The 51,693-nt window shown below is 39.8% G+C and overlaps 1 protein-coding gene across 1 annotated transcript; it reads right to left on the bottom strand.

The window, feature by feature from the left end:
* Positions 1-216: 216 nt before the first annotated feature.
* LOC134364440 (leucine-rich repeat-containing protein 37A3-like) lies at positions 217-50,428 on the bottom strand. The gene is made up of 14 exons (XM_063080362.1): positions 49,789-50,428; positions 49,236-49,605; positions 45,949-46,020; positions 37,558-37,629; positions 34,415-34,486; positions 33,653-33,733; positions 16,689-16,760; positions 16,019-16,093; positions 10,735-10,853; positions 8,725-8,825; positions 6,934-8,544; positions 6,279-6,383; positions 2,253-2,290; positions 217-420 (listed from the first exon to the last, which is right to left on the bottom strand). Exons 1-14 carry the CDS (start codon positions 50,426-50,428, stop codon positions 324-326), a joined length of 3,525 nt encoding a protein of 1,174 aa, XP_062936432.1. The 3' UTR covers positions 217-323.
* Between the last annotated feature and the right edge of the window lie 1,265 nt (positions 50,429-51,693).

Genomic DNA, 51,693 nt, shown 5'->3' with positions numbered 1-51,693 from the left:
CCCTTGAGGATGACATATTTTTTAAGTTTCCAAGAAAGTGACTGTATTGGGAACTGAGGAAGAGAAGCCGTGTTCATCCTTTACTCGCATTGCCTCTTGTGGGACCACTGGCTCCCATGAGAGATCCCACCTTCAGTCCCGCTTTGCTTGCCCATGGCCCTTGTTATTTATATATAAATATTTAACTATTTACATTTTAATTTCTTACCATATGGCTAGAATTGCTTATGAATTTTAATAAGTTTCAATTAAAAAAATTATTCTACATGCAGTGCTGAAAGGTGAGAAAATAAGATTTGCAGGTGGCCTGAGGCAGGACGGTGTCACTCTGTGCTCCCCTCGGGCACCTCGCTTTCTTCTCCCCCATCAGGCATATCTATGAACACCGAGTCCTCTGTTTGGGCTGATGCAGGGAGCACCCTAGGATAAGACGAACAATGTCAAGGCTTTTACTCTTGAAAACAGCAACTAACAGGCTGGCCAGTTAACTCAGCTGCTCAGAGCACAGCCTCACATCACCGAGGTCCTGGGTTCAGATACCCTTACTGACCAGCCACCAAAAAAATAAAATAAAAATAAAACTTTTCATTATCTCCTCATTGTAGATATAAATTTTAAATTGTTCCCAATCATTTACTCTCTGTTCTTGTACCTCTCATCCTCATTAGAAGATGTCTTGTTGTGTAGCTTTTTGGCCGTGTTTTTCTGTTGGCTAGCATTTAGCGGTTTATATATATCCCTAAGCCAAAGAGGCTTTTTTAACTGGAAAGGCCTTTCTAGAAAAGAAAAGGGGAAACATTAATTCTGCATTTCCCCTGCTATCTCTGGGCACAGGAGTGAATCCTTCTCAAATTTACCTGAGAGTGATTTTTCTCTGAGTATTTCCTATACTGCAAAAATCTGAAAAAGCCCCTTGGGAGAAAACACATGCACAAGACAATTAGTCATGCCATTTTCCATGTCTCTCACAATGTACATCTCTGGTCTTATTAGGACTAAATGTGCACATCGGTCCATAATCACAATGAGAAAATCACCACAGACCAGGGACCTTCAAAAAGTTTCATGCATGCTGGGCTTCCAGAAGCTCTCTGTGTCTGTCAAAAGGTCCTCACAATGTCTCTGGGGAGAACTGTGTATGCGGCATGGAGTACAGGCAGGACTTTCAGCCCCATATACTCTCTTGACCAAGTGCTCTTGTGCAGTGAACAAAGCGCACAGCCACACTGGGCAGAAGTGTCTGCTGTCTCCAGAAGCATTTTACATCAGTCCCTTTCAGACTGTCTCACAAGCGTCATCCACTGGGCGGGGGGGGGGGGGGTGGATGAAATGCCTCTGTCTTCCTAACTGCTTTATCCTAGAATTTGAATCACATCAAGCAAATGCCTGGGTTCAACTAGCCAGGTTATCTACCCCATTGATTTTAAAACTGCAGGCTGTCACTGATGAGTGAGTGGGTGGTGGAACCAGTTTAAAGGACACTACTAGCACTAAAACACAAGATATTCTTTCTGAGTACAAACAGAATATGAAAAAATCAGAGTGCGTCATTTCAGAAACTACCTGTGTCTATATATGTGTGTACTGATTTATGATCTAAAATGTAGCTCTCAGCCCAAGCACCATAAAATCAATAGAGAAATCCCCCGCTAGGAAAAGAATCAGCCTCTTCTGACAATCACTGCAGTGAGACCATCGGGCAAGATATTTTCCCTTTTAACTTCTCTGTTTCCTTATAATAAAAGGAAGAGACAAACTACTGCCTGAGGTCTCTCCTAGTTAAACACTGTGAGGTTTGGATAAAAGGAATAGAGAGTGTGGGGCCCCAAATCCAGTAGGATAAGAAGGTAGGTTTTCCTGCCACTTTAGAGGAAGGACTCATGTATTCTACCTTCTGTGAGCCTTGAATTACCATGGTATCATGTGGCCTTCCCTATCCCCTCTCCAGAGCCTCCAAGAAGGCCTCTGGCCTGGCCTGGGCCCACTCCCCAGCAGAAGGAACAGGCAACACCAAAGCCTCTCCCCACTACCCTTTCTTGGCAGGACAGCAGGTGCATCCTTGCTAGTCACTGCTAACTCAGCTCTGCCTGGGGGAACTAATGTTGCTGGGGTCACGCAGAGCCCTGGGTTAAGGAAGTATTCTTCCTGCCTCTGGCAGTTTTCTCACTGCAAAATGAGGGAATTTAAATAGATAAATGTTAAGTTCTCTAGTTCTAAAATTCTAGTTTAAAAATTGCCAGATTAATACTTACCTTGGGGATCCTTCTGGTACTTTTCTATGACAATAAATCTGTTTTGGAAAAAAACAGGATCATGATTATCTCTCACAGTGACCACTATCTCCAAATCTTTATTCATTCCTTTTATTTATTTGAAGTCTTATCTACCTGGTGAGATAACTTTTTGGGGAACAGGAACGCTATCCTGTTAAATAGTTCTTTCATTCTTCTATACTACCTAGCTTGGGGTCTTGCATGCCCCTGGCACTTACTGACTCTTTAAACCTTCAATGGATAATTTCTAGCAAAAACTCGTAAACATAGGGAAAAAAAGGAAACATCTGTAACTTGATAAAAGTATCTCCCCGAAACCTAAACAACAGCATGGTTTTAAAGTCAAGAACAAGAGTAGGACACCTATTATGACAGCTACTATTCATCACTGTTGATTTGAGGTCCTAATAAATGCAATAAGAAAAGTAAATGGTGTATGAGGATTGGAAAGGAAGAGATAAAACTATCATTATTTGCATATGAAAATGATGGAAAATCTAAAAAGCCCAAGAGAAACAACTAAATATTTATTGGAAGTAATAGAATTCAGTAAGGTGGCTAGGTACAAAATCAAGCGATCAGTACACAGACCTCAATAGCTTTCCTATGTACCCCCAATAATTAATTAGGAAATGGAAGAATGATCCCATTTACAACAGCAATAAAAGTGTAAAATACCTAGGAATAAACTTTTTAAAAGATGTGTAAGATCTGTGTGATGAAAACACTAAAACTCTTCTCAATGATGTTAAGAAGATATAAATAAGTGGCATGAGATACCATGGTCCTAGAATGTTGTAAAGATGTCAACTCTCAAATTAATCTACAAATTCAATGCAATCCTATTCAAATCCCAAGACAGTTTTTTACAAAATTTGACCAGCTGACATTTGGTAGTGAAAATGGGCAAGAATAGCTATGAAACGTTTGAAAAAGAAGACCAAACAGCACGAGCTTGCCCTACCAAATATATACCTCAAAATGTTATAAAGCAACTGGAATTATGTAGTGTGATCCTGGTACTGGCACAGGAAAAGACAACTGGATCAACAGAAGAGAACAGAGTCGAGGTAAAGATGGTATTTTAGATCACTAAAGAAAGACTGGAAGGTACAATAAAAACTGCCTTAAAGCAATTGAATATTCATGAAGGGAAAATTAAGTTAAATTAGCTACCAAAAACCACACTAAGAAACCAAGAAACTAAACAAATTCCAGATGGATTGAAAAATGTAAATAATATAGTGCTATTGACTGTTCCGTGAAGTGACAAAGGCCTCTAATAAGATTCGCACCCCGTAAGCCACAGGCTAGGGCCGCAGATGCGACAGTATAGACGATGAATTCCCTACTCTTCACAGCCTTTGTCCCTTTCTCCACTGGACTGTCTTTTTCTTGCTGGTTTATAAAACTCTTTATATTAAATATATTAATCCTTCCAGTGGTTTTCATTGTACTTCCATGTTTCAAGTATTTCCTAGTGTTTCTTTTTTGTCTTTAAGGAGGCAAAACAGAGTGGCAGTGAGGTGCGCAGGCTTTGCAGTCAGGGGAATCTGGGTTCTGCTTTTGGTTTTGCAATGGTGGCCTTAAATTGATGTCCTTCCTCTGTAGAGTGGGATGATAATGTCCTCCTCACAGGACTGTTGTGAGGATTAAATCACATAATACATGGAAAACTCTTCATCCCATGCTCAGCATATTGTGCTAAGTTTGCTAGTGGTGTTGCAGACAAGGTGGGCAAATCTAGCAAAGGTTTCTGCTGTGATACAGGCTTAGAAAGCTCTTCTCCACTGCAAGATTATAAAAACTACTGCTTCTATTTTCTTCTAATATTTCTACATTTTCTTTTTTTACATTTGCTAAAATATGTTTAAGGTGAGAATAGGGGTCTGCCGTTATTGCTCCTTAAATAGTTAGGTGTTCTGTTAGCATCTATTCATTTTCTCCCACTGATTAGAATATTAAAAGATGACATTTCAAAAGTCTTAGGAACACACAAGTCTGTCTATTGCTGGACTCTGCTTACTACTTCAAAGAAACACTAGGTTGCATTATTCCTCATTGTGGAATTGACATGATGCCTCATCTCTCTCTTCCTTTGCACACCTCTACTGTCTACTACAGGTGAAACACTGTGTGCTCCCTGTCCTCACATAGCTTACCATCTAAGTGAGGAAAGGAAATAATGACAACGTGTAAATAAACACAGATATAAGGTTACATTGTATACAGAAACTAAAAGCAATATAGGAGTTGAAAGAAATTTCAAGAACAAAAAAGGCCACATGCCACCAGGAGATGCAGAAGGTACTGACTGGGCTAATGGCCAATGACTATCTTCCCACAGGCCTCTGCCAACAGACCCCAGCTGGTCCCTGCCTCCTAGGCTCAGAAATCAGACTCTGTCCTCACCAAGAGAGAACTCCCTCCTTCCGCTCAGAGCAGTCTCACCTTATCGATATCACAGGACTGACTGAAAATCAGAATGCTAGATTATGACTTGACAGAAATATATCTTATTCCACAGACAGAACACCTGTGTCCACGCAATCAGTGAATCACCCCTCTGGAGAGAGGGGCCTCCATGGCACACTGAAGCACAACCTGAAGGCTAATGTGAGAAAAGAATCAGAAAAGGAACCGGCTGACTCCAGTGTTTAATGGAAAGGGCTGAGGTGGCCGGACTCACCCATCCCCCCAGGCACAGCCTTGCTGGGCCGACCCCACGTCTGCCGCCTGAGGTGCCACCTCAACTCACACACAATGTCAGGTGGGCACTGCCCTTGCTGGACTCTTCCTCGCCTTGTCTGTGCTCTCACTACGGACCAGCCCTCTGTAGATGGACATGTTTTTCTTTAGATACGTTAATATGTCCAGTGTGGTTCTGCTCATGTCTGTAGACCAGGGACCTTACATCTCTGCTCTGCTCATTATGTGTGAACCTTGGATAGCCATCTTTTAAAAAATGGTTTACCACATTTTTAAGTTCTCAGGGGAGGGGGAATGCCTCACTATGGACTCCAAGAAATGGTGACAGATCTCATGGAGGGACTAGGCCCAGGAGGGCTGGAGTATTCAGGGATGGCTTCATGTAGAAAGAGGAACTTGAGGTGGCTTTTGACAGACTCACAGGACTTCCACAGGCAGAGTGACATACGGGAATTTTAGATGGGCAAAGGCACAGACACAAGTAAGAATGGGCCTGGTGTGATGGGTGTGGTGGGGGCTGCTTTGGCTGGAATGGAGGCTGCCATGATGGCAGAAAAGGTAAATGAGGTCAGTGAGGTTGGGCTGGTAGAGTCAAGATTGTCAGCTTCTTAAATCACTGTTTTCATATGCCAGGAGCTGCCTGCTGGGAAAATAAGCTATTTTTGTAACTGAACAAAAGGTAAACAGAGGCAAGCTCCAGGAAGGTTCCTGTGAATGCGACATGCCTTGGAGTAGCCTAATGCAGGATTTGGCTGCCGGGCTTTACCTGAGCCTATTTAGACAATGCCTTACACACTGGAGAAGAAGGATGTTGTGTCAATCTGATGAACCTCCAGGACAACACTGCTATCTGTTGGACCCTTCCTTTCTCCCCAGGGTGATGACAGCTCCATGAGGGCTAAGATTATACATCTCTTGTCATTTTAGTAACAGGGAAAGAACTCAGTGGCAGAATGAGGGTGGTTGGTGTGTACATAAAATTGCTGACATACTTTTAAGTTGGCAAAATTTCACTATCATATCAACTCTGGCCTTAAACTTCTCAAAATAGTGTAGTGGCTTGTTATTTTGGTTTTAATTCAACAGAGATCTTCTGGGAGTGGGGTTCTTGTAAGAATCCCTGGAATATGCTTTGCAATAAGAGAACAAAGCACACCTCAGTCTCAGTGACTGAAGAGGAATGTCATACAGTAGTAGGTGGGAAAATGGCTTTGATTTTCACTTTCTATTGTGGATTCAGATTCTATTGTAAAGACAGCATGTATTCTAGAAACCTGAATCAATTGTTGTTCTTACCTCAATGAGACAGAAAATTATAATCAAAATGATCACTACGACAGTCACAGATATTGCCAAGATGAGTTTGTTGTCATGGCCATACTCTGGAAAATATTTAGTGAGCTAAAAAAAACAAAAAAAAATCATTTTTATAAAACAAAGAGATAGGATGAAAGCTGGGGTGGCTGGGTAGCTCACTTGGGAGGGTGTGGTGCTTATAACACCATGGTGAAGTGAGGAAAGCTAACTATTCAAAACCTCATTCTTGGGCTGGCTGGTTAGCTCAGTTGGTTAGAGCATGGTGTTGTTAACAGCAAGATTGAGGATTTGGACCCCGGTAGACACCAGTTGCCATAAAAAAAAATTTTTAAAAACCCAAACAAAAAAACATAAAACCCATTCTTCCAGATGAGTAGCTTACAGGCTCTTAAAGAACATACTAAATCTAATGTGTTACATAATCTTACTATTAAGCATTTTCTTCTAGAATTTATCTTGTGTGTTAGGTCTGCTTTATTCTCTGAGCAAAGTGGGAGATCACTATCTTGGTCAAAGTTACATGACCAAGACAAGATATGGACTAGGAGCCTCTGGTCTTCCTGCTTGGGCACTTTAATGGCATATCCTAAATGATGGAAAATTCGGGGTCTCATGTTTCAGTAGTTGTCCTCACCTCATGTGACTCCTGGTCTTTCTGTTCACCCTGGGCTTCTGGGTTCTCACTGATGTAGTTCTCAGTTTTCCATTGGTCCGGATCCCATTCTGCCTTGGATGCCTTTGATTCCTCCTGCTCACTGAGAAGCTTCATCAGGAGGCCTGTTCTGGAGATGAGCTTGGCACAAGCCATTTGTACGTGGGGCTCAGAGCAGTCCATTTTCAAAGTCCGGATAACATGAGAAATAAGCCTTCTCATGTCATTGTTGGACATGAGGGATTGTAGGTGCTGGTTTAGCTGAAATTCAAATTGATCACCTGGGGATGAAAGCGATGGGTGACTGAAGTCTTTGTGCTTGAGGGGTAAGTCAGTCTCCGGGCTGTGGTATTTCCATTGTGTTTCACTGGATTGTTGAGCAGTTGGCACTGACTTTAATGCAGTCACAGGAGAATCTGCAGCAGAATTCTTGTGGTGCTCTGATCCCTCTTGATGCTCTGACCCCTCAAAGATGCTCTGATCCCTCTTGAAGCTCTGATCTCTCACTTGTTGGAAGTGCCTTTTCTTTTTGCCTCTTGGCCCCTTGAGGATTCTGTTCACCCTCTGCAGCCTTTCACCTACACTGTCAATGATGCTCTGATCCCTCATTCGGTGCTCTGATCCCTCTTGATGCTCTGATCCCTCAATGATTCTCTGATCCTTCTTGATGCTCGGATCCCTCAGTGCTTTGAAGTGCCTGTTCTTTATGCCTCTTTGCCCCTTGAAGACCCTGTACCCTCTCTGCAGCCCTTCCCCTACACTCTCAGTCATGCTCTGATCCCTCAACTGATGATCTAATCCCTCAATGATGCTCTGATCCCTCACTTGATGCTCTGATCCCTCAATGATTCTCTGATCCTTCTTGATGCTCGGATCCTTCAGTGCTTTGAAGTGCCTGTTCTTTATGCCTCTTCGCCCCTTGAAGACCCTGTACACTCTCTGCAGCCCTTCCCCTACACTCTCAGTCATGCTCTGATCCCTCAACTGATGCTCTAATCCCTCGATGATGCTCTGATCCCTCTTGGCGCTCTGATCCCTCACTTCTTTGAAGTGCTTTTTCTTCTTGTCTTTTGGCCTCTTGAGGAATCTGTTCACTCTCTGCAGCCTTTCCCCTGTGCTCTCAATGATGCTCTCATCTCTCATTTGATGCTCTGATCCTTCTTGATGCTCTGATCCTTCTTGATTCTCTGATCCTTCAATGATTCTCTGATCCTCCTTGATGCTCTGATCCCTCATTTCCTTGAAGTGCCTGTTCTTTACACCTCTTCGCCCCTTGAGGACTCTGTACACTCTCTGCAGCCTTTCCCCGATACTCTCAAGCTTTGCAAGGCTGTTCTCCTTTGGTTGGGAAGTTTCTAATTTCTTTAGAAACACTTGGTGTTTAACTTTGGGACCTAAAAGACTAGACTGCATATGCATGGCAGTTTTTTCTTTCTTCTTAACCTCATCGATTTTTTCTTCAATTTCTGAATCTATCAAATTTTCAAGAAAATAGAGCTTCCTCAATTTATCTGTGTAGGGTGAATTGTATTCAGGTATAAGAGAGGGACTATTTGTATTTTTTTTCAAATAATCCAGGGGTGTATCTTCATCCTGTACATTTGAAAAAATCAGTTTAATGAATGGTAATAATGTTGATTGTTTATCTTCTAGATTTCCCTTGGATAGATAAGATAATAGGTAATTTAGTGCATGTGTAATTTCGCTTTTATCATTTAGGTCTAGCTGCACTTTCATATTTGCCCAGTTTCTGCCAATTTTGTCTGAGAATACCTTCTCTGGCTCAATCGTCAGCTCAGTGCTTGTGTTCTGCTTCCGAGCTTTTAATATCTTCATGAATCTTCCTTCTGGATTCTTTAGGGATGCCTCTTCAACTGTAAAAAGAGAAGAGACTGCTTTTGAAAAGGAAGACTCATAGAGCAGCTTTTTGTCAGGCCACAGCTATACATCCCAGTCAAATAAATTAGGATCAGCAAACATATGAGTGCCATTTAGAGAGGAGGAAAATAAACCAACACTTAAATCTATGAAATAGCAACATCAAAAGGAGAAAAAGACGTCATTTGAAAAAGTGGCCACCTACTCAAAACATTCCATTTAGACTATTCCATTGGTCCCCAATGGCCAATTGCCCAGTACTCATGCCCAAGGCTGGAAGGCACATATTCCCCCAGTCAGCTGGCCTCTCTGCAGATCTTCCATGCCTCCTCACATTCAGGTGCCCCATACTGTCCTGCCTCATGTGCAGAGCAAGTGCAAGTCTTCCTCTCTCCACCTCTTTAGTGTGCTTTTGTTCTCACTACCATCACAGGTGACCATGATGAAAGACAGTCCTCTGAGGGGAAAAAGGGCAGAGATGCTAAAGCAGAAACCCGATTCCTCCTACTAACAGGCCCTCATCTGCACATCCTTCTCCACCTACCCACCCAGTTCCTTCACTTGGTCCCTGCTCCCATATAGCATAGCCCCCATAACAGAAGGCCCTACACAGGACAAAACAATATGTCTATTCTGGTTCTTTCTTTAAATTTGTGCAGGCATCTGGGGTATAAGTTAGATTTCTAATTTGCCAGCTTGTATGCCTATGTGGAATGTTCAATAAATGTGTGGAAGAAAAGCAGTTTCTGGATAAATATTACTAGAGGTCCTAAAATGAAGAAGAAAAAAAGCAACTTTGTCAGAAGCCTAGTACTTCACTTTCATTTCATTTCTAGTATTTCCAGCTTTACTTGGGGAACCACCCAAAGCTTCCAACTGCATGGTCAAGTGTACCATTGTGGAGCTGGGTTTCTTTCCAGAATTAAAAATATTTTTGGTGGTGGTGAGGGTGAGAAGAGGAGGGAAGGATCGTGAGAAAGGAGGAACATGGGACAGAAGACCCAGGCACTAGGGTACAGCACTTAACACCTCTGATCTTGCTTTTTCTCATCTGAAAAAGGAGATTAAAAATGCTTTTTCTGCCAACTTGTAGGGAAGAAGGAAATAATTTAATTGGTGAAAAAAACATTCTGAAAAACAGAAAACACTGTTTTTATATACACAGCAATATGTTATTATTTATTATTTGCCCCAGATCACTGGTTGAGACCTGTATTCAAGCTATCTGGACATAAAAGCAGTCACATTTGGGAAGTCATATAGTTAGTGCTGATAACAGAAAAACACTTCAAAAGCACCTGACTGTTCTGTGGACAGAAATGCTTGAGATCCAGAACAAGTTCAGAGTTGGACAGTCTAAGAAGGGAAGAACCTTACATTCCATTAGAAGGGCCAGGTAGCAATTTCTACTTATGGAACTAGAAACTCTAAGGCTCCAAATACAACAGCACCACTTGGGCTTTCTTATAAAATTACAAAAACAAACAAAAGAAAACCAGATCTACACCTGTCCCATAAAGCAGAGGGCACTTGAGACCTGATGCATGTAAAACCAGTTTACAAACTGTGTTACACTATATGAGTAAGTTATTGTTCAGTGACTAAGCACCAAGCAGAGAGCACAGCACACAGTGTATGGCCATTAATGTTATTTCCTTCCCCTTCCATTGCTTTCTACAGCAGAGAAACGGTTCTTTTTGCACATGGAACAGTTACATTATTAAATTATGTAATATTAGCTGAAAACCTGACTTTCAGCAAGGGAGTAATACAGAAATTTGGGGATTATGAACTAATGAATAAAATAAAGCAATTATATCATTAGAGTAAAAATTTATCAGCACCAATTAAAAATTAAAAAACAAATAATAATAAAAAATGTATCATCAGGTAATTCAGACTCACGACAATGTGTGGTGTTTGTCAGACATGTACTGTCACAATGCAGCTTGACTGTCTTGCAGACAACCTCAATATTATTTTTAAATTGGCAGAGGCAGCAGGCCAAATTTCTAGGTAAGATCCTATAAGTGGAAACACAGAGAATTAGGTTAATGGTAAAGGGGTTACTTGAGTAGGTAGAAGAGGCAGGCAAAGGCTATCACAGGGCTGTGCAAAAAGAAGTTCATGAGGTGTGTGGCCTGGACAGTTGGGTAGGGACCAGATGGCCAAAAGCTGCTGTTGAATATTGTAAATAGGAAGGAAGACAAGAGGTGCCCAGTAGAAAGGTAAGTATGACAGTGGACATAGAACACTGAGAATAAAAGTGATAGGGATCAGAATTAGGTGACACTGATCTAAAGTTTAATTCAGAAGTATCTCCTCCCATCTCAGAAGTCTCACTTTGGGATGAGAGTACACAGGGAGAAGGCAGACTTCTAAGAAGAGTCTGAATAAGCCCCTATTCTAGAGTCCCTTTCTCAATTCTTGGCTGTGGTAAGTATTAGAAATTACTCTGGACATAAAAAACACAGCTTAGTTTAAACCTGCATTATGTGGTTAAACAATAACAGAGATCACATATGCCAAATCTGGGCAATTTGAGCATTCAAAAGCATAACGATGATAATAAGGTACAATATAATGTGAAGAATACATTAGTTCATAATGATAATCAAAGATAAAAGGGTGGGGAGTTCTTCTTTAACAAAATAGTGCCAGCTAATAAATGTAAAAGGAATGATAGAATTAGAAAAGTGCCATTTTGCAACCACCAATATAATAAATTGATTCAGACTATCATTGATTCACAGTTGGGTGAAAAGGCTTTCACCAGTAGAATCTTAACACCCTGCAAACTATTAATTCCCGAGGGGGAAAAATAACTTTACAATGGAGAGATCTGTAAGATACCACCTTAATCAAGTGATCAAACAGCATTATAGGCCACCTAAAGTCATGAGGTAGGAAGAATACATTGCCTATGTACTATTCTTACCAAAAATATTTAACCTGAATCTAATCAGGAGGAAACAGACAAATCCAGGTTGTGGGACAACTTACAAGACAACTGTCTCAGACTCTTCAAAAGTGACACTGTCATAAAAGACCAAAAAGAAGTAGGGAAATGCTTTAGACTAAAGGAAACAAAGACATAGCATGCAAAACCCGATCTTTGATTGGATCCTGGATTAAACAAAACAGATTTAAAGAACATTACTCATTTCTGACCAAGATGGAGTAACAGGGACCAATTGAACCTCCCACCTGAAAGAACTGAAAAACTAGACAAAATATACAAAACAACAGTTCTCAAGACACTGGACATCAGGCAATGACAGACAGTGATCTCCAATGGATGGGAAATAAATGAAGTAAGCCCTGTGACTGCCCAGCTTACTGCCTTGAGACAGTTTCCAGGCTGTGATGCAAGGGTGGGGGAGACACAGGCAGAGACTTGCAGACTCCTTCATTAAGGAGATGGAGCTGAGAATCCAGGAAAATTGAGGTGACTAGAATTCACAAAGTAGAGTCACCAGCGAGAAAAGAAGTGCACAAAGAAGGAACTCGAGAGTTATTCAGAGGGATCTCTCAAGTGTTCAGCAAAGTACTGATCAGTGCATGTGTATGAGGAAACTACTTAAGGTCAGGAAAAGAACCACTTGAAAGCATTAGACAGGCATGGTGCTGATAACACCAAGGTCAAGGGTTCAGATCACTGTACTGGCCAGCCACAAAAAACCAAAGCAGCAACAACAAAAGTATTAGAAGAATAATTGAATTATACACAGGCTCAGGAAGAGTGCCTGTTCCCATGACAGGATGGAAAACCCCATGTGTCAAGGGGCATTGGGTACTCAGAAAGATCTTGCCTTAACAGCTGTGAATATTGAGCTCTACACTAAAGGCTACTATGCGGTCCATCCAGAGAGAGAGACAGAGAGACAGAGAGACTGAGAGAGAGAAAAGAGTATGTTAACAATAGAATCCACACGAAGGATACAGGGTGTCCATTGTACTTACTCTTTCATCTTTCTGGTAGGTTTAAAGTTTTTCAAAAGAAAAATTTGGGCAGAAAAGATACCCAAACTATTGATTAGCTTATTATTATGGTTTACTGGGCGCACTTTCAGGGAGATAAAAACTGTCTCTATGACTGGAGTAAATCCTCCAGGTTAACTTTAAGCAGTATCGCATGGTGATTAGGAATACAGATTCCATAACCAGACTAGGCTCAAATCCCAGCTCTGCTAATAATGTGACCTTGGGCAAACTGCTTAATCTCTGTTGCTCAGCCTCTCTGTTATAATAGCGCCTACCTCTAATGAGTTTTTAGGAAAAAATGTATCAATACCTGAAAAGTGCCTGGCACATGGTGAGTACTCAATAAATGTTAATTAATTAGTAACTTACAGAGGCTACCTGAAAAGTAATCATGCTCTCCCACCTTGGGTTCCTTCTCTGAGTCCTCCAAAATGATGCCCTTATTTAGGACCACATTATGACTGTCAAAACAGAAGTGTGTTTTTCGGGTCCATGAAGGCTGAGTTGGCAGTACAATGTAAAGAGTTTTAGATTAAAACCGCATCCAGTAAGTTGGCCTGACATATTTTTCAAACCCCTAGAAGGGTAATTACATGTGACTAACACTCCTTTGGGTCTGGTGGAAGCTTCTGATGTTCATATAGAAAGAATGGACCCAGAAGAGTAATCCAGCATTTTGCATCTACAGCAACCTCAACTCTGTCACAAAGTGTTTGCTGTTTCATTCCTGTCCCAACTTTTTATTTTGGAAAATTTCACATCTACTGAAAACTTGAAAGAATGGTATAATGAACATTTGTATACCTTTCACCTGGATTCAACAATTGGTGACACTTCACCACATCTGTCTTCAGTGTGGGTATGTTTATACATTTGCTGGGCAAACCATTTGAGAGTAAGTGCAGACATTATGACCTGTCACTGCTAAACACTTCAGTGTGCATCCCATAACAACCAAGGCATTGTCCTACATACCCCAATACTATTATCACCCAGTGAAATCTAATATGAATACCTCTGTCCCTTATATCGTCCATATACAAATTTTCTCAACTGTCCCAGTCATGTCATAGCTTTTTTTTATTAAGCCAGAATCCAATCAAACACCAGGAATTCTATTTAGTTTTCATGATTCTTTAGTCTCCTTTAATTTACAACTGTTCCCCATCTTTTAAAAATCTTTCATGGCATTGACTTTTTAAGCCTTCAAGCCAACTGTTTTACAGAATGCTCCTCAATTTGGTTTTGTATGATCAACCTGAACATATCAAGAAACATTTTTAGCAAGAACACTTCATAGGAAATATTGCAGTTTTGTTATTCATTAAAAAGTATGAGCTAGGAATAGTACAAGTGATGACAAACTTAAATAATGGTTTTAAAGCATGCTGACCAATTTTTGAGACTGCAAATGACCTTAGGTGTAGATTATCCTTACTTGAGAATAATTATTTTTCAATACACATTAAAGATCATTACACAGGAGTCAAGACTCAAATGAGCTGGCTTACTTACTTTGTATATAAATGTCTAAACTCCCGAGGACTTTCAATAATGAACTCCACTGTGGCAGTTGCATTAATCTCTTTGTGGCATTGATAGCAAATGGCTACAGAGAATGACAGCACTTTTTTCTTATCCAGTAATGGTCAAGAGAAAAGCAGATAGAACCCCACTACTGTGGATAAGAAAGTGAAAAGGCTGGTGGATGACAACTTTGACTATGCAGTGAGAAGGTCATCTAGCCAACATGGGAGGGATCGACTGTGTCAGACGCTGCAGGAGGTTGAGGACGATGAGGCTAGAGTAACTGATGGATCTGCTGACAACGTTGTGAAGATAGTCAAGGAAGTGACCTCACAAAAATGACTGCAGCAGAGTGCAACGGAAGGGCCTTTTTCCATACTGATCTTGTGTAATCCCTTCAACTAGCCTTAGCACAACAGCACGTTTCTATTTAGTTTGCCATACTGGATGGAGGATGGCAAAATGTAAGCTGCGATGAGTTGTGTAACAAACTGTCACAATAGGGCCCTACGGAAATAAAAGACTGCAAAAAATGACATACTTCACACCATACATAAAAATTAACTCAAAATGGATCATAGACCTAAATGTAACTACACAATTTCTAGAAGAAAACATAGGAGAAGATCTTTGTGAGTTTGGATTAGGCAATGGGTTCTTAAACAAAGATTTCTTAGGTCAGACACAAAAAAGCACAAACCATTCAAGAAAAAAATTGCTAAATTAGAATTCGTCAAAATTAAAACATTAAAAACTTCGGCTCTTCAAAGATACTTTAAATAGAACGAGAAGATAAGCCACAGCCTGAGAGAAGGTATTTACTAAACACATATCTGAGAAAAAGGACTTGTATCCAGAGTATATAATAAAGCACTCTTAACACTCAAAAAGATAAATATCTGATCAAAATATGGGAACAGATTTGAACAGACACTTCAGTAAAGATGATATTTGCACATGAACAGACACTCAATATCATCAGCTGTTAAAGAAACGCAAATTAAAACCGCAATGACTCCACACCTACTAGTAGAAAGGCTAACATTTTTTTAAAACCCTGGAATAGAAGGATCAGGTGAAGATGTGGAGCAACTGCAACTCTCATACACTGCTGGAGGGAATGCAAAATGGTACAGCCACTGTAGGAAACAGTCCAGCAGTTTCTTAAGAAGTTAAATATGCACTTAGCATGTGATGCAGAAATCCCACCCCTAGGCATTTACCCCAAAGAACTGAAAATATATGTTCATAGAAAGACGTGCATGTGAGTACTTTTAGCAGCTTTATTCATAATTGTCAAAAAGTTGGAAACCACCCAAATGTGCATAAACTGATGAATGGATACACAAACTGGTATATCCACACCACTGGAATGCTGCCCAACAATAAAAAGGAATGAACTACAGATAGACGCAACAGCATGGATGATAACATAATCTTAAAAGGATTATGTAAGTGAAAGAGACATGAGGGGCGTTTTTGAAGGGAGAGAAATGTTCCATATTGGGAATGTGGTGGTGGTTGCATAACATACATTTGTCAAAACTCATCAAAGTTTACTCTTAAAAGGAGTGAATTTTATTATGTGAAAATTATGCCTCAATAAAACTGACTTAAGAAAACAATAAAACAACCCCAAAACTAAGTGAAAATAAGTCTAAGAAAAAAAATAACTTACAGTTTTTCCAATTCAAGAGTCATCAAAATGGTGTTCTCAATTGTTTTAAGTGACACGTGTGTTGCTCCCATGTCTCTGGAGGAGAAAGCCCAAACATTCACGATAGGAACCCCAATACAAAAGTTCTGTACTTAAAAACACATTTCAAGGACATATGAGTACTTCAAATTTGGCTTCTCTATAAACAACCTTAAGAGTTTATTGGCCATAGAAGATAATTCAGAGAGCTCTTATTGAATAAATTTAAGTTTATTTGCATCATTAAACTAAGGGCCTTGGGATTGAATAGAGAACCTCTACTTTTTTTTTAACCATTATCTTTCTTATTATTTTGAATTGCATTCGCCTGTCTTGATTACACTTTTTTTTCTTTTTTAAATAAAATACAGTTCTTCCTCTTTGCTTTCTGGGATAAATGATATTCCCACATGCATCTCACGTTCCATGTCTATATGTTTTCTTCAACACTGCTCTCTTCCACTGCTGGCGGTCTTGCCCATTACACATCCTCTCTTAGTCCTTTCCTTTGCCAATAACTTTTTCCCCCAATAACCCAGTTAAAATTAAAATTATGACTTTTTAGCTCAAGTGAAAATACTTAATCTTTGATGAAAGGAAAAAAGAAAAGCAGAAGTCATCTTGTGACTCATGACATTACTGTGATACTTACAGATATTTTAATGCTGGCAATTTAAAAAGATGTGAATCTTCAACAGTAGTCAGAGGATTATGATTGAGAATTCTGAAAAATGCAATGAGATTAAAATTATTTGCATTTTTAATATGCATGAAACTGCATGAAAAGTTTATATTCATTTTTGTAATATGGAACTTTTGGTAAAAAAAAAAATCATTTTCTGTCTTTACATATAAATCACACTTAGAATCTGTAAAGTACTCTTCCTTTGAAAACTAAAACATAAAGTAGAGAAGAGAAAAAGAAAAGAAAAAAATGGATAGCAAAGGAAAAGTATGTCAAAAAACTTTTTAGGTCAAAAATCCTAGAAGTGACTTCACCAGTAGAAAGACCTTACTCTTCAGGAAACAGCATTTATAGTGCCCTCCATAATTCAAGGTGCTTGTCTTTCACCTTTAGAAATTTCAAAAAGAAATCATGATTAATTCATCCAGTCAAGAAAAAAATTGGACCAGGCTGGCTGGTTGCTCAGTTGGTTGGAGCACCACCTTGTAACATCAAGGTCAAGGGTTTGGATGTACCTGCCAGCCAGCTGCAAAACAAAACAAAACTAAACATAAAAGCCACAAGGAAAATTTGGAGAGTGTGGTGCTGAAAAAAAGCCAGGAGAAAAAAATGGGACCAATTCCTTGGCTTTGGAGCCAAAGAAAAAGGTTCACATCTAAGGGAAGGAACTGGTGAAAACCATACTCCCATCACACACACACCAGCCCTTGTGCTCTTGTATCACATCACAGCCTTTGTTACATTGCATGTAATCACATGTATACTTGTCAGTCTCCTGGAATGTCAGCTGCTTGAGGGCAAGGGACACATCTTACTGTCATTGTCATCCCTGTGCCTGGCAGAGTGCCTGAAATTTACTAGGTATTTAATAAATGTTTGTTGACTAATAAATAACATTTAGTTTATAAATCAATAAAAGGAATAAATTTGTTTTTTGACCAAATTTGTATTCCAAAATGCTGGAATAGATTTTCTTTTCAATACTTTATGGCAAAAAAACCCAAAAACAAACAAACATACAAGAAAAACCAAAGAAAAACAACAAAAAAAGAAAAGAAACAGGGAAAAAGAAAAGAAAATCCGCCTTTAGGTTAACTCTATTCAAGAATCATTAGAACAACCAGAAACAGGGAGCCACTCAGAGACCAGTGAGTCATCACAAGGGACCAGCACAGGGCCCATCCCATGGGAAGTTTTGGAGCACCGTCAGTGAGGGAGATGTGCCCAGCAGGGGAACACTGGGACACAGCAGGGACAGCTGATCTGCCCCCCAATCAGCACAGGACCACTCAGAGGAGACTGGTCAGGAATACAGAATTGCATGGGGTGCAGTTTGATGAAAAAACTCAGGCCCAGATCAGAGATTCTACAGAACACAGATCCACTGGGTCTCTGGAGAGCCGGAAGTACCTATAAGGTCAACCATTAAACCCAGAGCTGCACAAAAAGCCTTCCCTAGGGAAACAGCAGCAAAGTAGCAATTTAAACAACCACACAGCTCAAGTACTGGCTCCCACAGGAAGTTCCCCCCGTTAGAAGCAAAGGACAAAAAATTAGTTCCGGGCCAGGCACACCACCAGCACCTTGGGTTCCATCCAGTGACCTGAGGCATGGAGCCAGGAACCAGACCCTCCTCCCACAACAAGGCACACCACACCAGTACCTTGGGGCCCACCCAGGGACCTGAGGCAAGGAGAAGGGGACTGGACCTCTCTACCACAATCAGGGACACCATGCTAGGACCTCGGGACCTGCCCAACCCAGAGGCATGCAGAAGGGGACTGGACCCTCCTCCCACACCAGGCACAAAACGCCAGCACCTCAGGGCCCACCTGGGTATCTAAGCCATGGAGAAGGGGACCAGACCCTTCTCCCAGAACCAGGCACACTGTGCCAGTACCTCGGAGCCCACCCAGGGACCCAGGACATGGAGAAGGGGACTGGACCACTCTTCCACATCCAGGCACATGGTGCCAGTGCCTTGGGGCCTTCCCAGGGACCAGAGGCATGGAGAATGGGACCAAACACACCCCACAACCAGGCATACCGCCAGTGCCAAGGAGCATACCAAAAACAGCACCCCCCCATGGGTGACCCACCATAGCTACCACAATAACCATGGCTGCTGCAGAAGCGGCTAGACGCCATGGCCACCACACAGATGGTCTGCCAACCACTGGAGTGTATCCACACAAGAAGCGTCACCAGCAGAGACAAAGAAAAGAAGATGTCTCTTTCCACAAAACCCATTTCAGAGTGACAGAAGAAGCATCTGCTCTATGATAATATTGGGGGACCTGATCACATCTCTCAGCATTGGACAGATCATCTAGGCAACAAGTTAACAGAGTAACCATTATTCTTTCAGAAGCAGAGAAGAAATCTAGGGCAATTAGAGCGGGGAGAGGGAGGGCATGGGGGGAGGGGAGAGGTTGGACAAGGGGCATAAAGAATAATTACAATTTGTAACAGTATATATGCTAGTAATATTGATTTAATCAACATATCTAAATGTTCAACCCCAAAAATGTATAATCGATTTTGATTCAATAAATAAAAACAAACAAACAAAAGAATCATTAGTGTACATTTGCAGAACATTATAAAAATAATAATTATTATAGCTAATATCTATTCAGCTGCCAGGCATCTGTGATCAGCATTTCACATTTAATCCTCAGAATAACTTTATATGGTACATATTATTATTACTCCATTTTCTAAATGAGGAGATTGAGGCACAGAGAGGTTATACAACATGTAATAGGTGGTCAAGCTAATAAGAATCAAAGTTGGAAGCTGAACTCAGTTCTGACTCCAAAGCCTATGTTTAACCTGTATAAAGAAAAGGGGTTTAAAATAGCTGTAACTTTAACCTTTATTTTGAGAAGAATAAATATAGAAAAAACTTTTGAAACTTCATGTACTTATCTGGGAAAGCCACTATGAGAATTACAGTTTCTCTTTTTACTCCTTTTCCCTAATCATTTTCCATGATTAAATATTTAATGAATCCATGGTCATTGAGACAAGAGATTTCAAACCATGCTGTAGGTGACATCGGTGAAAATGGTGGAGTAAGGACATCTGAAACTTCATCTCTCCATAAAGGCAACAACAACAAAAAATGGCAAAAATGGTCAGAATCAACTTTTTCAGAACTCTGTAAATTTAACCAAGGCTTGTAGCAGCCAAGGAGCATATAAATAAATATTCCAGAAAAATAGCTGAATTTCTGGAAGAACAGTGCGATTTGTATCATTTTAACTTGCCTTAGACCATTCCTCACTGTCCAGATCAGTGGTAACCTGAAAATTAGCCCATATCCCCAGTACCAGAGGGAACAGAATGGAGCTGGTGCTCCTTCAAAACCTCATTCCCAATCAATTGTCATTATTTGACCTGTCTGGTGATTCCCTGGAAGATCTCACTTGAAAAGTTTACTTATTTGATCTGATTGAGAGCTACCTGGTGCTAAAAGTTTCTCACCAGAGGATGTTTTTGGAAAGCAATTACAGGCAATTGTTTTAAAATGACAGCTGCATGAGGCAATGAATAATGAAAAATGGCCTAATTGAAAGCTTAACAGGAAAAGCTGAAGAATAAGATGTCCTTAGGAACTTTGAAATACTCCAACATGTCCTTGGGAAACTGGAATGTGGAAGGCCATACACATGTGTAGGGCTGTGAGCACAGTCAGGAAAGACCTGAGAAGACCCTAAACTCTCAACCCTGGCTGATCTTGAGTTTCTGCACAGCAGGAAGTGAGAGTTAAGGCAGAGCTGTAAACTTCTGGCTGAGTGCTGAAGGCATGCCCTAATATGCACACATAGCCCCTTGGCAAAAACTCAGAGGCTTATTGGTTCCAGGCATTTAATGAAATCTCTGTTCAATCATTAGCTGACCACTGAGATAACCAAGTAAAGACTTCAGTGTACACACAAAACAAAGAACACAGACTTCACAAAATTAGTTCAGAAAAGTCACTAAATAAACAGCAACTACTAAAACAAGCAGCAATAACACCAAACCCTGGGGATGGGGATCTGATTTCCAGAATCACTACATTATATTGTTTAAAATATCCAGTTTTCAACAAAAATTCATGAGAGATGCAAGGAAACAAAGTATGACGCATACACAGGGGAGAAAAAACCAATCAGTAGAAACTGTTCCTTTGGAAGCCCAGTTGTTAGACTTACTAGATGAACATTTAATTCAGCTATTTAAAATATGTTCAAGAGATAAAGAAAACCATTTAGTTCTATAGACTAAAGAACTAAAGGGAAGTGTGAGAACAATATCTCATTATAGAATAACAATAGATAGAGATTATAAAGAGGAGCAAAACAGAAATTCTGGGGTTGGAAAGTATTGCAACTAAGATGAATGAGCAGGAAGAAAACAGAATCAGGAACTTGAAGGTCAACTGAGATTACTGAGTCTGAGAAAAAAGAAAGAAAAAAGAATAAAAAAAAATGAATGGAGTCTCAGAGACCCATTTGTGAGACACCATCAAGTTTACTAACATACACATAATGGGAGTTTCAGAAGGAGAAGGGAAAGACAAAGGAGCAGAAAGAATATTTGAAGAAATAACGGCCCAAACTTCCCAAACCTGATGGAAAACATTTACGTAGACATGCAAGAATCTGAAGGAACTCCAAGTAGGATAAACTCAAAGAGATCCACACCTAGACACATCATAATCAAACTGTCAGAAGCTGAAGACAGATCATATTGAAAATAGCAAAAGAAAAGCAACTTATCACACACAAGGAATCCTCAGTAATTTTAATAGCTGGTTTCTCATCAGAAACAATGGAGGCTACAAGGCAGTGAGATGGCATATTCAAAGTGCTGAAAGAAAAAAAAAACCTGTCAACCAAGAATTCTATTATTTGGCAAAACTAAGCTAGACACACAAAAACTAAGAATCTGTTGCTAGAAGACCTTCCCTGTAAGAAATACTAAAAGGGGTCCTTCAGACTGAACTGAAGGACAGTAGATAGTAACTTGAATCCACATGAAGAAATAAAAAGCACCTAACTATGTAGGTAAGTATAAAAGACAGTAGAACATATTTTATAACATCTTTTATCTCTTATCTGATTTAAAAGATCAATTACATAAAGCAATAATTATAAATCTATGTTGATGGACACAAAATGTATAAAGATGTAATGTGGGCAATAACAGTAGAAAGGAGATGGTGAGAGTGGAGCTATAGAGGAGCAAATTTTATGTCTATTATTAAAACTAAGTTCGTATTAATATGAATTAGAATTATAGTAAGATGTAAATGGTAATGCCCAGGGCAACTGCTAAGAAAATAACTCAAATATATATAGCAAAAGAAATAAGACAATTGAAATTGTACATTTGAAAATATCTATTTAACACAAAAGAAGGCAGTAATGGAGGTAGTGAGAAATGAAAAAAGACATAAGAGTGAAAACAAGTAGCAAAATAACAGGTAGAAATTATACTTTATCACTAATTGCATTAAATTAAATGGATTAAACTCTCCAATTAAAAGGCAGAAATTGACAGAATGTATTTTAAAAACATGATCCAACTACATGCTATCTATAAGAACTTCACTTTAGATTCGAAAACACAAATAAGTTTAAAGGAAAAGAGAAATGGAAAAAGATATATGATGCAAACAGTAACCAAAAGAGAGCTGGAGTGGCTAAACTAGTAACAGATAAAATAGGCTTAATACAAAAATTGTCACTAGAGACAAAGAGGGACATTTGTAATGATAAAAGGCTCAATCCATTAAGAAGGTAAAACAATTATGAATATATATGCATCTCACAACAGAGCCCCAAAATACATGAAACAAAAACTGACATAATTAAAAATAGATGAGTCGAAAACTATAAACCAATCAGACCTAACATATCTCAGAACACTTCCCCAAAAATGCAACAAAAAATTAGTAAAAGACATGTGCTTCTCAAGTGCATACAGAACATTCTCCAGGAGAGATCAAATGTTAGACCCTAAGAAAAGTCTCAATAAATTCAAAATGACTAAAATCATGCAAAGTATATTTTCCAACCACAGTGGAAATTAGAAATCACTAAAAAAAAGAAAATTGGGAAATTCACAAATACATGGAAATTAAACACAGTCCTAAATAATCAATAGGTCAAAGAAAAAATCAGAAGGGAAATTAGAAAATACTTTGACATGAATAAAAATGAAGGTGCATAATGGGGAAAAGATCACTTGTTGCCAGTGTTTGAGGGTAGGAGGATGGGAGGGATAAACAAGTGGAGCATAGAGGATTTTTTGGGCAGCAAAACTATTCTGTATGACTGCAATCATGAATACACGACATTATGTGTTTGGCAAAACCCAAAGAACTGTACAACACAAAACTAATGCAAAATTAAGTAAATAATAATATATCAATAATGCTTCATAATTGTAACAAATGGGGGCCAGCCTGTGGCTCACTTGGGAGAGTGTGGTACTGATAATACCAAGGCCACGGGTTCAGATCCCTATATAGGGATGGCTGGTTAGCTCACTTCAGAGAGTGTGGTGCTGATAACACCAAGTCAAAGGTTAAGATCCCCTTACTGGTCATCTTTTAAAAAATAATAATAATAAATAATAATAATAATAATTGTAACAAATGTGCCACACTAATATAACATGTCAATAGTTGGAGAAACTGCATGTGTGTATAGAGAGGGTATGGGAACTTTCTTTAAAAAAAAATCAATCATGGGCTGGCCCATGACTCACTCAGGAGAGCATTGTGCGGATAACACCAAGGCCACGGGTTTGGATCCCTATACAGGGATGGCCAGTTTGCTCACTTGGGAGAGCGTGGTGCTAACAACACCAAGTCAAGGGTTAAGATCACCTTACTGGTCATCTTTAAAAAATAAAAAATTTTAAAAAATCAACAAACTGGGCTGACCCATGGCTCACTTGGGAGAGCGTGGTGGTAACAACACCAAGCCAAGGGTTAAGATCCCATTACTAGTCATCTTTAAAAAAAAAAATTCAACCAACCAACCAAACAAACAAATAAATAAATACATAACATACCAACACTTCCAGGATGCACCTAGATCGGTGCTCAGAGGTACATTTATAGATGTAAATGCAAATATTAAAAAATCTCAAGTCAGTAACCTAAACTTGCACCTGAAGAAACTAGGGGGAAAAAAACATCAAACTCAACCCAAAAGAAGAAGGAAGAAAATAATAAAGATTACAGCATAAATAAATGAAATACAGAATAGAAAACCAATACAGAAAATCAACATAACTAAAAGTTGGTTCTTTGGAAAGATCAACAAAACTGACAGACCTTTAGCTAGACTGATCAAGAAAAGAGAGAAGACCCAAATTATTAAAATCAGAAATGAAAGAGGGCACACTACTACCAACCTTACAGACATAAAAAGGATTATAAGGGAAAGTTATGAACAACTGCATGCCAGTAAATTAGATAATCTGGATGAAATGGACACATTCCTAGAAAGAAACAAGCTACTGAAACTAACTTGAGAAGAAATAGAACATCTAAAATAGACCTATATCAAGTAAAGAGACTGAGTTAGTGGTCCAAAAACTTCTCACAAAGAAAAGCTCAGGACCAGACAGCTTCATTGTTGAATCTACCAAATGTTTAAAGAATTAACACCAAACCTTCATCAAGTCTTCTAAAATACAGAAAAGGAGAGAACATTTCCTAAGGCTGGTATTACTGTGATACTAAAATCAAAGACATCACAAGAAAAGAAATTTACAGATCAATGTCTCTCATGAATATAAATGCAAAAATCCTCAGCAAATACTTGCAAATCAAATTCAACAGAGTATATCAAATGGACTATACGCCTTGACCAAGTGGGATTTATCCCAGGAATGCGAGGTTAATTCAACATATAAAAGTCAACCAATGTAATACTCCATACGAATAGAATAAAAGAAAAAACCATGATGATTTCAATAGATACAGTAAAAGCCTTTTAAAAATTAGAACACCTTTTCATTATAAAAACATCAAGCAGGAATAGAAAGAAGGGAACATCCTCAAGCTAACAGAGCTTGACAAACCTCTATGAAAAATCCATGGCTAACATCATACTTAATAGTTTAAAATTGAGAGTTTTCCTCCTAAGATTAAGAACAAGGCAAGAATGTCCATTCTTACCACTTCTACTCAACATCATATTGAAGGTTCTAGCCAGGGCAATTTGGCAAACAAAACAAAAAAGCATCCATATTGGAAAGTAGTAAAAAGAAGTAAAAATATCTTTATTTGCAGATGACATGATATTACATGTAGAAAACTATAAAGAATCCATACACAGAAAAAAAGCTATTAGCTCTAATAAATGAGTTCAGCAAAGTTGCAGGACACAAGATCAATAGGCAAAAATTAGCTGTACTTCTACACACTAGCAATGAATACACTGAAAATGACACGAAGAAAACAATCCACGTATAATAGCATTGAAAAGAATAAAACACTTAGGAATAAATTTAACCAAAGAGGTGTAATACTTGTACACTGAAAACTACAAAGATAGCTGAAAGAAATTAAAGATCTAAATAAACAGAAAGACATTCTGTGTTCATGGATCAGAAGACTATACTGTTAAGATGACATAATTTTACAAATTGGTCTATGGTTTCAGCATAATTCCTATCAAAATTCCAGGTGGCTTCTTTCCAGAAACTGATAAACTAGTTCTAAAATTCATGTGGCAACTCAAGGGACCCAGAACAGCCAAAACAATCTTGAAAAAGAAGAACAAAGTGGGAGGACTCAAACTTCCCAATTTCAAAACCCCATTTAAATCTACAGCATCACTGTGTGGTACTAGAATAAGGACAGACATATAAATCAGTGGAATAAAATTGACAGTCCAGGAATAAACCCTCACATTTGTGGTCAATTGATTTTTAACAAGGATGCCAACACAATTCAATGTGGAAATGTTAGTCTTTTCAAATAGTGCTGTAACATCTGGACATCCAAATGCAAAATAATAAAGTTGGACCCTGTAAAGAAAGTAGAAAAGTTTAGTCAGGATGTCTCACCTTGCATCTGTTACAAATGGGCAAGATTCAGCACATTCACTAGAAACAAGTTATAAAAGTAGTATAACTGCACATGTGTGCCCATTTACTGATTCAGCATGATTGTTGTAATTATGTAATGTTTGGCTTGTGGCTGCTGTTGCGTACTAAGAGTATAAAGGTACCTGCTCTGAACTGCTGGAGGGCATAGCATGGAATGAATGGCAGAGCATGGAGGGTCAGTGGAGTAGAGCTTGAGCTCATATCTAGGTTAAAGCATGTCTGTGAAGCTCATATCTGAAGAATGAAGTATGTCTAACTTGCATAAAGCTGCCAGGGTCTTCTTTCAACTACCTGACTTACAGCCGGCACAGGAAGGGACAGAAGGATCTGAAGATTCCTGCTCGACAGACTCTTAAACCTCACACCTTATTTAGAAAACAATGCAAAATGTATTAAGGACCTAAATTTAAGAGATAAAATGGTAAAACTCCTAAGAAGAAAATATAGGACTAAATACTCATGACCTTGGGTTAGGCAACAGTTTCTTAGATATGACACCAAAATTACAAACAAGCCAAAGGAGAAACAGATAAATGTCATTAAAATGAAAAACTTTTGTGCTTAAAAAGACACTATCAAGAAATGGAAAAAACAACTCACAGAATGGGAAAAATATTTGCAAATAATATATCTGATAAAGTTCTAGTACCGAGAATATCTGGAATATATAAAGAACTCTTACAAGTCAATAAAAAGACAGCTCAATTTTACAACGGGGACAGGGTTTGAATACACATCTCTTCAAAGAAGATATACAAATGACCGATATGTACCTGAAAAGATGCTCCATGTCTTAAGTCATTAGGGAAATGCAAATCAAAACCATAATGAGACACTACTACTTTACACTCACTAGGATGGCTGTAATAAAAAAGACAGAGAATAACAAGTGTTGACAAAAACATGGAGAGCTCTCATACAATGCGGGTGGGAATGTCAAATGGTGCAGCCACTGTGGAAAACAGTTTGTCATTTCCTTAGAAAAGTTAACTTTGTGCCAGCCAACCACCCCCCCCCAAAAAAAAAAAAGCTAAACATTAGTCACCATATGACCCAGCAATTCTACTAGGTATGCACCCAAGAATTAAAAATATATGCCTATAGAAAAACTTGTACATGAATGGTCATAGCAGCATTATTTATAATAGTCAGAAAGTAGAAACAATCCATATGCCCAATAAGTGAATGCATGAACTGATATGTTATATCCATATAATGGAATATTATTCAGCCTTAGAAAGGAATGAAATACTGATACCTGCTACAACACAGACGAACCTTAAAAGCAACATGCTATGTGAAAAGAGCCAGACACAAACAGCCACATGCTGTATGTTTTGTTTATATGAAATGTCCAGAATAGGCCAACTTACAGGGACAGAAAGTAGATTTGTAGTTGCCTGGGAGAGAGAAATGGGGAGCGATGGCTGTTTCTTTTCAGGGTGATGAAAATGTTCTGGAATTAAATAATGGTGATTGTTGTACAATCTGGTGAATGTACTAAACATCACTGAATCATACCCTTTATAGTGTTGCATTTTATGGAATATCTCAATTTAAAAAGAACCATGTTGTAATACATAAAGCACCAGGTGTCAGGAGAACATACATGTTGGTAGATGGAAAAAAGAGAAGTAAAGATTCAGACTCTTCCTTCACCAAGGCCAAAATGAGTCAGTGGTAAGGCTGGGAGCCATGCAGCTTGTCCCTTGTGACCTCCCCTATTCTTCCATTTCTAGTATATTCTTCCATTTTTTAAACTACCGCTAACTTGACTCATAACACTAGTTAATATTCAACACAATAATATTACAAGGAGAAAGAATGTGTCACGTGACTGGTTAAGGATGTTTCCTCCATCTAGGGCTTTAAGTGTTCTCTGCTTTAAACAGAAAGGACATTGTTGGGGGGGAGGGGGGGAGGGAAAAGGGAGGGAGGTCTTGGTGATGGGGAGCAATAATCAGCTACAATGTATATCGACAAAATAAAATTTAAAAAAATTAAAAAATAAAAAATAAATAAATAAAAAATAAGTGTTCTCTGCTTTTTTCCTTTTTGTGGTGGAGGGGACATTAACACCTGTAAGTCAGTGGTGAGCTCTGTGCAAGTAGGCTCCTCCACTTCTGCATCTCCTCCTGCCCATTTTTCCCCAGCCATTAAAAATGACTGTAAAGCAAAATGTAGTGAAAACAATTTAGCCAAGTTTCTTATCCTTCCTCCAAAATTGTCTCCGTTCTCCAACCCTTCACTCTGTCTTAACAGCTCATTCACGGCCTTGTACCTATCAGCTCAGTGTTTCCTCTTAAGTTGGCAATACGATCCTTGCATTTGTCCCTAGTGAAATCAACATACGGGGCCTCTCTGTATTATCCTATTTCTTCTATTTTAGAGCATGCTTTTCTTCACTGAGGTTGTGCCTAGGCAATGGAGAGAAAGTATGAAGTGACTCAAAAGCTGAAATTTGGGGACTCTACAACAACTCTTTCTGTGAATCAAATGATATGAGTGTTTTAGATTCAGAGGGCACTGTAGTAGAGATTATTTCCATTGCTAGTTCAATTCTTGCATTTTATAGATAAACTAAGGTGCACTGACACCTAGTCCATGGCCTTATTCATATCTTTATGGGAGTGAAATGTGACAAACTTTTTGTTAGCCTCAAAGACTATCTCAACATCAAAGTTTAAGAGGAAAACTCAAATATTTTTGCATAAGCCTTTTGCTGTAGAACAATGGAACAGGATAAAAGGTAGCTCTTAAAATAAGGGGACATTTCTAAACCTGTTGGGTTTTTTCCCTCCAAATTCTTCTATACAGGTCCAGACAGACGGGCTACATTTCCTTTCTAGTAACTGAGGAGGCAGAGAACAATCGAGACTGACGCATGTCATGACTATCCTGAATGAACAGAAATCTTAACAGCTTTAGCAGAAAAATTGTCCAAAGCAGGCAGTGAAAATAAATTTAAAACAGGACAAACTCCAGAACTATCCATGCTAGAATCCCAAGGCAGGCGGGGAAAACTGGTTGCTTGGAGGAAGGCAGTCAAAGAAATAAGCAGAGTGACCTAGATCCTGTTCTGATATGTGTGAAGTCTGTGGGGATGGAGTAAGCCCTCTCCTTTATTCGTCTACATACATCCATGAGCCATTTTCATGACTGCCCACAGGAAGCTCCTCAACACAAGACCTCTGACTGCATCACATAAACTTTCTCAGGGGCAAAGTCTAAAGGATCTGAAATGGTGAGCCTGTATTTTAATAAAAGTTCTGAGAATAGCGTTGACAAAGGCTCTCTGACAGTGAGGAAGAAAGGACAAATAACCTCGCAGAAGCCTCCCTGGCAGTGAGGAACACAGAAGCAGCCAGGGCTCTGAATCGGGCAGACCTGGGTTTGAATCTTGACTCTGTCACTTTCTGGGTAAGTGACTGACTTAGTATCATTTACCTCACAGGGCAGTTTGAGGATTAAACGGAAGAGCATGTGTAAAGCACCTAGCATGGGACTGGGCACAGGGCAGGTGCTCAGCAGTAATGATGTCATATCTGTACTTGCCAGTAAGCAGAAACCCTGGGGATATCCAGAGGTGGCCTGGCCAGGAGCTCCAGAAGTGGGGAATTCTCAGGTGGAAATGGAGTCCTCTGCTCTAAAGGTCCTATTCAAGTTAGAAGCCAACTTCAAGATAAAATGCATAAAAAGCTGAATTGTCATCATTCAACTCCTATTACAAGGGAACAAAGAGCTTCATAACTTGGTTCTGCCACTTCTTAATGGTGTGAACCTAGAGAAAGTTGTCCAACATTTCTGAGCCTTAACTTGCTCATCTGCAAAATGAGGATAATAATGTCTACATCACAAGAACTGCTGGAAAATGAAAATGAGATACAGGAGAGAACATGTACCGAGCATTTACCATGTGCCAAACGCTATTCTAAGAACTTTAGGCATGTTCTCTCACTTGCATAAGTACCAATATAGTGCCTGGGACATAATAAGCACCTCATAAATGTAGGTATTAAAGAAATGTTACAGGGCAGAGGAAGAATTACTAAGCTTCCAAGAGAAGAAAAGATACCTTGTTATACAGGTGGGAAGAATAACATGCAGTGGGAGAAAAAATGTAAAATAGTTACTGGGTGTGACAATCTCAAAACTTTTGAACCATTACAAATTAAGCAGCCACCCTAAATTATTCCAAAGGACAGACCCAAATTGTTATCTTCATCTTAATGTTTATGCCTCTCTGACTCTGAGAAGAAGCTGCCAGGATTCCAGTACATACCAAAAGGTGATGAGCACTCCCTGAAGTGTGCAAACTTCTGTGTGTCTGCAACTATCTAAAGGAAACCAATGCTAGCGGACTGGGGGTGGGGAATGGCGTAAGAAGCAATAGAGTGTCTCTGTGACTGCAGCTCTATTTGCCTTCATAGTGTGGCCATATCTATCTCATTGATATTCTCAGCAGTGGGATAATAATTCAATGGGGGTATCGTTTGGATTTTCCTCTTATTCTCTCAGTGCTTATGTTCTTTGGTACAATACTGATGTGCCACACACAAGCCAGAGCATGCATGTGCTCTATCTGAATAAGGTACAGTCTTTCTACATCATAGAGTCCTTCAGTTTCTAAAATCATGGAGCTTCGATTGTTAGAATAAATTAAGCGACTAAAAGAATTTTTTAAAATAAGCCATCAGTCTGGACTTGTGTAAGTAAATGAAGGAGATGCAATTTAAAGTCAGGGAAAACAGTACACTTAACACTTAGGATTATCAACCACTGCTGGTTTTCCATAACATATTTCATTCCTGATTTCATCTGAGAGAGATTTGATTATTACTGCCATTCAAAGAGTGGCACCTTACTAATAAGCTCTTGGCACGTCTTCGAGGTGGATTTCAGATTCAAAATAGACTGACCCCACCACACTGCTGACCTGTTCCGTCAGTGCTTGTCAATATCACAGGGACTTCATGCAAGAGATTTACTGGGTTGTCATTACCTGGAACGTATGGGTGAATCCAGGTTTTGTGGGGCCTGAACATTATCTAATTTGGGAAATCCTCTCTAATAAAACATGCAAAATTATGAATACAAAAATTGCCAGGGCCCCTCCCAGGACCTTGGAAAGGGCCTGTGCAAGTGAGGAGACCAGAAGCTTAGGCTCCATTCAATTCATGATAAATCCATCTCAGCTGGCACATTTTTATGAACTTTTGTAGTTCAGGGAAAAGTGATTGTTTCAACTTGTAAACATCCCAGAACTGTGTCATATCAGTCATAAAATTACTGACATCTTCCCTTGGCAATCTGCCTTTGGAAAGAGATGCTTATATCTAATTATGGCAACTGTTTCCTGAAGCAAATTAGCTTTGTCTATTAGAAAGACTTGACCCAAAACAAAGGAGCCCAGCCCCCAATGTATACTTGGTGTATTGTGACCATTGTGCCAATCTTTGAAAGTAACTGTGAATCAGTTTGAGGGGCACAGCTCTATTCAGATCACATGATATGAGTATTAGTTTCCAACATGAGTTAGCTCTTATTTTTTCATCACCATGAAGCAAATGCCTATTTCTGCTGTTTAAGATGATAATAGAAACTCAAGATAAACAAGTTGGTGCCTCCACCATTATAAGTCCTTCCTAACCCACCACACATTCCCATGTTGTCATCCCTCTAGCTTATTATGATGCAGCACAGATCCTGGCATGGCCCTCATATGTTTTCCCACCAATATCCATCTTCCTCCTTCCAGTGTGAAAGTCTCTTGTGGACAAAGTCCCTGTCCTATTCCAATTTGGACCCCCAGCACTTAGTACAGTACCTAGCACAGAGTGGGCATGGCAACCAGTGAATGTTTTTGAATTAATTCATTAAGCTTCATTATTTGTGATTTTTTCCCTGTATTGCCTACATAACCACCATGAAACTTGGATTCTTATGAAGGATTTTCAGTGATATAAAATGCTTAGTAAAGGTGGTTTAAGACATTTGTATTGACATTACCAAAAGCTCTTGGTTGACATTTGTCTTGACGCTACCAAAACCTCTTGGTGGAGGGACCCGAGCCAGCTCTCTGATGCGCAGGGGAAAGCAAAGCAGATGCCCACTGTTCTTTCCCCAAGTCACACATCAGCAAATTGATGAGGAGACAGAAGAGGCCACCACAGATGGGCACATGCAGGAACTGGTCATCCAGCTGCACACACACCCTGAATCCTCCCTCTAACCCAAGATGAACTGTGTGAAACTGGGTTTCTGAACCACAAGACAGGTGGACTGTCCTTTCCAAAGTCAGGTTTAGAGGAAAATCTTCAACTGGCCATTTAGCTCAGTTGGTTAGAGTGTGGTGTTGATAATACCAAGGTCAAGGGTTCAGATCCCCATACCAGCCAGTCACCAAAAAAAAAAAAAGAGTAAATCTTCACCTTGAGTCAAAAATCCCCTGCAGGTCATTGAACATGCCCACTAGGATTTGCCTGTGTCACAGAGGAATCACAGACATCTTGAGCTGAAAGGGAGTAAAACCTTCAAAACTTTTTGTTACAGAGAAGTCAGGAAAGAAGTACATGGAATTAGACTAGAGCAATGTCTTTTCTTTACAGATATTTTTCACACTGTAGCTTAACATAAACACCATCTTTTTCCACACCTCAAAGCTTTGCATTGCCCACAGATAATTCATAACTTCAGAGGTATATAATTTGGAAAACTAACGTTCTGGGTGATTGGGGAGATGAGTACTCTGGGAGAGGTTTCTTGGAATTCTTTCTACTTCACCATTTACAAGAAACTGGCACTGAGAAAGCATCTGCACACCTTTTGCTCCCTGGAGGACTTTGTGTTAAGTTTTGTTCTCTGCAGCTACATGTTAAACATGCTTAAGCAGTGTAATGAATTGAATTATGTTCCCCGCAAACTCACTGAAACTTGAATTGGGTCCCCCAAGTCTGATGTATTAGAAACATCCCCACTGTGACTGTTAACAGTGTGGGAAATCCTATTATGGTAATTGAAAGGTGGAGCCTTGAAGAGGTGATTGGATTGTTGGATTGTGCAGTAGTGGATGGATTAAAAATGGTGGTCAGGGGGGTGGTTCTGAGGGCTTTATGTCTTTCTCTTGTTCTCTCTGCTCTCTCAGCTTCCACCATCTTGCAATATGAGATCCCTGAATCACTGTCACCATCACCAGATGGACTTTAGGCTTCCCAGCCTTAGAAACTATAATTTCATTTCCTTTATCAATTACCCAGTTCCAAGTATTTTGCTATAAGCAACAAAAATGGACTAGTACAAGCAGTTAGGAACTCTGCATGTGAGCAGAAATCTAAGTTAAATTCAGCATAGTTTCAAGGACCATTCATGTATCAGGGCAGCATCATAGGGCCTCCTAAAACAATACTAATTTCTTTTTTTCTTTCTTTCTTTTCTTTCTTTCTTTTTTTTTTTTTTTTTTTTTTGGCAGCTGGGACATACTGGGATCCAAACCCATGACCTTGGTGTTATTAGTGCTATGCTCTCCCAAGTAAGCTAACTGGCCCACACAATGATGCTAATTTGAGTGTTACTTGCTTGGTGCCTTTTACTGCCCATGTCAAAGATCAGTACCAAGGAAGGCAGAGCATGTCACATATGTTACACAAGCTTCTTGGCCTCTTTGTACCTTAGTTTCCCCATTTGAAAAAAAAAATGGATATTAAGACATACTTTTCAGCATTCATAATGGCTTATACCCAGCTAACCAAGAACTGTATAATGTTTTTATACATAAAGTTTTTTACATTTGTATCTTCTATTTCACTTACAGCTCATTTAAAAACTGAAACTCGTGCCACGCCTGAAATGTTCCGAAGCTCACTTCACTGATTAAGTTGCAACGAAGATTTCTACCAAAAAAAAAAAAAAAAAAAAAAAGACACAAGCCAAACAAGAAGAAGAAAAAAGACATTCTTTCAGAACATTTATCCTTTGGCAGTAATTCTGAATTTATATACAATGAAACATAATCTCAATACTTCCTCTATACACCAAAGAAATACCACTGTGGAAGCTACTGGCTTATAATTTATACTCTCATATTTACACATGTGGTGCATTAGATACAAAACAGTGCAATACTCAATAGATACTTGTGTTAAGTGATCTTTGTTTCTCTAGAACAGGGTTTCACAACTTCAGTGCTAGACATTTTGACATTTTGAGCAGGATAGTTCTTTGTTGTGGGGGTTTGTCCTGTACATTGTAGGTTGTTCAGCAGCATTCCTGGTCTCTGCCCACTATATGCAAGTAGCACACCCACAGCTGTGACAACCCAAAATGTCTCCAGACATTGCCAAATGTCACCTGCATGCAAAATCACACTGGCTGACAGCCATTGATCCATCACAATTCACTCTGATCATGTAATAATGCTCACACTAATCTTTGCTAGAGATGAAAAGGGTTTGCTGTGTAATTTTAGTAACTTACTACTAGTAAAATTTTAATCATATTTCAAAATGAACAGTAAAGAGGTTTACAATTTTTATAAAAATTCCAAATATAATAAAGTGGTATTTGTAACTTACAGAGACTTCAGAAAAGGTAGCGCTTCAAATGTGCGTCTTTCAATGGCCTGTATTTTATTACAAGATAGATCTCTAGAAAAAGAAAAGGAAAATATTGCCTTGATTGGCTATTGTACATAATTAGTAGGAATAAATAGTAGAGTATAGAGTGCTAATATTGAATATGAAATTTTTGTCTAGACTCTAAACCTTTGGACTTGTAGTTGAACTTTCAAGAACCCCTCACTTTGCCTGTACCTGTCCTAAGAGTCTCACCGTCATGATCCTCATAAATAAAATATACAATTATAGATTTTGATAGATTTTGGAGATAATCTTTCCTGAGCCCAGAAGAATTGACTAGATGACCTTTTATAGTCTCATCAAATTCTAGTTATCAGTTCAAAGTTTTTATCTGTATGTATAATTTCTAATATTAAAAGGAATATTCTCACATTCATACACCTTCCTGTTTTCATTCTGTTTTTCCAAGCCAGTTCAATAACTAGAAGAAATAAAAGATATCTACCAGCCAGCCACCCCCCCACACCAAAAAAGAAGAAGAAACAAAATATCACTTGAAAGGAAGTTAATCCTCTATTCAGAATTACACTTTCCATCATATTAGTAGAAATTTATTTTTGGCTTTATATTGCCTTAATATTCCATGAAAGAAGTTTTTCTAGTACATGGTGAGACAACAAAAATCAACATGGAACTTGGTTTTTATTTCAAAACACCCATTCTTGACCACGACTGACTCTCTTATTTCTGTTGATTCCAGCTTGTCCCTCACTTTTCACCTGGATGGGTATAACTGTTGTCTGACTTGTGTCTCCATCTGTGGTCTCTCCCTTTCTAATCCATCCTGCACAGTCACCAGATGAACTGTCCAGAACTGGTTCTCAAAGACCAGCATCACCTGGGAACTTACTGAAGATGCAAATTCTAGGCCCTCTTCTAGACCAACAGACTCAGCAACTGTGAGGATGGAGTCCAGAACCTATTTCTAACCAGGCCAAGTGATTCTGATGCATGCTCGTTTGTCTCAGAGCACTGCTGTGACAACAAGGGCCCCCATGGTGGCTCCCTTGCTTAGCATGCAAAGCTCTTGAAGATCTGGCTCCAATCTTCTATTCTCCCTCCTTGTACCCTACAGGTACACATGGCACTCCTCAAATACTTTCCTGTGTTTTCCCTTTCTGCCACTTTCCCTTTGCAAGCATAGAATATTCTCTCCAAGATGTCTGTCTGATGATACCCAAAGGCCCTTCAAGGTCCTGTTCAAACAGCACTGCTCTAAGTAACATCTTCCCTGACACAACTTGAAGTCTTCTCTCTTTCTTCTGTGTTCCAGAAACAATTTATACCTCTTAGTGCCCTTACTCATTTTGTTCTTTTTAATACAGTCATTTTTGCATCCCATTTCTTCAGAGCATATACTTGAAAGCATGGACTAGGTCTTGCTCATCTGCATTCCTCAAGATGTTTAAAACCAACACATGCTGGTTAAAAAAAATAAATAAAACCAACACATGGAAATAAAGCAAACTCAAAAATTTATAAAGTAAATAAATAGCTAGGTCATGAGTAGAAGAAGGACAATGACTATTTTAAAAAGAAATGTAGTTGTGCTGCTTCACGGCCTCTTCTGCTGCTCGGCAGCACTGTCACCCACTTAGTGCTTGTTGTATTGTGGTTTGAGCTTATGCGTTTCTTTACCCTGAGAGATCATGATTTCCTGGAAGGTACTGACCCTGTCTTTCTCATCTTTGTGTCCCCAACAGTGGGCACAGTGCTTGGCATAATATTCTTTTTTAGATTTTATTTATTGACTGGCATATTTTCTAATGAATTAGAATACATATGCCAACATGGGATAATGAGCTTAACAAAGTATTTCGTAGTAGAAGTAATGAAGGGCCTACTCCACTGAGCAGTTTTCTCATTTGTTTTTCTCCAGAATGTGTGTGTGCGGTTTGGGAGGCCAGATGGCAGCGGTGCCCAAGAAGACCAATATGAAAGTGGTCATCCTCATAAGGCATAGAAGGTTTGATAGTTCAAAGGACTATTTTTAGTGTCACATGAGGCTCTTTATACCCATCTTCCCTTAAGCCTTGTACAATTGAAAGAAGAATCTATTTGCTAAAGAGCATCATTAATTAGCTTAGTAATAATTAATGACATACACACCTCTGGATCCATTGAGAAAGGATAAAATTCAAGCTTTCACAGCAAACAACATAGTATGTCAAAACAGACAGAAATACTACATAAGAATTCCCTCCTTGGCAACAAGGCTGGAGAGATTTTTATTTTGTAATTAGTGAGGAGTCAGGGGCATTTCTGATATCCTTACTTAGTGTAAACATTTCTAGCTATACCATTTAACCATCATTTTAAAACATCTATTTTTAATATGAGTATAATAATTCCTGCATTGAAATTGTTAACAGCAGTGTTTTCTTGGTTCCTTCACCATTCTTCATATTACTTGCATAATTCATCTCTTTAGTTAATTAATATTTAAATGTTAATTTAGATTAAACTATCATAAAATCCTGGGTTAATGGCATTCAAATTAACATAGGTGGTCTATATTTTCTTCTCCTTTAGGCAACAATCTGCGGTTAAATTTAATTCCTCTAAACCAACTTTTTTGGACCTTTTTTAAAGGGAAGAGAGTAAATATTTTAGGCTTTGGGGGCCACATACAGTCTCTATTACATATTCTTCTTGTTCCTTTTCTTTTTCTATTACAGCCCTTTGAAAATGTAGCAACCATTCTCAATTTATGGGCTGTATAAGAACAGACTGTGGATCAAATTTGATCCTTGGACCACAGACTATACAAGCAGGTGGTATATGAACACTCATAAAACAATGTTCACACATGTGTCAATAATTGCTCCGATCTTATTACCACTTTTGTTCTTTAAGTGAAGGGTTTTTTTTCTATCTATATCTTGTCTATATAACTTAACAAATTGAAAATACATAGGAGATAGTTAATGCTAGAGATGGGCTGAGACCCTACACAGACTTACAGAATTGCAGAATTTTATTGCTGAAAGAAATTTCAGACATTATCTAATTTGAACCCCTTATTCATTTATAGATTACATAACTAAAAACCCATAAATAAATACGATTAACTAACTTACAAATGCTGGAGGGAGAGCAGGCCTTCAAATGAATCCTTATGTAATTCAGTCAAATGATTTTCACTGAGAATTCTGGAAAACAAAAAAGTTATTTCTGAGTCAAAATGCAAACTAACCACAACTATTTGCTACAGAGGACTAACTCATGTACGTGGAGGAAACAAGGGCAATGGTTCCAACTAAATACCCCAATTCTTACTTAATTTCAGGATGTTGATGTCTGTTCTGTTTTTATTCAAACCTTTTCTCCTTCTCCTTTTTGAGTCCATCTGTCTCCACCCTCCCCACCCCGACACCTACCTACCCTTCCCACCAAATTGTGTATTTTATGCCTGCCCTCGAGATCACTAAGTCCTTGTTAGAACCCAACTCTGGGTGGTACCAAGCTTGGCAGAACTGCCGTTTTCTCCTCTCTTTTCCCAAACCTTATTATGGAACCCCCACATGGAACTATGTCGGGGCTGCAAGTGATGCCATTTGACTCCCTGCCTCCCCATTATTGTTTTTTGAGAGCTCTAAAATGCATATAACTGTTCAGTTTAATAATGCTAAAGAAAATAGTCATGTTAACACCATCATGTCAAAAAAAAACACTGCTAGTGCCCATGAAGCCCCCAGAATGCCCCTTTCCAATCACAACCCTCTCTCTGACCTGTAAAGGTAACAACTATCCTTACTTTTAGAATAATTTCCTTGCTTTTCAAATGTAGTTTTGTCTATTATATATCAGCCATAGACAGCACAATTTAGTTTTGCCTCTCCTTAAACTTTATATAAATGGAATAATATTATGTGTATTATTTTCTATCTTGCTTCTTTCACTCAACATTCTGTTTGTAAATTCAAGATGCATCATGTAGCTGAGACTGGCTCATTTCAGTGCCTGTGCTGCATGTCCAATAAGGTAGCCACTAGCTATGTGTGCTTTGTACTTGAGAGTGGCTAGTGTGACTGAGGAACTGAACCTTTATTTTCATTAATTTTAATTATTTTTAAATTTAAAAACTGATACCCGATGCAGGTATTAGAAAATGTTGAATACGTTTGCAACAACTTGGGTATATGATGCTACTTTTTCAACTGCAAATTTTATGAAATCTCAATACAGACTAAGTATTTCTAATGAAAATTTAGCAACCAAATTGAGATTCCAAAGAGTTAGTATGGAAAAAGAGTGCAAACTCCCTAATTAATAATTTTATACTAATTACAAGTAGAAATAATAATTTGTTGTATGTTTTGAAGACAGTATAAAATAGAATATCTCAGTACGAGTGTATATAGCGATTACACATTGAAATAATATTTTGATTATATGGGTTTAAAAAGTATATTAACATTTATTTCACCTGTTTCTTTTTACTTTTATTTTTTAAATGGCTACCTGAAAAGTTAAGGTTATGTATGTGGCTTGCATTACGTTAATAATGAATAATGCTGCTTTACAATATTCCATTGTGTGACTATACCACAATTTATTTATTCATTCTACTGTTGATAGATACTGAGATTTTTCTTTGTTTTAGTTATTGCAAACAATGCTGCTTTGAACATTCTTGTACATGTATCCTGCTAACACATGTACCCGAGCTTCTCTAGGCTGTAAGGGTACAAAATTATTTTCCTAAGGAGTTGTGCTATTTTGAGTTGGCAGATGGAGAACATGCCAAGTCTCTACCTTTCCAACCTCTACCAAATTCCTAAAAATGATAGAACAGATATAATTTTAAAATCCACAAGCTTAGTTCAAACATGGAAGCAGCTCTACAAATGCTCCACTACCAGAGATGCCCTGGAGCCACCTACAGAGTTATTGGTTGGGGCACTGCAGTAGGAGCGGCCTGAGGCACATGAGCCCTATATCCTTCCTCCTCAGACAAGGCAGCAAAGGGTGTCTTTCTCCAGGCAGGAGCAACTGGTGTTAGAAAAGCACAGGGTTCCGGACCCTGGAAGGGGTGCACTCCCTTACTAGCCACATCCCACCCTCTCCCCTAGAGCTGTAAGCAGCAGAGTTCCAACTACAAAGATGAGTGGTACTCAGGAATGACTAAACAATGTGAGAAAGCTAACTCCAGTAAGGACAGAAAATAAACCCAAACAAACTTAAGAGCTTAAAGTCAATGAATCAGAGTTAACAGAGAAAGCACAGAGGACTTTAGGCGAGCAGAATTAATATCCTCAGACAGCTGTAAGCTGATAGTGCATCCATGAAAAAGAATCAACTAAAGATTATACAAATGAAAAAAATTCATCATTAATAAAAAACTCAGTATATGAATAGTAGAAAGAACAGTTGAGGAATAAATGAGAAAATAGAGAGATACAGCCAATGATTTCTCCAAAATGCAGAGTGGAGAGGATAGAAATGATCCTCAGACAAGCCTGACACCTGGGCCTACCCAAGAACTGTTATGGCTTTTGCTTCCCTTAGTCTTGCAGTAAAGACTGGGAACGTGCTGGGGGAGAGGGTGTTGCACTCTTGGGGCCCTGAGAATACATCAAAGACCCCGACCTCAATTTGAAATTCACCACTTTAGAAGGAACAGCAGTGATGGTCAGAATGTGTGATGGGGACACCAGGTGATGCTGGGATTGATTTGTCTTCTCACCTCGGTTAGCTAATGGTTTCTTATTTTCATGGAAATGATCCAAAAAGGAAAAACAAATCAACATGCCCAACAATGTTTATAGTAACCCTCTTCGTAACTATAAAAAGTTGGACAAAACCCTGTCTTCCTATATGACTTAACAAAAACCGTATGGATATACTACGAATGGTGTACAAAAAAGACATAGGAAATGATGATTAATAAAAGTCAAGACAAAAATGAAACTTGTATATACATTTTATAACTTTAAAAAATATAAACAGTGACAAGGATTCAGTAAGGACAGAGAAAGATGGGAGCTGATCCTCAGCTGTTTATGGTCCATGTCTTTTATGACTGGCTTGTGCCCATGTCAGACTGTTTGGTTGAAGAGTTGAATACCATGCTAGGACTGGGAGTGACTAAAAAGTATTTTAAATTTGTGGGTTTTCTTTCTGTTTGGATGAAAAGTTGTTTGGATGACAGGATAGTAAAAATTTTAAATAACAATAGTAATAAATTCAACCTAGAAGAAAAGTTTAGACTGAGAAGTGAGTCAGTCACCAAAAAATTACTCCAAAAAAGCAACATCAAATAAGCAACTGGAATGAAATACATTAATCTGCTGAATGCCAAATATTCATTTTGATTGAAGCAAAAAAAATTAATACTATAGGGAATCAGTTAAACCCAGATCTAAAATTTTCCCAAACCACGGAAATATCAAAACAAGGCCACCTTAGCTAAAACTTAACATCCATGTTTAAATTCTCACCAAGGCAATCTTCTAAACTTCACAATATTCATTCTTGATTCTATATAATGACAATTATTCTTCCTTCTGCTTCTGTAACTTCTAGGAAATCGAGAGGGCTCAGGGGGCTTTTCTGGCCTTAATTCTACATATAATACAAGCAGCAGGCCGTCCCCAAAATTGACTTACTCTCCTTCCCCTGCTTCCTCTCTCTCAAAATCACTTACCAGGACTTGAGATTATAACTACTATATTTATAAGTTATTTGCATATTACATATTTATAGCCCTTTGAGAGCTGGACATTTGGTCTGTTTGTTCCTTCCTGGGCCTGTATGCCTGGCACCTAGAACAGTTTCTGGCACATCAATTCTCAGATATGCTACTTTTATTTAAAACAAAGCATCCACGTATTATCACTCATGAGGCTAAGTACAGCTTTGCAGGAAAAGAAATTTCTTTCTTCTCCCCTACATGTTTTTGGCTCTTACTGTTTTATGAGACAAAATCCTTGGAGAATCTCATAAAAGCTAGGGATCCCTTTCCCCTCAAAAAACTGTACATTCTTGAATACATGCAAAGATGTTTAGGCAATTTCCATTTGTGTATCATCCCTTTAGGGCAGAGGTCTCTGAGAGGAATGAGTTGAATTCAGGAGGACAAACTTCGATGAAAAATAAAATTACATCTCTCTTTTCACAAACCTCTACTGAAATGAGCATTTTCTTCCATCATGAATGTAAGCAACAAACTACAGGAGATCAGCATTACACTTAATTTGTTCCCCAATAGAAATCACAGATATTTTCATGTCACACATTTGTTGACATGTCACAAAATATCGTTAATTCTCATCACTACCCTAAAAATACAATAGTTATTAGACATACCACTATGTCTTGTTATTTAATGCATTGAGCCATTATCCTATCATTAATCTTTTTTTTAAAATATTTTGAAAACTGTATTTCAATATCAGTTTCTTTGTTTCCCTACATGTTTTATCTTACGCATTTAAAAACATTATCCCAAGAATACAGGCTTCTGCAGATCACCAAAGAGATACATGCCAACAAAATAGTTTTGAGAAACTCTGCCTTAGGAATCCATAGATTACAAGCTAAGAACCTTTGTCTCACAAGGCAAAAATCTCAAGCTGATTTATAATGTAAAAACTTCTAAATTCATGCTTTAATAATTAATTTTTAAATTTGATATTTTTAAAAGTATGTGATATATATTTACATGGCTCAAAATTCAAAAAGTACATAGTAAATAATCAAAAGTTTTTCTTTCACCCCTATACCTCAGCCTTCCTCTTTCTCCAGCCCCCACAAGAAATTAAGTGTTATTTATTTCTTGTGCCAGAGAACTTTCATTTTTCTTACAAGTTTGGGAAATAAAATCTACAAATCAGATATTATTGTGGTAAAGATAAACTATATTTTTAAAGAAATTCATATATTAAAAAAACACAACTGCCTGGTTCTAGCATTTCTCAGACTATAGGGGGAGTATATTTTAAGGTGGCCTTAAACCCTCTTTTCTTAAAAATAAAACGCATAACAGTTATAGTAATTTAATTCAGAAATCATTTATGACTTTTCTACACAAGTTGAACTAATGCTATGACACAGAAACTGTTGTGAAAAATGCCAATTTACTTTGAATGTAAGTATTTCTTCCAAAATCATTTGTGTGTCCTAACTGATTCCTTATGCAAATCAGTAAGAAAACGATAAAACAATTCAACAGAAATATGAACAAAGGACAGAAAACTCAGAAGAAACACATTCAAATGCTCAATAAACACATAGATATTTAAATTCATGAGTAATCAAAAAATTCAAATTCAGATGTGACCCCTTTTTATTCACCAATCATATCAGCAAAAGATGGAGAATACCCAGCAGTGAAAGGGGTGGGGATGAGTGCCGTCATATTCTGTTGACTGGAGTGTAAGTCGGCAAATCTCCTGTGAGGGCAACTAAGATTTCATATCTGCATAGCCATCACCCCGACAATTCCATTCCAGGTATCTATTCTACGGAAATACTTGCCGATGTCCGCAAAGAAGCACGGACAAGGACGTTCAGTGCAGCAATGCGCGTAACAAGAAAACTGACCGTAATCTACGCGTCTATCAATAAGGGAATCACTAAACTGTGATACATCCATACTATGGAACATATGTACATATATGTACGGTTTTTTTTCTAGTTCATGCAAGCTTTTAAATGTCTTTTGGCAGCTCTCGGTGTCACAGCACAAAGGGAGAGTTGGCACTTAGCAGCACACTTTGACATAACTGTAGGCAGGTCCCAGCTGATACCTTCAGTAATGCGGATGGTTTGCTCTTCAGGAGCGTTTCACCGGATCAGAGGGGTGTCCCCGCCTCTTCCTCCTCTCCTGCCACCGCCCCCCTCCTGCCCCTCCCACGTTCAGCGCATGCAAACACCCCTAAATCACACATTAGTGACCACATCAGATTAATAGGAGGATTCTGCGGGTGCAACATACGCTTAGCCCCATAACATCCAAAGGAGGAGAGAAAAGCGATGCACAGAAGACAGGGAGCAAAGAAGAAGCGGAAGGAAGGGAATCAAAGCAGCGCGCTCCAGAGCCGTTCCCAAGCTTCGCCAGGAGGCTGCGCCCTGCTTTGCCACAGCTGCACTCACAGAATTTTAAATAAAGCAGATACCACCATCTTGCTTCCTGTTCTCCACTCTAAACTTATTCATTGCTTGGCCACACACCCCCTCCCGGGTGGCACAGGAACCCAGCTTGCTCCACTTATCTCCGTGCCCTGTTGCGATGCTTCTGAGGGCCAATAGCTAAGAAAGGAGTTTGCAAGGACCGGTGGGTGGCTCACTCGCGAGAGTGCGGTGCTGATAACACCAAGGCCACGGTTCGGACCCTATATAGGGATGGCCGGTTCACTCACTGGCTGAGCATGGTGCTGATAATACCAAACTAAGGGTTAAGATCCCCTTACCAGTCATCTTCTAAAAAAAAGAAAAGAGTTTGCAGAAGCACTCCCCAAGCACAGGAAGCTGTCCCACAATTCTCTGTGATCCTTCTGCCAGAAGAGGCATCCTTGTCTGGCGGATCCAGGAGCCTTGCTGGGGCTGGAACTGGTCTTCTCTAAGACCCCATGGCACAGATGGGCATGTGGGCAGAGGAGGAGTCGAAGATGACATCAGGGACATGGAAAGGAGCAGCGGTGGGGTAGACACAGCCAAGGCTGAGCTGCAGGGGGCAGAGATGTTTAGACGAGGAGAGGGAATCATCACTTCTCTGGTCTCAGCTCCCAGTGATTCCACCTACAGCACATTTCCTTTGTGCATCCCTCCAAGTGGTGGCGCTGGTTGTCTCCAGGATGCCCTTGGAGGAAGCCACCTGGAAGGTGCAGAGAGAGGAGCCACGGGGATTATCAAAGATGACAATGGGCTCCCATCTGCTGGTGTATTCATTTGCTAGGGCTGCCATAACAACAATGTGACTTACACAACAGACACATATTGTCTCACGCTTCTGAAGGCAATGAGTCCCAGACTAAGGTGTCCACAGAGCTGGTTCCTTCTGTGTACTGTGAGGGAGAATCTGTTCCAGGCCTCCCTCCTAGCTGCTGGGGTTTGCTGGCAATCTTTGCCCTTCCTTGGCTTGTAGAATCATCAGCTCAGTCTCTGCCTTCATCTTCACATGGTGTTCTGCCTGTGTGTCTCTGTGTCCAAATTTCCCCTTTTTTATAAGGACACCAATCAGATTAGATTAGGGGTCCAACCTATTCTAATTATGACATGATCTTAACTAATTATATCAACAACGACCCTATCTCCAAATAAGTTGCATTCTCAGGTCCTGGGTGTTAGGACTTCAACATATGAGTGAGTGTGGGGGAATAATTCAGTCTATAACAGTTTGGTACCTACTATGTACCAGGTACTGTGTGCATACTTTGGGGTATTACTTCTAACGCTATAACAGTTCTGCGAGGTGGGTGTTTTCATACCCATGTTACAGAGGATGAAAGCAGGGCTCAGAAAAGTAGAGGGTCTTGACTGAAGTTAGGCAACAGTAAGGCCATCTGAATGCATCACTCAACCATTGCTGAGAACCTGGGAGCTGGCCACTGCAGCACATCTCCCCTAGGATCCCAGACAGGAAACTGTCTCCCCATCAACTTTCTCCACATATACCACCCTGTTTAGAGTAGACTGGCCGAAGATCACTCAGTCCTGTCAGATTTCAACATGAATCACTCATGAGCTATGATTCTCCAGAGTCAACGTGGCAGGTGGTCTGTGGGTGTGGAGCCTCAGACGGACGTGGGAGGCAGGGTGTGTTGGGCTGGAGCTTGGCCCTCTTCTGCACATGCTGCCTTGCTTGGCAAGATTCTTCTTCTTCTGAGCTAGTTTGGATGCTGGGAATTCCAAGGTCCAGGGGCCACATCTGGTGAGGGCCTTCTTCATGGTTACCAGCTTATCACATGGCAAGAATGGCTCATAGTATGGCATATAATGCAGGAGTTTAAGTGAATGGAGTAACCATGTTAAGTATTAGGAAGGAAAACTATCTAAGGCATATCATGAAGTGAAAGAATAAGTTGTAGGATGCTACCATTTATGTAAAAAAAAAAAAAGATAAAACTGCACAACAAACCTATTTTGCTATGTGTACATATATGTAGGCAAATGCATGGGAAAAGGTCTGGAAGGACATATACCAAACTCAGAGTAGTGCTTACCTTAGGGATGAGGGATTAGTGCATGAAGAGGGTTTCCACTATACCTGTTACTTGATTTTTACACATAAGAATTAGTCAAGTATTACTTATATAACAGAAAGTAAATTTAAATTTTCTCTTATTTTAAAGAGGCCACCAAATTTAATTTTAAATAACCATAAGACTGCAATCAATAGAGGTTGATTTGGGATATGGAAGGGGAAATACCTTTTCTCAGAGGTATTAACCTCAAAATTCTGGACCAAGAAGGGACTTACAATGCATTTAGTATTTTGTATTTATATCTGGATAGAATATACTCACAGTATCTCAGTCCAGTGGTATGCTTCCCATACATGCTTATCAATGGAAGATATAGCGTTTCCTTGGAAATTTCTGTGAAGAAACACAGTTCACATCCATGAATAGGTAGGAAAAGAATGAACAGAAAAGTAAAAGTCATGGCAACCTCGTGGGGACATTCAAATATGGAAAACACTAGCTTCTAATTTCCAGAGTTACCAGCTTCCCGGTTGGCACAATTAATAAAGAAACATGAAGTCACAGGCACAAATCATGAGGAATCTCCTCAGAATCTTAACTTACTATCTGTCCAATCTTTTGGAAAGATAATGCCAGTTAATTACTCTGAATGTAAGTATTTTTTCTAAAAATCACTGTGTCTAAACTGACTCCTTCTACAAACCAATAAGAAAATGGTAAACAATTCAACAGAAAAATGGGTAAAAATATATCATTATCAGCAAAGAAGAATAAAGAATCCACATGCCAAATAACACCAAAGCTTTGGCTAAGAGCTCTCTGCAGAAACCTTTCCAGGTACTGGAAGGGTGAGGGCAATTAGAAATTAAAGGGTCTAATGTGTTGACATGGAAAGAACTCTTAGACATACTGTACAGCGAGAAAGCACAAATCACTGAGCAATAAATAAATCATCAACTCATTAGGGAAAAAATGTGAAGGAAAGAGATTGGAAGGAAGGACATACACCAAAATGTCAGGGTTATCTTATGGGAGGGAGTGATGTCAGAGGTAGGGTCTGGGGGCCCAGTAGTCTGCCTCAACCTGCCCAGTCCTCTTACCAGATTCTTGACTCTGCCACAGGAAAGAATTCAAGGGCAGAGTCACAGACAGTGAGAACAAGTTTAATATAACATAAGAAATACAGGTTCCACAGAGAGAGTGCGGCACAGCCCAGACACACCAAGTTTAATACAAAAGTAAAGTTCAGTACAGACATCAAGTCTAATACAAAAGCTACAAAAACATGCTTAAAGTTCAGTACAAAGTCCAGGCTCGCTCCAGAGGATGAGCAGCTGCTTGCTGAAAGCAAGATAGATACAAAGTAAAACATACACACCTCAGCCAAGTGCAGCCACCTCCAGAGGATGAGCAGCTGCTTGCTGAAACCAAGTTAGATACAAAGTAAAACATACACACCTCAGCCAAGTGCAGGCGCCTCCAGGAATGTGAGCAGCAACAACCAAGCCTTCAGCTGGGATTCGCCTTTTATAGTTTCTCTATCTAACAGATATTCAATGAAGGAGGTAGTTCCCAATTATATGCACTAGGATGTTCTGTGCTCTCAACTGAGCACAACCAGCCACTGGATTGCATCAGCCAGTCCCCTGTGGTCTCATTTTCCCCCTGTTGGTGTTAAAAATAGGTCTAACTGGCAACAGTAGATTTCCTCCAGGGGAGAGCTCAGAGGAGGGGACTGAGACCTAAGGAAATGGCTGGAAACCCAGAGGCACATCCTGAAACCTGAGCCCAGGGAAACTGAGCACATCCTGTATCAGTAGGGTGCAGGGTGGGGTGTGATAAGAGGTATGGGGGTACAGATTTTCACATTTTATCCTATATACTTTCATGTCTCTTAAAAAAGTGGGACTGTCTCCATGAATTACACACGTTTAAAAGAAGCTGTTAGATTCCTTATATTCAGTTTCAACTCTGCGGATGACTGAATCCTCACCCTTAACTCTGTCCCCGTCCCTCAGGAACAACTTACTTAATTTATATACACAATTTCCCCTGGAGAGGGGCAGAAACAAGTCAAAAGAAATACCCGTCTGCTCATGTGCCTAGTGGACACTTGCACTCAGCCAGAAGCCTTCTGGTTGCTTTATGCTCACCGATAATAAAAGATGCCTAAAGCTGAACTCATCTCCCTCAAACTGGCTCTCCTTCCCACCTGTCACGTTCCCACCTGTTATACCACCATCCTTCTCCTCATTTTCCAGGACAGAAACTTTGAAGTTATATTTGATTCTTCTCTTTCCTGTACACCCCATCCCCCAACTCTTTAGTCAGTTACTAAGTCCCATCTGTTCTTTTTTGAGATGCTCCCAGGATTTTCTTTGCACTCTTACCACAACCACTCTGATTCAGACCCTTTCCACACCACTCCTAGATTTTGCTACAGCTTTCTATTTAGTCTCCCTTTATTAAGCTTCCCCCTCTAGATCACTCTAAATATGTATTCTAATTTAATCGTCCTGCTTTAATCATTTATCTGCTTTGCTTAAAAATTTCAATGGCTCTCCATCACTCTTTGTGTAACTTTCAAAGCCCTATAGCTGATATTCAAGTTTTTTTCATACTCATTGCTTCCTAACCCAATTCTTTGCAGCCAATTCATCTACTAAATTTTGATCATTCCTGCAGCCATGGCTTTGTCTAGGCTGTATTCCCTATTTTTTCTCTTTTTAACAAATTATAGCCACTCTTTAGACCCCAGGTAAAGTTTTACCCAGGCAACTTTCCCTGATCCCTACACATCAGTGATTACAAATTCCAGTGAATTACAGCTATTGTCTGCATCTAATTTAGCATTTAATTATATGTCACCTCCCTTTTTATACCTAGTCCCTTTCTTCCCACCTATCATGTTCACATTCTGGAGACAATGTCATACTTCTGTGGCTCCCACAGTACTTAGCCCTAGATTGGGTACAAAATGGCTGTTATATATAGAAAGCCAGGGACAAAGATGTATTCTCAACATAACTGAGGGACTGAACAATAATAATAATATTAATGGCTACCACTCATATGTATGCTAGGCACTGATATTATATATTGACTCATGTAAATCTGACAACAATTCTATGAAATGGTAACTATCATAATCCCCATTTTATAGATGAGGAAACTGAGTCACAGAACTAACTATCTCTCTCAAGTTCACAAAGCTAATAAATGACAGACCTTGGTTCAAACCCAGGCAGTCTGGCTCCAGAATCTACTCTTAACCACTTTGTTGTCTCATCACTAAGGAGATGGGGAGAAACACCCTGCTGTAAAGAGTGTGGCTCGAAAATGGGAGGAGAGCAGAGGTTAAGAAATGTTATTGTGGAGATAAAGAAAAATAGAATTAAAAAAAGAGTCAGGGCAATCACAAGTGAAAGCCTGGAAAGGGGGCACAACAGTAAGGAGAATGAGGATAAGGGGAAGTTGACAAGTAAAAGGTAAAATCAGAAAGTCGGTCATAGTGGATTGGGAAGATGAGAAAGGTCTTGAAGACCTCAAGGAAAAGGCTGCCATGCCAAGCAGGAGGGAGGGAACAAATGAGGAAAGGCGATTCTCACACAATGGTGAAGGTGCCGTTGTAGGTCTTGGGCTCTAGCACAGGCACTTGGTGGAGCCTCTGCTCTGGGCTAAGACCAGTACAGGACAGTGTCTCGTCTCTGCAGACACAGAGCTCACATAGGTTGATGCTCTTGTTGGCATTCTTTTCTGGGGTGTAATTTTCAGAAAATTCCAATGGATGCTGAGTTGTAGTAAGTTCCACATCCAAAGGGGGAACTGCGACTGGAGTCAGGTTCGGATGCTGAGTCTTCACCTGCTGTGGATGTGGAGCTGTAGTCATCTTTGGGGCTGTAGAATGTTCGGTCTCTGTAGTAGACACTGAAGTTACAGTAAGCTCCAGGTCTAAAGGCCAAACTGCAACACCGGGTGACATTCGTGGCTGAGCTTGATCCTGACCTGGTTTTGAAACTGTCACCTCTTGATACACTGGAGGTTGAGTTGCAACCTCCTTAGGTGGTTCTGGGGGCTGAGTTGGGGTCCTCTGCATGGTGGGAGAAGGTTTCTGCTCTGTAGCAGGTTCTGTAGCTATTGTAAGTTCCAGGTCCAAAGGCATGGTGGGAGAAGGTTTCAGCTCTGTAGCAGGTTCTGTAGCTATTGTAAGTTCCAGGTCCAATGGCTGAACTGTGACTTGTGTCAACTTTGGATGCTGAGTCTGGTCCTGGTGTGGATGTGGAGCTGAAGTCTTCTTCAGTGCTGTAGAATGTTCAGCCTCCATAGTGGGTTCTGGAGTTATGGTAAGTGCCAGATTGAAAGGTTGAGCTGTAACTGGAGTCAGGTTCGGATGCTGAGTCTGCACCTGCTGTGGATGTGGAGCTGTAGTCTTCTTCAGGGCTGTAGAATGTTCGGCCTCTGTACTAGATACTGAAGTTACAGTAAGCTCCAGGTCTAAAGGCCAAACTGCAACACTGGGTGACGTTGGTGGCTGAGCTTGATCCTGACCTGGTTTTGAAACTGTCACCTCTTGATACACTGGAGGTTGAGTTGCAACCTCCTTAGGTGGTTCTGGGGGCTGAGTTGGGGTCCTCTGCATGGTGGGAGAAGGTTTCTGCTCTGTAGCAGGTTCTGTAGCTATTGTAAGTTCCAGGTCCAAAGGCTGAACTGTGATTTGAGTCAACTTTGGATGCTGAGTCTGGGCCTGGTGTGGATGTGGAGCTGTAGTCTTCTTCAGTGCTGTAGAATGTTCAGCCTCCATAGGGGGTTCTGGAGTTATGGTAAGTGCCAGATTGAAAGGTTGAGCTGTGACTGGAGTCAGGTTCGGATGCTGAGCCTGAGCCTGGTCTGGATGTGGATATGTTACTTCAGGGGGCTTTGCAGAAGGAACAGTAGTCTTCTTTAAGGTTGTAGAATGTTCAGCCTCCACAGTGGGTTCTGGAGTTATGGTAACCTCCACATCCAAAGGTTGAACTGTGGTACTGGACAACGTTGGATTCTGAGCTTGAACCTGACTTGGTGTTGGAACTGTCATCTCATAATGTATTGGAGGTTGAACTACAACTTCCTTAGATGGCTCTGGAAGCTGAGCGAGGGCCTCCTGTTGGGTTAAAGAAGTTTCAACCTCCGCAAGGGCTTCCTGTTGAGTGGAAGAAGGTTCTTCCTCCTCAGGGGGCTGTGGAGGCTGAGCTGGACCTTGCTGTGGTGGAGAGAATTGGATCTCTTCAGGGGGCTCTAGGTTTTGAGATAGAGCCTCTCGCTGTAATTGATTAGTTTCAGCTGGCTCAGGGGCCTCTAGACGCTCATCTGGGTCCTTCTGGGAGTCTAGAGGAAATTCAGGATAATCTATATCCATACTTGAAAGTCCATTACTATTCTCCAAGATTTGTCTCTGATGCTTAGGTTTTGATCTAAATGGGTGTGGAATTCCAAGAATCTTTGGAAGCCGCGGATGCAGAGTTAGATCTTTCTTCAGGGGTGAAACAACAAACTTTGTTGCTTTTGAACTCTCACTATCTACGGTTTGAATCTTACTTTTCAGTCCAAGAGGCAGAACCAGGGCCTGATTCTGTTGCCAGTCTTGCACTGGAACCACGTCTGGGAGGCTTTGTGGCTGAGCTAGCTTTTCACGCAGATCATGATGCAGAACCGCAAACTGATCCGGCTCTGGGGGCAGCTCTTGAGCTGAATCCCTGCCCAGCAATGGAATCAGCTTCTTGGCCACTTTCTGAGACCGGACCAACATCTGGAAGGCAGCAGAGGATCCCAGGTAATCAAAGCTCCCCAAGGCTGCCGGGGGTGTAAATGCTTGGGGTGATCCAGATGGCAGTTCAGAGGAGCGTGAAGACCAAGGCTCAGTCAGTTCTGGGGGGTTGGAGGTCAGTGGGACAGGGCGCCTGGCCCACTCCGGAAGGGGAGCCACCTGAACTAGCATCCATAAGGGTGCAAATGTCAGAAGCCAGAGGGCCCAAAAGCGCAACTGGGACATCATATAAATAAATAGAAGCTCTGGGCCACAGTGACCCA

This window comes from Cynocephalus volans, chromosome 16 (genome assembly GCF_027409185.1).
Source record: "Cynocephalus volans isolate mCynVol1 chromosome 16, mCynVol1.pri, whole genome shotgun sequence".
Classification (NCBI taxonomy): Eukaryota; Metazoa; Chordata; class Mammalia; order Dermoptera; family Cynocephalidae; genus Cynocephalus; species Cynocephalus volans.
The sequence above is the reverse complement of the archived record's forward strand: the minus strand, read 5'-3'. Positions and strand labels throughout refer to the sequence as shown.

Bases quoted from the DNA above. Each gene is read 5' to 3' on its own strand.
- LOC134364440 (XM_063080362.1), bottom strand. From the start codon at position 50,428: ATGGAGGCTGAACATTCTACAGCACTGAAGAAGACTACAGCTCCACAT. The intron at 49,606-49,788 runs TGCCTTTGGACC...AGCCACGAATGT, and splicing joins GCTGAAACCTTCTCCCACCA to CACCCGGTGTTGCAGTTTGG. The intron at 46,021-49,235 runs GTGAGAATCGCC...GTTTCTTCACAG, and splicing joins AACGGCACCTTCACCATTGT to AAATTTCCAAGGAAACGCTA.